Genomic DNA, 72,089 nt, shown 5'->3' with positions numbered 1-72,089 from the left:
AGCAGTCAGCCGAGTCTCGAGCTCTTCAGTTTTCTTGGCTCGAGCCAAGATCTCTTCCCTCATGCTTTGAAATTGGTGCTCAACCAAAGATAATTGAGCATGAGTGGCATCTTTTTCCGAGGCAAGACGATCCATGTTCTGTTTCCACCCCAAAATCTCTGCCTCTCTTGTCTCTGCCTCCTCGCGAAGCTGCTCGATTTTCTCGCCCTTCTGCTGAACCCATAGGATCTAAATATTAGTCGCCAATATTAAGTTGATATGTCAAGTTCATGAAAGTTTGCATTACTTGCTCGATGATATCGGTCTGATTCTTATGGGCCATCACCAATTCAGCTCGGAAGTCCCTGATTTCCTCCTCCTTCTGCACATAAAGGCATTTAAGGGCATCTCTCTCCTCAGTAAACCTTTTGAGTTCAGCCTCACACCGGTTCAGCTCGGCTTTGGATTTGTTGAAACCCTCTCGATGAAGCAGTACAACCTATGGAGAAAAGAAAGAGATCATACAGAAGAAAATAAAAGAAAGCATAATAACGGGGAATGAAATTTACCTGGTTCAGGAGACGTTGGGCCTCATAAAAAATGATTGTCGCGTCTAGGTTGGAAACATCATCGACCCCCACAAGGCAACCACAGAATATGTCTTCCCTATCGTGGGCCATTCCCACATCAGGGGTCTCCATAGATCGAGCCTCCCGAAATTGCCCTTCGGAAAATTCAGGGCCGAGCAGCGAATCATCAATATTGATTGCCCCAAGAAAGTCACTTGGGACTCTCTTTCCCTTCTGAAAGGCCCCAAAACCGGACCCTTCAGGAACACTCCCCAATTATTCATCACGGTAGAAAATACCTTTAGCCCCCGATGACTCGGGGACTCTGCTTGGAGCATCTTCTGAGATCTCCTCAGTCCGAGGGTGGGTCTCCTCGACCATCACCTGCCCAACTGCTTTTAAAGATTTTGACGCTTCCCCTCTTTCGAGGCACCGACTCCTAACTAGTGTCCTCCCTCTCCTCTTCTTCATCTTGTATCTTTTGAGCTACGCCGGCAGATAGAGCAATAGAGTCGTCCTTCGACTTGCGAGCCTTACTCTTCTTAGGCTTTTGGGTATCACAAGATGAGGCCCTTCTCCTCTTCTTGTCCTTGGCCAGTTTAGGAGCCATCTCTTTCCCAGGCGGGGCTGGACTTATTTTAGGAGCATCCCCGAGACATGTATAAAGGAAATTCAAGCATAAATAAAAGGAAACTCTTGAGAAAAAAACATCGAAAGCGTACAGGATAAGCTTACCATGATTCTTGGCCTCCCATCGACCCCTTGCTAAATCACGCCACGAGCGCTCAGCATGTGTGAAAGTCGAAGCTAGCTTCCGAACCCATCCTTCGAGGCCTGGGATTGCTCCGGGCATCCAAGTAATTGCTGCATAACAGATAAAAGTATTACATAAAGCAAAAAATGGAGTACGAAGACTAATGAGTAATACATTACTTATGATCGGGGTTCCATTTCTCGGGGAACGACAGTTTATCCTCTAGGATAAGGTCACAGGTCCTTACCCTTACGAACCGGCTCATCCAACCCCGGTCCTTGTCCTCATCGATGCTCGTAAGAAATGCCTTCTTCGCTCGACATTAGAGCTTAATCAACCCTCAAAAAAGCCAAGGTCGATATAACCGTATGAGGTAGTCGAGAGTCAACTCCAGCCCTCGGCCTTGCTGGAAAAGTAGCGGAGCGTGATCACTATACGCCAGAATGAGGGATGAAACTGGCCGAGGGTGGCCTGTTACCTCTTGCAAAAGTTAACAATGACTGGGTCGATGGGACCTAGTGTGAAGAGGTAAGTGTAAAAACTTAGAAACCCCTCCACGTAGGTGGTGATGCTCTCTTCGGGGGTGGGGATCTATACCACGACCTCGGCCCCCCAGTTGTAGTATCTCTTCACATCCTCGAGATTGCCCACCATTATCGAGCAGATGTATCTCGAGACATGTTCATATCGGCTAGGGATCGATGGAGAGTTCTTGACTTTGAAGTCGGTTTTCAAGACACAAGGGCCGGGAACATACTCGTGAGTGAGCGGTTCCACCGGCATTTTATCGCCGGCCGGCCGGGAAGAAGATGAAGAAGCCTTCTCCTTTTGTGGGATGGTCTTGGAGGTTTTCACCATTGGTTCAATTAGAAGGAAGCAGAAAGAGGTGGAGTTTGGTATTTTTGGTACTAAAAACGTTTAATCAACAGGTGGTGAAAGAGAAGAGATGGAGAGAGGAAGAGGCTTAGAAAACTTGGTGAAGGTGGAAGCCAAGTTTTTTATTCAAATAAAGAACCTGTATTTATAGGTTCACGGCGGCGGTTCACTGGCGCTAGTGGCCGACCACCCACTAGCAGACATTAATAATTTGGGGAATTGTGTCGATGGATTGTTTCGGTCACCTCGACTACTTACGTCAAGGGAATGACGTCATTCCCGGGATCTCTAGAAAATCGAGGCTCAAGTCGTTTCTTATCATTTTACTCTAAGAAACGAGGGGATTATCTGTATACGGTAGAAATTAGGGCTACCCAATTTTGTCTTTTAATGGAAAAAGAGATACCACGTCGAAAGGACAGAACATTGAGTTTGGGGTCGAAGTTTCTTTCCAAGATTGAGGTCGACATCACCAACCAAGGTCAGAAGAGGGCATACTTCGAGATGATGCGGGTATAGTTCAGTAACGAAAAGAGCGAGATACCCGCAATAGACCGAATATCATGGCATGAATTTTGGAATGGATTGATCCTCGACAATTAATCAGTTGTCAAATATGATTTCCTGCTTGTCACACCTCCTTTTTCTACCACCGGAAGGGGTATAAGGGAGTTTTTTTCCAACTTAAGTAACAATCGAAACAAGATTATTTATCAAATTCAGAGTCACCACTTGAGATAATTTACGGTGTCCCAAATCACCTGTTTAAAATCCCGAATCGAGGAAATTGACTCTTAATTATGGTCTGCGAACACAGAAATCCGGGTAAGGAATTCTGTTAACCCGGGAGAAGGTGTTAGGCATTCCCGGATTCCATGGTTTTAGTACGGTCGTTTTGATCATACTTGGCTTAATCAAATTGTCTAGTTACTAATTTTAGAATATATGTGCATTTTACGTTTTACCACTTTTATTTGAAACGAATCATGTGTACATGTACCCATTTATTTGGCACGTCAAAAATCATGTCACGCAAACATGTCCACAATTAATAACGCTTTGTTATTATTAAGAAAGTTTGGTCGAAGTTGCGAACGCATACTCCGATTTTGTTTTAAAAATTGTAATTATGTCATACGAACGTGTCCACAATCACGATAATATATTAACGTGCCTAAAGCAAACTACGAATATTCATTTTTAATATCTAAGTTATAATATTTGTGAGAGTCATGGGGTGATTTAAATGTGGATGACACACCTCAATCTATTTTTTAAGAAAATACACTTAATTGGGCCTAAGGATGTTCTTACCTACAAGTGGTTTGAACTTAATATAGAGCTATTAGTTGTAAAAAGTTTGAAGTACATATAAGGTCCTTTAATTTTGAAACAAATCCTGATTTAAGCTTAAACCAAACTATTTAGAAGGAGACTGGGCTCAATATTGAGCCCAGAAGTGAATCCAGGCAAACAGTTAATGAGCTCCAAACGGGCCAGCAAGCGCCATGCCCAATGCTGCTCGATCATGCCTTGGGCACTGAGGCCCGCATCCATTATACCAAGCAAACAATTTAGACATATTAGAAAACTAAATGCAACAAAGCTTGAAATTGAGCGCATAATGTGAATCAAAAATCTAAATTGGACTTAAACCAGGCTGCCTCATCTGGGCCGCTGTCAAGCTGCTGTCCCAATGCATCTGAAGCCCAGAAATGAAAAGGAAAATAACGAAACACATTTGAATCTAAGCCCACCGGATATGGGCCAAGGTTAAACCCAACAACCTCTAACAAAAGAGGGCCTTTAACATTAAGGCCCTTCTTAGGCTCAATTCCCCTAACCACTTATGACAAAACAATACATCAATTTTGAGCATTAGAGGTATATGGATGTCCTGGTTATAAACTAACTTTAGATGATTTAGTATTAATAATGACAATGTGGGGCAGTTTACATATTCCAACTAATTTTAACTAAACCTAAAATGATTCAGCACCATGAGTATTAATGTAAACTTACAATACATTTATCCTGGCCTCAAATAACTTTGACACTTATCAAAACTTAGTTGAAGGCATTTATCCATACCAGTGTGCACAAATCACATACTATCATAAGTCCCACACAGTCCCCAAATATTACAGTTTTCAAACAGTAACAAAGCTATTCAAACACACATGAAATACTAAACCAACTCTAACTTTCAACCTATGATTGATTGAATAGAAATAGACATCAAATTTACCGAGAAGGAAAACAACTTAAACAAATGGAAGGAAAACTACCAAATAAAGGAAGAAAAACAAGGAAAGACACTAAACAAGAAATAGATCTGAAGTTTTCACTTCCAATCAGCATACTGTATCTTCATATTTTGCATTTCAAGAGCTGTGAAAGTACCTGGATACAACAATAAGGGAAAAGAAAAACCCTGAAATTTAGCTAAATGAACATCAACAGAAAGCCAGCAGCAAAATAACAGTAATGATGATCAGAACAAACAGCTTCAATAACCAGCCATTTTCAATTTGGAACACCAGAAATCCTTATGAAAGTTTTTTTTGGAAAAATCAGAAAGGCAATTCGAGCCAAATTCTTAACGAAAGGAATGCAAAGAACTTTTGTTGTATTTTAAAGGTCTTTTTCAGAATGCCAAATCTTTCTCTAAAATCCGTCCCCTAATGAGTGAGGGGAGAGTACTAATTATAGGCCTAAGAGACCATGTGCTGAAAACCAAATCAGGGAAATATTCCCTCAGCCTAAAAATGCATATTTTTTAACCACCTGGGACAGCTGGCTATCCCTTATTGACTCAGCATTTTTGTGCTAACCAATTGGGGACAGCTGCCCCAGGTTCTAGAAACTTCTTGTACCAGCCTTATCTAAAAAGTTGTTTCATACCCTTCCCAGACCCCTTAAGTTTTTTATTTGTTCTATTGAACCCCTAAACTTCACTTTGTTCACAAATCAGAACTAACAAAACAAAGACCAAGATTGACACAAATCGCAGATTGAAAGGACCAAAACGTTCATGCAATTAGACCCCAACTTAACTCTAAAACCTAAATAAATTTATCATTAAGCTGAAATCAGAAATGACACAATACTTAAACATTTGAACCTAACATTAGCATGAATTGACCAATAAACGAGACATTTCTAAGATTTGAACCTACTGAACCAATTAATATTGGCATTAACAGGGAATTGAATCGCAACAAGAAACTAACATGCTGATTCTAAAATAAACTCGACTAGACACAAGCTAAACCAATTTAGACAACCCTAGCCGCAACAAAACTGACCAACTAGTAATTGAAAAATATGCACAAATCACCCTAAAACTACTGACTAACCTTAATGATTAAACACATAAGTAAACAAACAATCCTAAAAAAAAATAAAAATCTTATATCATGCAACTACAAACAGAACAACCACACGAAGAAATCAATCAAAGAAAAGAAAAATGGTCAAGAAAAGAAGCCAAACAAGAAATTACCTATACCAGTTGGACTCGGAGAACCTGACCGGAGCTTGGACATGGTTAGGGCAGGTTTGAAAATGAATCAAACCTACATGAATCAATTGCTCATGTTGAGAGAAAATGACTCGTGTAGGTATGAACCATTTGAACTTCAGTAGAGGCTTTTAGGTTTTCTTTCCTTTTCCCCTCTTTCCAGCTTTTTGATTTGAAATTGCTCAAGTTTAAGAGGCCTTTTGGGCAAAAACAACAGGATATTAGGGGTGAAGGGAGTGGAGAGATGGCTTGGTGAGGTTTTAGGGTGGTTTGGGCGAACTAGGGTTTTGGGTATCAATCTTAGATCTAAGATTCGAGGGATTTGATAAGGGTTTTAGAAAAATAGTTGAGAGATTCGAAAAGAGGAGGGCAAATAGATTATGTGGTGTAATTTGGAGGTGATTGGAGGTGGTCCGCCGCCATGAGGTGATTTCTGGTCGGCGGACCACGGCGGAGATGGTGGAGTAAAACAGGGCGGCTAGGGTTCCAGTCTCTAAGCTTTGAGAGAGGAGAGTGAGACAGGTTTGAGGGTTTGGGGTGGGGAAATCGGGTTTCGAACATATTTATGTAGAATATGAGACCAGTTCCCAGCCATTAGATCCATGATGATCAACGACTGGATCTAAAGGGGGTTAATATGAGGTGGTTTGGATGGGGAGGGATTTGGACCGGGTAAAGCTGGGTTTTGGGCTTGGAGTGGGTTAGTTTGGAAAAGGTTTAGGGGCAAAAGGGTTTGGGCTTCAGCAATTTTGCCCAACAACCCCTTTATTCTCTAAGTCCTTTTCTTTTCAACCTTTTTCTTTTATTTACTTTTCTTTTCTTTTTATTTAATTAAAATCCTAAATTAACTCCTAAATTGATTTAAATTGTAAAATTAAATTAATTATCTAATTACACAAATTATAACAATTACTTGACTGTAAATTCAAAGAGAAAAATCAATAATCTAAAAGTTAAAAGGGTAAAATGTAAAACGAGCCATTTTTTGTGATTTTTATTTTTAATAAAGCAATTAATTAATCCTAAAATGTGAAAAAACAATCTAAATGCAATGCATGGTATTGTTTCATGATTTTAATTAAATAAACATGCACAGAAATGCAAACAATTAACATAAATTTCTACAAAACCCTATAAAATTGAAAATAATTGGAAAAAATTTATTTCTTTAATTTGTAGGAGTATTTCATATTGGAAAAAAATCACATACTCACAGCTGCCCCTCTTTGCTTGGAAATACGAAGGGTTTTCGGGCAAAGATAAAGTGAGCAGATACGAGTGATTTTTGCCCGTTTGAATATTCTGTGGGAAGCATTTTTGAAAGATATGACCGAACCTTGCTTCAGAGGTTGCCTACATATCCTTTGCTATAAAGAAATCAGGTCAGTGTAGTTTGGGAAATTTTGGTAGCTCGGACAACCAGAAAGCTATGATTTCACTGCTGCTATCGCTACTACTTGCTGAACTCCTTATTACACCAAGACAAAATAAAAAGAAGCTAGGCTAAACTATGCTCTATGAATTACAAGAATCCTATCTACCATCTTCAAACTTGGCCTTGCTGTTTCTACAACTCTATTGTGCATCTTGAACTGTTGACCTGCACTCTCGAGACGAATTTCTGTTGTTGCTAACGTGAATTGAATTCTAAAATGAGTTCCCTTATTTTCCAGGTGGGTGACTGATTGCCGAAACTTGAACTACATTCCCTTGTTCTCTAGGTGGGCGCCTAATTGACGAAACTTTAACTGTATTCCCTTGTTCTCCAGGTGGGCGCCTGATTGCCAAAAAATTGAATTGTATTCCCTTGTTCTCCAGGTGGGCGCCTGATTGCCAAAACTTGAACTGTATTCCCTTGTTCTCCAGGTGGGCGCCTGATTGCCGAAAACTTGAATTGTATTCCCTTGTTCTCCAGGTGGGCGCTTGATTGCCAAAACTTGAATTGTATTCTCTTGTTCTCCAGGTAGGCACCTAATTGCCAAAACTGAACTGTATTCCCTTGTTCTCCAGGTGGGCGCCTGATTGCCAAAACATGAACTGTATTCCCTTGTTCTCTAGGTGGGCGCCTGATTGCCGAAAACTTGAACTGTATTCCCTTGTTCTCTAGGTGGGCGCCTGATTGCCAAAACCTTAAACTGTATTCCCTTGTTCTCCAAGTAGGTGCCTGATTGGCAAAGCTTGAACTGTATCCCCTTGTTCTCCAGGTGGGCGCCTGATTACCAAAACTTGAATTGTAATCCCTTATTCTCCAGGAGGGCGCCTGATTACCAAAACATGAACCATATTCTCTTGTTTTTCAGGTGGGCACCTGATTGCCAAAACTTGAACTGTATTCCCTTGTTCTCCAGGTGAGCGCTTGATTTCCAAAACTTGAACTATATCCCTTGTTCTCCAGGTGGGAGCCTAATTACCAAAAACTCGAACGGTATTCCCTTTTTCTCCAGGTGGGAGCCTAATTGCCGAAACTCGAACTGTATTCCATTGTTCTCCAGGTGGGCGCCTGATTGCCAAAACTTGAACTGTATTCCCTTATTTTCCAGGTGGGCGCCTGATTACCAAAACTTGAACTGTATTCCCTTGTTTTCCAAGTGGGTGCCTGATTTTCAAAACTTGAACTGTATTTCCTTGTTCTCCAGGTGGGCGCCTGATTGCCAAAATTTGAATTATATTCCCTTGTTCTCTAGGTGGGCGCTTGATTACCAAAACTTGAACTGTATTCCCTTGTTCTCCAGGTGGGCGCCTGATTACCAAAACTTGAATTGTATTCCCTTGTTCTCTAGGTAGACGCCTGATTACCAAAACTTAAACTGTATTCCCTTGTTCTCCAGGTGGACGCCTGATTGCCAAAACTTGAACTGTATTCCCTTATTCTCCAGGTGGGCGTCTGATTGCCGAAAACTTAAACTGTATTCCCTTGTTCTCCAGGTGGGCGTTTGATTGTCGAAAACTTGAATTGTATTCCCTTGTTCTCCAGGTGGCGACCTGATTGCCGAAAACTTAAATTGTATTCCCTTGTTCTCCAGATGGGTGCTTGATTGCCAAAACTTGAACTGTATTCCCTTGTTCTCTAGGTGGGCGCCTAATTGCCAAAACTTTAATTGTATTCTCTTGTTCTCCAGGTGGGCGCCTGATTTCCAAAAACTTGGAACGTATTCCCTTGTTCTCTAGGTGGGCACCTGATTACAACAAAACAGATAAAACAAAAAAACATTTCTACTCCAGCGTGGTATCTGGGCACATCTGTGAGTGTTAACCGAATCGTGTTATTAAAAGAGCTATAAGAATTCAAAGCTAAATCCCATTATTCATGAGGGTCCTGAAAATTTCAAACTAAATCTCATTTAAAAAGTGACGAACTTTAAAGCTAAATTATATTCCTAAAGGTAGAACTTACGCTAAATCTTGTTATCCATGAAAGTCTTGAAATTTAACTAGGTCCCATTATCCAGGAGGGTCGTGAGAACCTTAAAAATTGAATCCCATTATCTAGGAGGGCCTTGAAAATTTTAAACTAAATCCCATTATCCAGGAGGGTCTTGAAGATTTACGGTCGAACTTGTTCGGTACATGCTTTCCTCACGGAGGGTTCCTTCGGAACAAATGAAATTTCCTGCCCTATTTCAGTCAAAGAAAATTTTATCAGTTTAAAAATCTAGTGGTTAGTTTGTGGCATTCTTGCTGAAAGTAGCCTTTCCACTACCGTGCGTATTTTAAATGGCTGCTTTGAACTGGCCATGAATTTTTTTGACTTTCTGACTGAATTTCAACCACAAGACCCTGAATGACCCGAGTGCTCTGCACTCAGCCCACTGTTTTACATTTTTGTCCTTCCCATCTGAACCACTGTATCTTCAACAAAATTCACAAACCACTCAACCAAATAGAACTTTCACTAACACCTTATTTTCCATTTTGCATCATGCTATTTTTGGTATGTTTTGGCCGCACCTTGCTTTGTGCAATTTGGAAGTTGGTAATAGGCTTTGAAATCCTTTCTTACTTGCTTAAACGAGGTTGACACTGGAAAAAGCCTTAGATAAATAAACCCAAAAGAAATAAAATGCAATGACTTCGAGAGTTAGGAATAAAAAAGAAAATTTGAAACAGGATGACTGTTTGAGGGAGAAAAGGAAAAGAGACTTATATGAGTGAGGCGGCTGGCACCAATGATCACGACATGCATTTCGGATTAATCAGCCCAACCTGTTCAACCAATCACCTTTCAGTTGTCATATTTTATGCCCCAGGATTTCCATATTCCAATCTCTTTGCAAAGTCACCAACATTGTTCGGCTTGCGGCGCCCTGAAGGGTTTTTTCCAACAAACTTCTCTCATTTGTTCATCTCTCAGCTCACTATCGCCTCATGGTGCTCCTGAAGGTTTTCACCAATAAAACTCTCTAATTTTAATTTCTCTTATCTTTCCATCGCCCTGCGGTGCCCGCGAGGGTTTTCACCAATAGGACTCTCTCATTTGCTCATTTTCCTTGTGCAGAACGGAGTGTTGTCCCTGATGCGAATCGTACCTCTATCTCACTTGACTTGGCATTTTCAAATATTGGTTAGAAGGTCTTTCTTTGGACAGCAATGTGGGCTTTTGGATGGGGTTAGAAAGTAAGGATATCATAAAGGCTCGAAACAACTTGAATGAGTTTAAAATTACAACTTTTGGAATCAGATCTTTTACCAAACCACAACTTTTGCCCCAGTTTCTATGCCTGGGGACTTTTGAATTTTTATTTTGATGGGACCGAACCGTGAGGCTGCCTACGTATCCTTAAAAGGAATCAGGTCGAACGTAGTTCATGTCATAAGAATTGCTTTATTTTTGTTACTTTTATCTCTTTCTTTTTCTTTTCTTTTCTTTTTTTTTTGTTGCTTTACTCTTTCCCATTTTTTTTTGTTATTTAACTTCTATGTTCGTGTTTCTGGACTTGCTACTGATTCCAAAAGAGGGGTATGAAAGAAAATAAATAAGGCTCAAAGGGATAACAAAGGATAAAATGTGTGGATAGAAGAATAAAATGCCTTCATCATTCCAATCTTCAAAACATGCTAAGTATAAACGACAATTAGACACACCAAAGAAATCATATATAATATCTTTTGACTACATCAGAATTGATAGCCATATCTACACATTTACTTCTATATCTGTTAAATACAAAGCACCATTGGACAACACTCTTGTTACAATGAACTCCCCCTGCCAATTTGGGGCGAACTTGCCTTTCGCTTCAGCCTGATGTGGAAGGATGCGCTTCAATACTTGCTGACCCACTTCAAATTTTCGGTGACACACCTTCTTGTTGTATGCTCTTGCCATTCTCTTTTGATACAACTGGCCATGACACACTGCTGACAATCTTTTCTCGTCGATCAGACTTAATTGCTCCATACGGGTTTTGACCCACTCATCAAATTTCGGCTTCAACAATAATACGAAGGGATGGAATTTCAACTTCCGCGGGTATCACTGCTTCAGTACCATATACCAACAAATAAGGAGTTGCACCTACTGAAGTGCGAACAATAGTGCGATAACCCAACAAAGCAAAGGGCAACCTTTCGTGCCATTGCCTGGATCCTTGCGCCATTTTTCGAAGTATCTTCTTTATGTTCTTGTTGGCTGCCTCGACTACTCCATTTGCCTTGAGGCGGTATGGGGTAGAATTTCGATGCATAATCTTAAACTGTTGACATACTTTTTTTATCAGATGACTGTTAAGATTAGCACCATTGTCTGTGATGATAACCTTTAGGATTCCGAACCGACAAATGATATTTGAATGAACAAAATCGACCACCGCCTTCTTGGTCACAGATTTGAAAGTCTTAGCTTCAACCCACTTAGTGAAATAATCTATGGCCACCAGAATGAACCTGTGCCCGTTTGATGCCGCAGGCTCAATTGTTCCGATGACATCCATGCCCCAAGCAACAAAAGGCCAAGGTGCGGACATTGTATGCAACTCAAATGGCGGAGAATGAATCAAGTCTCCATGTACCTGACACTGATGACACTTGCGCACAAAGCTAATGCAATCTCATTCCATGATGATCCAATAATACCCTGCTTGAAGAATTTTCTTTGCCAGAACATACCTACTCATATGTGGCCCGCAAACCCCGGAATGCACTTCTGTCATGATATACATGGCTTGTTTAGCATCTATGCACCCAAATAGCCCAAGATCTGGAGTTCTTTTGTACAAAACTCCCCCGCTCAAGAAATATCCACTAGCCAAATGCCAAATTGTTCTCTTTTGATCACCTGTGCCTTGTACCGGAGATACCCCCATCCTGATGTATTCCTTAATATCATGGAACCATGGTTCACCATCAAGTTCTTCCTCAACCACATTACAATAGGCATGTTGATCATGGATTTGAATATGTAGAGGGTCAACATAAGCTTTGTCCGGATGGTGCAACATTGACGCCAAGATTGTCAAAGCATCAACAACCTCATTATGGATCCTTGGAATATGCCTGAATTCTATTGATTGAAACCGTTGACAAAGATCATGCAAACATTGCCATACGGTATGAGCTTTAAATCCCGAGTCTCCCATTCTCCTTGAATCTGGTGCACCAAAAGATGTGAGTCTCCCAAGACCAAGACTTCTTAGACTCCCATATCTACAGCTAACCTCAATCCCAAAATGCATGTCTCGTACTCAGCCATGTTATTGGTATAATATAAACGAAACTGGGCCGTAACAGGGTAGTGATGCCCTGTTTCAGAAATGAGCACAACCCATATTCCAACACCTTTCATGTTAGCGGCTCTATCAAAAAAATGTTACTAACCTGGTTTTTCAACCTACTCCACCTTGTCAATATGCATCACTTCTCTCATCGGGAAAATAGGTTCTCAATGGTTCATACTCTTCATCCACGGGGTTCTCTGCCAAATGATAGGCCAACGCTTGGGATTTAATCGCGGTCCGAGTCACGTAGATGATGTCAAACTCTGTGAGCAAAATCTGCCACTTTGCAAGTCTTACTGTGGGCATAGGCTTCTGAAAGATTCCTCATCCATCAAGATCTGGTGGTACCCCACATAACAATCCACAAAAGAACTAATCTCATGCTTGGCACAGTTGTCAATCAAAATGTGGATATTTGCCAATGGAAAATTATCCTTTGGACTTTCTTTGTTGAGATCACGGTAATCAACGCACACCCTGGTCTTGCCGTCCTTCTTTGGCACTGGCACAATATTAGCTAACCAAGTGGGGTATCGCATGACTCGAATGACCTTTGCGTTCAACTACTTTGTGATTTCCTCCTTGATCTTCACACTCACGTTAGTTTTGAACTTCCTTAATTTCTGCTTGACAGGAGGGAATGCCAGGTCAATGGGAAATTTGTGAACCACCAAGTCAGTACATAGACCCGGCATGTCATCATATGACCATACAAAAATGTCTTTATATTCAAACAATGCTTTGATTATTTTCTCCCTGATTTGTGGTTCCAAGTGTACACTTATCTTGGTTTCCCTGATATTATCTCGATCTCCTAAATTGATTACTTCAGTTTAATTCAAATTAGGCTTGGGTTTCTCTTCAAAGTGACTTAGCTCTTTACTAATTTCCTCAAATGCTTCCTCTTCATCATATTCTATTTCATCATCACACTCTATTTCTTGGATTTTATTTCAGAGTTAGATTGGCTTTTAAGACTTGGTTGAAGATTCCTCATGCATGTCATGTCATTGAAACCAACATAAAAAGAACTGTACAAACAAAGAAAAGAAATTGGCACTATCAGGAGTAATGGAAAAGGGAAATTGCATTTCATTAAAAATAAAGGATAGAAGGGTTTGTACATCAAAACAGACGGAAATTAAAATCTGAATTACAACCCTCGAATAATCCAGATAAACTGAAAGAAAACAAAGCAAACTACCAAAACTCCTTCCGGTTAGGGAGAAGAGTATCATCCCAATTGTTAAGCTTCACTTTTGGCCCAATAAACTGCACATCCGCTTTGCTGGATCCTTCCCCGATTTCTACCATGTTCACTTCATCAAATAGACTCTGGAACCTTTTAACCAATTCTTCATCAAAATCAACCACAAGCTTTGGAACTGTTGTTACAGGATGCTTCACGACCCCTACCTTTATGAAAGACCTGGAGAGACGTGGTACTGGCTTAGGGAGCAACCATGCCTTCTTTTTCAGCTTTCGAGCCTTCTTCACATAATCCCATATAGTCTTGAACCCCAGACCAAATGTACCAGATTTTCACGCAAGGACACTGGCTGCACGATACCTTGTAGAGATGCACCCAGACCCTTTCCCGGCATAAAACCATTTTTCAACATCTCGGTTGCTACCATGACGATTGCAGAAGCTAACTTTGGACTCGGGATGTATTCCCCTTCCGGAACCTTTTTAACTAACACCGTTTCGGACACTTGATAGACCCACGACCCCTTATCTTCTTCAGCTTTAATAAACGGGACGGAGGTATCATTGAAAGCGCATAAATTCTCATCGCCATGCACAACGATTTCTTGTCCATCCCGTTCGAAATTCACCATCTGATGTAAAGAGGACGGAACTGCCTTGACAACATGTATCCAAGGCCTACCCAACAACAAATTGTAAGAAACAGCCACATCCAGTACCTGGAACACCATGGTGAATTTGACTGGTCCTATTATCAACTCGAGCATGATATCGCCAACAGAGTCTTTTCCTCCTCCGTCAAAACCTCGGATGTATATTCTGTTTTTATGAATCCTCTCTTCATTAACTTTTAACTTGTTCAGAGTAGAGAGAGGGCAGATGTTTGTATTGGAACCATTGTCAACTAACAACCTTGTGACCACAGAATCTTCGCATTTCACAGTGAGATAGAGGGCTTGATTGTGTTCCTTACCCTCTAGAGGCAAATCGTCATCCGAGAATGTGATCCTGTTAGACTCAAATATCTTATTAGCAATCTTCTCCAAATGGTTCACTATGATTTTGTCGGGGACATGAGCTTTATTCAGAATCTTCATCAGGTCCGGGCGGTGCTCATCTAAATGGATCAACAATGATAACAGGAAAATATGAGCAGGAGTCTTTTTCAACTGTTCTATGATGGAGTAATCTTGTACCTTCATTTTTCTTAAAAACTCTTCCGCCTCTTCTTTAGTGACCGGTTTCTTCACTAGAACTGGATTGTCTTTGAGTGTTTTAGCTTTCCTTAACTCTTTCGGGGCAAAGCATCTCCCCGAACGAGTTAAACCCTGGGCCTAATTGACTTCTTCTTTCACTTCCTTCCTCTTATAGGTCACTATCATTCACTCATAGTTCCATGGGGCAATCTTGGTGTTAGCTACCAACAGCTGGGTCACAGGTTTGATAATGATAGGGTCCGTATGAGCACCCTCCACAATTATGACTGGCTTACTTGCTACCCCCAGCACGATCACCTTTGGCTTTTCTTGCTTTGCTACAACATCACTTGGGGGCCTCTTTTCAACTACCACAACTTGCTTATCATTTGGCATGCTAAACTTGTCTGCCGATCCTTCAGCTATTGAAGAGGTTGCTTTTGTGACAATCGGGTCCTTGACTAACTTACTTTTACTAGACCGGATCTTCATGACAGATTGCGAAGGCTTCTTGGGCTTCCCATCTTTGTGCATTATCTCAATCATGTGCATTTCAGCATGGGCTGGTAATGAGTTCTGATTAATGTTGGGTGCTTCTGGGATCTGGACCACAATCTGGTTCGTATCAATGAGCTCTTGGATAGCGTTCTTCAAATGCCAACACTTTTCTGTGTCGTGCCCTGGAGTGTCAAAACAGTACGCACATATGAAAGAATAATCTATGTTCTTGGTGGGGGTTTGGTAGTTTTGACTCAATTGGACTCAGAACATCCAACTGCATCAACCTTTTAAATAGGCTAGTAAAAGATTCCCCGAGTGGGGTGAAAGTTTTCTTCCGCTGCAACCTTTCATTCCTGAACTCTAGCCTGGCTCGAAAATTTGAACAAGTAGGGTTTCGGTATTTTTGTGGTAGTGGATAAGGGTTTCGTGGAGTTGGGGCACGCCATTTCGGGTGAGAAGGGGGTTGAGCATATGACTGTGTATGATGGATATGATATTGGGGTGGCCTGACTGAGTATTGAGGCTCTGGTGGTGGGAAGTAGTGTTAGGATGGAATTTATGGAGTTGGGGTATAGGCTTGAAGCTGGGGTCAAGGTTGGGTGTAGTGGGTAGGAGAATCCCCTGGTCTGTGCCATGATCCTGAAACGATCATAACGACATCCTCTTCCTTCTTTTTTCCAAGCACGCCTCCGGTGCCATTCTGGATTGCCTGCGTAGTTGCTTTGATGTCAGAGTAGCTCATGATCTTGCTTGATTTGAGCCCTTCCTCTACCATTCCTCCCATTTTTACTACTTCATTGAAATATTTACCTATGACCGAGATCAAATGACCAAAGCAAGTAGGCTCCAAGGCCTGAAGAAAGTATTCCACCATTTCGTTCTCCTCTATTGGAGGGTTAACCCTTGTTGCCTGTTCTCTCCAGCGGAAACCGTGTTCCCTGAAACAATAGGCTTCTTCTCAATCTTAGTCAAAATCAAACGACCTGGAACAATCTCGATGTTGTATTGGAAATGACGAGCGAATGCTTGGGCCAAATCATCCCAGGTATACCATATGTTGTGATCCTAATGAGTGTACCACTCCAATGTCGCGCCACTCAGACTCTGGCTAAAGTATGCCATTAACAACTCATCTTTCCCACCGGCTCCTCTCATTATACTGTAAAATCTCCTTAAGTGGGCCACGGGATCTCTGTGCCAGTCATACAGATCTTTGTAGGCTACACTTACTTGACCTCTCAACCCTTGCATGTTTCTGAGCTATTATTCCAGGCTTCTCACCTTCCTAAACATCTCCTCTTGTTCTGGGTTTTTAGGTGGTTTCTCAGTCTTAACAGGGAGGTCGAGACGAGGAGTGTAGGAGTAATGATATGGGGCCTTGTAAGTAGGCTTTGGGGGATAGTACTGATTATCTTGGGTTTGGAATAATGGCTCACTAAAAGATCGATGGAGTGTAGCTGGTGGAGGTGCTACGAAAACAGGGGTAGCTGGTGGAGGGGGGTATGGGGTTGTTTTGGCTGGTGGTGCTTGTGTGGTATGGGAATTGGTGCCTTGATAATGGTGGTAATGGGGAAAGCCTGGTGCATGTTGCGGAGATGAATCAACAGTGGAAGGTTCTTGGGATTGAGCTAATGGCGGAATGAAAGCAGGGTTGGTGGGGTATGATAGTGGGGGATGCCCTTTCATCCATGCCTGGTACATCTCTGCCATTTGGTGTTTCAACTTATGTAACTCCTCTTTTAGATTAACATCAGACTCTTCTTCCTCTCTTGATGGATCAATAACACTTGTATCTAGCTCTTAGCCAGCCATGATCAACTTGTTTTTAGACCTGGTGTTGTACGGATGAGTTGCCAGAATGCCAAACAAACTATCACCTTCCTATTCTCAATGACAACAACAACTTGTTAGTGTTTAAGATTTAACAGATGGGCAACCGCATATTTGGGATGCAATGCACCTAAACAGTTAAAGCTTCTATTGTGTATTTGAACGGATGCATGGTTCATCCTGGCTTTTAACTAATTCTTCTCATTTTACGCTTTCTCTTCTCTTTTTTTTTTCTTTTTACTTCAATCCCTCTTTAATCACTATTGGCCTTTCCCACTTGTTTTTGTTACTTCCCTTGCACTCGCTTTTCTCTCTTGTTTTGCCATTATTTCTTTCCCCTCAATTTCCTTTTATTTTCTCTCCTCTTTTTCCTTTTCATTTTATGGTTATGATCGAATCCTATGGGTATTGCCTATATATCATGATGTCGCATAAATCAGATCATTACGTAGTTCAGGTGATAAATGCGAAATAAAATAAAGACACATTTTTGATTTTTTTTCAAATTTTTATAAAATAAAAACATTCCGGGTTTTTTCCTATTACAACGACTCCACCCTATAGACTTAAACATTTTCAAAAGCTAAAACAAGACTCAAAATGGACTAAACAGACTATAAAAGAAATTGCAATACAGACTCGAAAGATAAAATCAAGAATCCATAAGTGCTTCCACTGTTGCTCCAGTTGGCCTTGTTGCGGGCCTATGCGCCATATCTTCTTGGAGGCAAAACATGTCATCCATGATCTGTCGGACAAAAATCATAACTGAAGCGAAGAACATGGACGGGGTCATCTCTTCGCACTCGTTGCACTTCATCACAATGTAGTCCACAATCCTCCTAACCCTCTCCCTGATGATACACTTCTCCTGTAGCAACCGTCCAACCTGCTGAGATCTGGCCTCCAAAACTTGTTCGGCTGTATGATTTTTCTCTTGAAGCTGTTGCAGGTCTTTTTCTAACTGTGACATCAGGGCATAGCAATGCTCCATCTCTGCTTTGAAGTCTCTTGCCTGCTTGGTCATTTCATTCTCAAAGACATTGACCTTTTTCTTTAAACCCACCATTCCTTTGTTGTACTTCTCCTTCAGTGGTCGAACGAAACTTGCCTGTCCCTCCACATTCTTAGCTAACTTGGCTCGAGCCTCTACTAGTTCAGCTTCAATCTTCTCTAACTCAAAACTGTAATCACATACTTTTAGCCTGATCTTTTCTATAAGTTTCTTATCCTTTTCACTCATGACAGGATTCTCAGCTGCTATTTTCATTTTTCGGATTTGAGCTCGGAGGGCTTCATTTTCTTTGGCCAACCTCCTCCTTTCACCTTCCGCTTCTTGCTCCTGGATATCATTATTGAATTCTATGTTTCTCAATTTCTCTTCCAAGGGTGAATGGCGGCTTGATATTTTTTCTCCTTTTCTCCCCAGGCCAACCTTTCTCAGACTTTATCATCAAAAGCTTGAACATGAGGTCTCTTGGCAGGCCTCTCAGGCTAGGGCTTAGGCTCTGGCTCATTGTTTGTACAAGACCTTTTCTCAAACCATGCAGCATAATCTGGATCCACTTCCCCTTTGCAACATCTGGTACCTGGGTGCCATTTTTCAGATACCGGCAACCATTCCAATCCTGCTGAACTAAGGTTTCGGGCAATGCAGCTTCTGGATGTAACTCAATGACCTGAGTGGTTAGATCTTCATCTTTGGGCACCACCTGATATATTCCTAACTGCCTTAAGACCCTCTGCTGTGCATATGTCTGGACACTCCTCAAACCCATCAACATTAGGTAACCCTTGGTAGCCGTCATGTGTATGGCTTCTGTCATCGGAAGCCATCCTATAGTCCACTCGACCTGACTTGCTTTTAGAGCTTTCAAGTGGGCGATACAGGCTTCAAACCCTTCGGGAGCATTGTAGTCTTTCACCCTTTCCTCGTAGATCTTGATGAAGTTATATGTGCTTGAACCATAGCTTATGAATTTTGGGTGATGGTGGAGATGCTCGATCAATCACATTTGTAGAAGAATATTGCAACCTTCAAAGAATTGAGCCCCGACCTTGCACAATGTCAATGCTCGATAAATGTCTGCCAGCACTAATGGAGCAAGTGTATGATTTTTCTTAGTAGTGAGGATTTGTGCAATTTTGGCCATACGGATATCCACTATCCCCTTTGCATATGGAAAGACCATAATCCCCCAAAAAGCCACAATGAAAGCGAACCGACGATGAATTTTCCAGATGCCCTTATCTTGTTTGTTGTTCAAACCCTTTTCATGCGTTTCGTACCCAGCTGAGTACCCGAACCTGCAGTACAAGAAGTAGAAAGAACAACATCATTTGTTTACATGAGCCTTCTTCATTTGCTTACTAATATTCAGGACGTCAAAGAACTTGTGCACAGAAGGAGCCCTCGGGAATATAAATTGTTGTTTCCTCAAGTCTCGGCCAAACTCAATATACCCGGCCATCTCCTCCAGAGTATGGGTGATCTCAAAATCCGAGAAACGAAAAACATTGTGGACGGGGTCCCAAAAAGTACCAAAGCCTTGATAGATCTTCCTGTGGTTTGATTTCATGAATGTTTATAAGGGCATCCAACTACTCTTTCACCCAATCCCAACCATCTTTATCTAGACCATTCCACCACATACGCAGCTACAACTGAGCCTGTTCTATGACCAACTCTGACGGATTCTAGACAGCGTTCATTTGTACCTGTGGAAGGTTAAGGTTAGGTTTGACTCTGGTGGACTTTTTGTAAAACAGATTTTTCAATTTCTAAAAGAAAAATCAACGGACCATGACCCCTTCTCCTCTATGCTACTTTCAGCAAAAGTGGTCATTTTTGCAAACATGGCCCCTTCACAATTTCAAATAGATTTTGAGGCCGGGGAGAATTACTTTATGGAAAAATGACACTTTACCGACAGACTTATCCGTTCTTTACAAAAATAGCCCTTCGACAATTGAAGATGCTCTAAGGCTATCCTGGGAAGAACGTCTTAAGACATAACCAAAGCTGGATCGGCTTATTCTTTTGATCAAAACCCTAAACTACATTTATTTGACCATTTACTCTTTTTCTCTTTTTGTTTTTCGAAAAATAAGGTCGAACCTTATATAGGTTGCCTGCGTATCCCACATGCGGTGAGAATCAAATCTACATAGTTTGGTCAGTTTTGACACATTTGAAAGGGACACATTATTGACTTACTTTGAAATGACTCTTTTTTATTTTCCTCTTCTTTTTTTTAAAATTTTTGGCAGAGTTTCAGGACGTTTCCAAATATCGGGAATTTTTCAGAACTGGGCTTTATTTCTTCTGCACATCACTCTTGGTTTTTCTCTTGATTTACTTTTCCTAGCCGGTCAACATGCAAGTCGAAACAAATAAATGTTCACATAGCACATAAGATGTATCAGGATGGTCTATTATTTTGGGTACACCTGTCCTAGACAGACCCAACCCCTGTGTTGAGTCCCCAAGGTCAAATGCACGTGATGCAAACAAACGTTCCTACTAGAGATCCGGCATGAGGTTGTGTTTTTTCTAGGTTTAAAACCAGGGGTTGTGTTCTTGACCTGGCTTACCCGAGCGGACAACTCGAGCCGAAGAGAGGGCAACGTACTGGGAGCACTGAAGTCTACCCAGCCTTGTTGCTAGCCTAGCCTCATTTTATTTGGTATAACTTCTACATAAAAACAGGCCACGCGAACGTGTGCACCATTTTCAGAAGAATCAGAGGGGTGACGTAAGAAGACAGTTATATACAATACAAATAATATCAAATAGTAAATAGACAGCAATTAGCACAAAAGGTTCACAAAATATAGTAATATTAACAATAAATAAAGCCAAATAAAATCATATTAAAAATATCAAATTCTTGAACCTTGAACCAAAGATTCTGTGTTCGGTCCCCAGTGGAGTCGCCAGAGTTGTCACACCTCCTTTTTCTACCACCAGAAGGGGTATAAGGAAGTTTTTTCTAATTTAAGTGACAATCGAAACATGATTATTTATCAAATTCAGAGTCGTCACTTGGGATAATTTATGGTGTCCCAAGTCACCATTTTAAAATCTCGAATCGAGGAAATTGACTCTTAATTATGGCTTGCGAACAGAGAAATCCGGGTAAGAAATTCTGTTAACCCAGGAGAAGGTGTTAGGCATTCTCGGGTTCCATGGTTTTAGCACGGTCGCTTTGATCATACTTGGCTTAATCAAATTGTCTAATTACTCATTTTAGAACCTATGTACATTTTACCACTTTTATTTGAAACGAATCATGCGTACGTGTACCCATTTGTTTGGCACGTCAAAAATTATGTCACGCGAACGTATCCACAATTAATAACGCTTTGTTATTATTAAGAAAGTTTGGTCGAAGTTGCACGAACGTATACTCCGATTTTGTTTTAAAAATCGTAATTATGTCACGCGAATGTGTCCACAATCACGACAATATATTAACGTGCCTAAAGCAAACTACGAATATTCATTTTTAATATCTAAGTTATAATATTTGTGAGGGACATGTGGTGATCTAAATGTGGATGGCACACCTCAATCTATTTTTTAAGAAAATACACTTAATAGGATGTTCTTACCTACAAGTGGTTTGAACTTAATATAGAGCTATTAGTTGTAAACAGTTTGAAGTACATATACGGGCCTTTAATTTTGAAACAAATCCTGATTTAAGCTTAAACCAAACTATTTAGAAGGAGACTGGGCTCAAGATTGAGCCCAGAAGTGAAGCCAGGCAGACGGTTAATGAGCTCCAAACGGGCCAGCAAGCGCCAGGCCCAATGCTGCTCGATCATGCCTTGGGCACTGAGGCCCGCATCCATTATACCAAGCAGACAGTTTAGACATATAAGAAAACTAAATGCAATAAAGCTTGAAATTGAGCCCATAATGTGAATCAAAAATCTAAATTGGACTTAAACCAGGTTGCCTCATCTGGGCCGCTATCAAGCCCAAGCGAAGCTTCAGTTCTTTTGAGTCACCATTAAAATCTAGCAACTGAATTTATTTCCCAATGCATTTGAAGTCCAGAAATGAAAAGGAAAATAATAAAACACATTTGAATCTAAGCCCACCTGATATGGTCCAAGGTTAAGCCCAACAACCTCTAACAAAAGAGGGCCTTCAACATTAAGGCCCTTCTTAGGCTCAATTCCCCTAACTCACTTATGACAAAACAATACAACAATTTTGAGCATTAGAGGTATATAGATGTCGAGGTTATAAACTAACTTTAGATGATTTAGTATTAATAATGACAGTGTGGGGAAGTTTACATATTCCAACTAATTTTAACTAAACCTAAAATGATTCAGCACCATGAGTACTAATGTAAACTTACAATACATTTATCATGGCCTCAAATAACTTTGACACTTATCAAAACTTAGTTGAAGGCATTTATCCATACCAATGTGCGCAAATAATATACAATCATAAGTCCCACACAGTCCCCAAATATTACAGTATTCAAACGGTAACAAAGCTATTCAAACATGAAATACTAAACCAACTCTAACTTTCAACCTATGACTGACTGAATAGAAATAGACATCAAATTTACAGAGAAGGAGAACAACTTAAACAAATGGAAGAAAAACTACCAAATAAAGGAATAAAAACAAGGAAAGACACTAAACAAGAAATGGATCTGAAGTTTTCACTTCCAATCAGCATATTGTAGCTTCATATTTTGCATTTCAAGGGCTGTGAAAGTACCTGGATATATAAGGAAAAAGAAAGACCCTGAAATTAGCTAAACGAACAGCAACAAAAAGCCAGCAACAAAATAACAACAATGATGATCAGAACAAACAACTTCAATAACCAGCCATTTTCAATGTGGAACACCAGAAATCCTCATGAAAGCTTCTTTTTTTTTGGAAAAATCAGAAAGGCAATTCGAGCCAAATTATTAATGGAAGGAATGCAGAAAACTTTTTTTGTATTTTTAAGGTCTTTTTCAGAATGCCAAATCTTCTCTAAAATCTGTCCCCTAATGAGTGAGGGGAGAGTACTACTTATAGGCCTAAGAGGCCATGTGCTGAAAACCAAATCAGAGAAATATTACCTCAGCCTGAAAAGGCATCTTTTTTAACCACCTGGGACAGCTGGTTGTCCCTTATTGGCTCAACATTTTAGTGCTAACCAAATAGGGACAGCTGCCCCAGGTTCTAGAAACTTCCTGTATCAGCCTTATCTAAAAACTTGTTTCATACCCTTCCCGGACCCCTTAAGTTTTTCATTTGTTCTATTGAACCCCTAAACTTTACTTTGTTCACAAATCAGAACTAACAAAACAAAGACCAAGATTGGCACAAATCACAGATTGAAAGGACCAAAACGTTCATGCAATTAGACCCTAACTTAACCCTAAAACCTAAATAAATTTATCATTAAGCTGAAATCAGAAATGACACAACACTTAAACATTTGAACCTAACATTAACATGAATTGACCAATAAATGAGCCATTTCTAAGATTTGAACCTATTGAATCAATTAATACTGGCATTAACAAGGAATTGAATCACAATAAGAAACTAGCATGCTAATTCTAAAATGAACTCGACTAGACACAAGCTAAACCAATTTAGACAACCCTAGCTGCAACAAAACTGACCAACTAGTAATTGAAAATATGCACAAATCACCCTAAAACTATTGACTAACCTCAATGATTAAACACATAAGTAAACAAACAACCCTAAAAAATAAAAACCCTAAATCATGCAACTACAAACAGAACAACCACACGAAGAAATCAATCAAAGAAAAGAAAAATGGTCAAGAAAAGAAGTCAAACAAGAAATTACCTATACCAGTTGGACTCGGAGAACCTGGCCGGAGCTTGGACATGGTTAAGACAGGTTTGAAATTGAATCAAACCTACATAAATCAATTGCTCCTGTTGAGAGCAAATAACTCAGGTAGGTATGAACCATTTGAACTTCAGTAGAGGCTTTTAGGTTTTCTTTCTTTTTCCTCTCTTTCCAGATTTTCGATTTGAAATTGCTCAAGTTTAAGAGGCCTTTTGGGCAAAAACAACAGGATATTAGGGGTGAAGGGAGTGGAGATATGGCTTGGTAAGGTTTTAGGATGGTTTGGGCGAACTAGGGTTTTGGGTATCAATCTTAGATCTAAGATTCAAGGGATTTGATAAGGGTTTTGGAAAAATAGTTGAGAGATTCAGAAAGAGGAGGGCAAGGAGATTATGTGGTGTAATTTTGGTGGTGTTTGGAGTTGGTCTGCCGTCGTGAGGCGATTTCCGGTCAGCGGACCACGACGGAGATGGTGGAGTAAAACAGGGCGGCTAGTGTTTCAGTCTTTGAGCTTTGAGAGAGGAGAGTGAGACAGGTTTGAGGGTTTGGGGTGGGGAAACCGGGTTTCAGATATATAGAATACGAGACCAGTTCCCAGTCGTTAGATCCATGATGATCAACGGCTGAGATCTAAAGGGGGTTACTACGGGGTTGTTTGGATGGAAAGGGATTTGGACCGGGTAAAGCTGGGTTTTGGGCTTGGAGTGGGTTAGTTTGGAACGGGTTTTGGGGCAAAGGGTTTGGGCTTCAGCAATTTTGCCCAACAACCCCTTTATTCTCCAAGTCCTTTTCTTTTCAACCTTTTTCTTTTATTTACTTTTCTTATCTTTTTCTTTAATTAAAATCCTAAATTAACTCCTAAATTGATTTAAATTGTAAAATTAAATTAATTATCTAATTACACAAATTATAACAATTACTTGGCCCTAAATTCAAAGAGAAAAATCAATAATCTAAAAGTTAAAAGAGTAAAATGTAAAACGAGCCATTTTTTGTTATTTCTATTTTTAATAAAGTAATTAATTAATTAATTAATCCTAAAATATGAACAAACAATCTAAATGCAATGCACGGTATTTTTTGGTATTTTCCCATGATTTTAATAAAATAAACATGCATAGAAATGCAAATAATTAACACAAATTCCTACAAAACCCCTATAAAATTGAAAATAATTGGAAAAAATTTATTTCTTTAATTTGTAGGAGTATTTCATATAGGCAAAAATTACGTGCTCACACTACTATAATTAGAAGTGTACCTTATTTAGGACTCCCCTAGGGGTGAGCATCGGTCGGTTCGGTTTGGTTATGAGTATTATCGGTTTAGTATATCGGTTATCGATTTACAAATTTAATAAATCGATAATCGAACCGATAAGATATCGACTATCGAGTATCGGTTAATTGGTTATCGATCATTATCGGTTCGATTATCGATTTACCTGATAAGATAACTCAATCTAGATTTAAGCAAAAAAGAGAAGACTATTGACTAGAGCTAAGCAAAAAAGAAAAAAATTCACATATAGTATACTACCCATTTCTGCGTTCTGTCCAGTGGTTACAACTGGAATAGTACTAATTCTTCAACAACAGTTGTCCAAATACATTAATAATAATACAAAGTAGTAGCAATTTTATCTTAAAATTAACATGTCCAAACATATAGTACTAACAGTTCAAATTCAAGTTAACAAGACAACAATTACTCATCCTTATAGACTTCACCAAAAAATCAGTGGATAAATAGTTATCAAACTGCAGTAATTCCCACAAAATGTTCCAAGGCATTAGCTGCCTCCTCTGATATGATAACAAAATAGTTGATTTAGAATTTTTATTTCACACAATACATGCACTTCCACAAGCGTTGAAGCCCTCAAACAGTCCAATATAATATGGATGTTATTTGTCAAATGCCTAATCTGAAAAAAGAAACAATAGAGCAATCCCTATATGAAGATGAATTTGTTATAGAAACTAAAAGCCTAATGTATAAGACTAAAGACTTACACTAGGAGTAACTAGTAAGGTCTATGAAGAATGAAGATGAAGCAACTGAAAAGTGCGGCTGACAAAGAATAGGAGAGAATGAACTGAAGCTCTAGCATATGTATATACTTAAGAGTAAAGTCGTAATTTTATTAATTCTTATTGGGTTATCGGTTAACCCATTAACAACATTGGCAAATTGAGGCCCGAACCGATAACCCAATAGTGGAAAAATTCTAAACTGTTACCGAATCGTTAATCCAATAACTCGATACCGATAACCCAAGAAATAATTAACGGTTCGGGTTATTGGTTTTACCCGATATATATCCAGCCCTAGACTCCCCTATTGTATAAAAGGGGATCTCATTCATTTGTAATCATCATTGTTCACTGATAAGAATATATGCACTCATTACTTTCATGCTATTTCTCTTATTGTTCATCAAATTTGCTTTAACATTTGCTATTCTTATTATCACACCTCGAGAATACCACAAGTCTGAGGTCGAAATTTAGCTAGTATACTGGTTTGATTTATTTTATTTTCTAATTTATCTATTTAATTCCTTATTTATCAATTGATATTGGATTAAATCGCATATCCTTAAAACCACAATATAAGTTTAATTGTTATTTGAATTTTAGGGTAAACAGTTACAACTCACTCACCTTAGCTTAAGATGGAGCAACGAGTTAGTTTATTTAAAATGAAAGTTCAATTTCTAATTGACAAAACCATATATCAACTTTGTAATTTTTTGTTCCTATCCATTGATAGATGGTTAGAAGCACTGGCATTCACATTGACTAACTATCAACTTGATTTTTGTAAAGCTAAATATTTAGCAAATTTCATTCTCGACGTCAGGGGAGGATTTAGGGGCGGAAAGGTGTTCATCCGATCATCCTTCGCCAAAAAATTATACTGTATATGTAAGGTAAAATCTGTTTTTTTTTATATATTATGTTTTGAATCCTCTTGACACAACCCAAAAACATAGCTTACTATTAAAGGTGATTCAAAATCTTTGTAAGGGTCATTGTCTCTATTCCCTCTAGTTACAACCTTTTTAACTTTTTCCTTTTTTTTGAACTCCTTTGGCTGTAATCCTGTCTCCAGCACTGCTAGACATATATTGCAAGCTTAGTCCAAATGTAAACTTGTAAGCATTAGTTTATAGTAATTTTGTCATTTCTTCTCTTGCATTAATTGATGACTTAAGGATCCGTTTGTTCCTAGATATTTTTTTTAAAGAAAATTTCCTTCAAAAACGTGTTTGTCCATAAAATTTTATAAGTTTTGGAAATTTTTTGAAAATGAGTTTTCCAAAAAAAAATTTTAAAATTTTCATAAATTTTTGCTTCCCCACTCACAAAATTGTAATATTTTTTCAAGTGAAATACATATCCAAATTTAATTTTTCAACCTAACTCTAAATATTATTTTTCTTTTCAAAAACTACAATGTTTATGTCCAAACGCCTACTAAATCATATTGATTCTTTACTACATTGTGAAGCACCATTGGTGTATATGGAGAATATTTCAGAAATCCAAACAAGCTCTTTTTTGCTTGGAGGTCTCCGTCTAGGTCACATCAAATCATGTATAGTTCAAAAAAAATAAAAAAAAAATAAGAAATCAAAAAGTATAAATGAAGATAACAGAAAAAAATTAAATTATACATATACTATTTATATGTGTTCAAGACATAGTTTAAAAAATAAATATGTTTTTTCTAATAATTTTGGTGTTTAGATGAGATAATCACGCAATTCAATAATATCAACCAATTAAATCACTTTAATTTTAACAGTAACCATAATAAATCAATATTGTTTGACATACAAATCTGAGTGTAAATTAAAATTATCCTGCATTAGAGTCATTTGGTTGGGAAACTAGTTACTTAGTTGACGAATTAAAATATGAGAATTAAATAATAATGAGATTATTTAATGACTATATTTTTATTGGTATATATTTGATTCATTAGATTAAAAATAAGATATAGAGATATAATATAAAATATGTATTTGATTTACCTCAGATAAATTGGGATACATTTTTATTTCTAATTTTTAACCTTAAATTTTTTAAAGGAATTGTAACACAAATAGCCGGCCAAATTCAATATTTACTTTTTCTAACCAATTTACATAGATTATACATTAATTATATACAGTTATACATATATTATACATGAATTATACATCCGCTGACTATTTTTAATTTAAGAGATTAGGTGGGGGACTATTTAGGTTAATTCTTCTTTTTTAAAGGACTTTAGAAGAAGAGATTTGGAGACATGCATCTTTGTCATTTTATGTTTTATTTAGTGATTATTTATTCCGTAATTGTTTTCCACCCGCAACGTGGGATAGGAATAATAGTATAGTTATGGTATAACTAATTTCAGGATTATTAATTTCGAAACAAAATAATTTGGCATTTGATTCCGAGACTATTATTCTTTATCGCCAGTGGCAAAAAAAAAAAATTCCGACAAAGAATGTTCAATATATATTATATACCTCTAAAATGTAATATTTTACCTATATATATAGTGTAATTTATGACCATGTGCTTCGCCCATGCTTATCGCACCAAACGATCCATAAGGAATTAGTTCTCAGAAAAGAGTCCAGAACCAAAATGTGGTTCTTTTGGACTCAAACTACACAAATAGGTGATTAAAAAAAAGACCTTTTTATATATAGCGCCATAATACCAGACGCTATATACTAACAGTAACGACACCGTTAAAGTATAATGCCAGGTATTGTGGCGCTATACTGTAAAAGCTGACATGGTCAGGTATAGCGCCACAATACCTGGCGCTATATATACATCATTAATGTATAGTGCCAGGTATAGTGGCGCTATACATAGATATTTTATACCCCTCCGTCTTCCATCTCGATTCATCCTCCATTTTTAAACCCCCATCTTTCTTGGTCCTCCACCAAATACCCTGATTCTGCCATTTTTAAAAATAAAAAAAAAAATTGGTCCCCCCGACACATAAAACTCGAATAAAAAGGGTCCCACATTCGAGTAGAGCTTCGTGTTATTGTTGATTCACAATTCCGGAGTCAAAATTTCAATCTTTTTGCTTTGCCAAAATTCTAAATCGAGGTATTTCGATTTATTTTAAGTTGAAACATTTATAATAATGTATATTATTTGATTTGTATGTGTTCTATTTCGGTTTGTGTTTTTTTTCGAAACTAGCATGTTTTTTATCCGGATTTAATATTAGTGTTTTCTAAAAAAATATAAATAGTAAAATAAATTTGTCTATTAATATTCTGTTTTATATATATGTGTTTTCATGTTGTTTTGTATTTTATTTGAAATTAAATTTATTTGTTGTTTATGGTTAGTTTAGATTATTTTTTAGCGTAGTAAAATCCAGACCTTTTTAGCGTAGTAAAACGTAGACCCTTATAGCGTAGTCAAATTTAGAGCCTTGTAGCGTAGTAATGTGTAGTATTTTAGCTTAGAATTCCTTTTGTTTAAGTAACTTATACTGGTTGTTGAAAATGCAAACTTTGTACAATTAAGTTAATAATTGTATAAAAATCCATATATATATAATTTGTACAATTAAGTTAATAAAAAATATGAATTTAAATTATAATAAAAACACATAATTATATATATATATATATATATATATATATATATAATTTGTACAATTAAGTATATATATATATATATATATATATATATATATAATTTGTACAATTAAGTTATTAAAAATATGAATTTAAATTATAATAAAAACACATAATTATATATATATATATATATATATATATATATATATAATTTGTACAATTAAGTTATTAAAAATATGAATTTAAATTATAATAAAAATACATAATTATATATATATATATATATATATATATATATATATATATATAATTTGTACAATTAAGTTATTAAAAAATATGAATTTAAATTATAATAAAAAACACATAACAAAATATCGAGCCCAGAACCCATAGGTGTATATATATATATAATTTGTACAATTAAGTTATTAAAAAATATGAATTTAAATTATAATAAAAACACATAATTATTAATGATAGTTTAGTGTCACTGGTCCTCAAAATATCGAGCCCTAAACCCATAAATCTATATATATATATATATATATATATATATATAATTTGTACAATTAAGTTATTAAAAAATATGAATTTACAGTTGACGACATGGACGTGACTATGGACATTGGATCTATTAGCCCTACAGCCCCAACATAGATCCGAGTATATATGGGACGGACAATTGCTTACACAGACTTTCCGGGCTAGGAGAGTGGATCTATTGTGGGAGTTTTTGAGTCCTCCCCGCGTTCTACATCCCCGCGTTGTCCATTACTTGGAGGAGATGGGATTATATAGGATTATTAGGATTGGTCGGATACAGCTCGACTATGCTTTGATCACGGCCTTGATTGAGCGGTGGCGACCGAAGACGCACACTTTCCATTTGCCCATCGGCGAGGCCACCATCACACTCCAGGACGATGAGATTTTATATGGCCTGTCCGCTGATGGCGTGCCAGTTTTATTGCCTGCGACCATGAGATATTATTCGCGGCAGGCATATTGGGATATGGTGCACATGTTCACGGGTTTCATGTTGGAGGACAAGGCGGTAGCGTCTAGGTCCAGTCGTATACAGTTAGTCCCCATTAGAGACCACCTGGTGCAGATCCACCATACTATCACCGATGAGTCTGCGGAGGTGGATGTACAACGATATACGAGGTTGCTGTTGCTCCTTCTATTTGGGGGGGTCTTGTTCCCGAACACTTCGCGGAACCTAGTGAGCCTCCATTTTCTGCATCATATTGCCCGGTTTGAGGATACATCTTTGTACAGCTGAGGTGGTGCTGTCATCTCATATCTGTACAGGCAGATGTGTCGGGCTTGCATCGGCACACAAAGAGACGTTAGTGGCTTTCTGCCGCTTCTACAGGTGACAACATATTCAAATAATATGCCCATTAGTTACAATTCTACCTAGTTATAGTTAATCTTATACTTTACGTCAACTTTGTATGTTAGGTTTGGGTCTGGGAGCGATTTCTGCAGTTTCAGCCACCTCTACCACAACTACCGGCTAATGTAGAAATTCCGCAACTCCCTCTAGCCTGTAGGTGGGTTATGCGTCGTACTCTTGCACGAGAGTATGATGCCCATCATAATCTCCCCCTCTGTAGGGATGTGTTGGATCTGCTGGAAGACGCACAGGTGAATATCTAACTAAACTTACTTGTTATAGATTAACTTAGTGTTGTGCATACTAACGGTTTGTGTTCTTATTTGATAGTTCATCTGGACGTCGTACAATGATGGGGTGATAGGTACCCTGCCAGCGTATTGCACGTTCGGCCGACATATTTGGAGGGCTTCTGTCCCACTCATATGCCTCGATATTGTCGAGCACCATGCCTCCGAGCGGGTATTTCGTCAGTTTGGCCTGCCGCAACCTATACCGACTCCGCTTGCATGGCATGGGTTACATTATGAGAGGGATTATCGGTCCAGGGCGGATGACACATTTATGGCATGGCTTAACGAGCAGTTGGGTACCTAGGACAGGCGAGGGGACTTGATCCCACCTCCGCAGCACTTTTCTATTCCACGTTATATGGCATGGTACCGCACTGTTTCCCGACTTTTTATTGGGAACCCAGTTCATCAGGCACACGGTCGGTACGTACCATACGCCGGGAGACACGAGACCCTGGTATGTTTTCTGTTATTATTAGTTATATAGCTATAATTTAGTGCCAAATATGTAGTTTATATTTTTTACTTTGTGCAGGCGATTGGATTGCATACCGTCTATCATATGGGGCAGCAGATGCAGAGTTATATCCACGATCCTATGGCCATGTAGGAGCATAGTTGTCGATTCATGGATGTGGCTGCCCAGACACTGCAGCGAGCCCGATCGGATCAGCGTTTGGCACACGAGGCTGATTATATGGACCCAACGCAGTACCATCGAGGTCGTGGTATCCCACGAGCTGGTGGTGGCCGACGAGCTGGTGGTGCCGAACGACGTGGTTGTGGGCGGAGAGGAGGTGGTCCCCAGCAAGGGGGCGTTAAGGCTCCTGCCTATGATGTTGCTACTGATATGGCAGGTAGCATGCATGAGACGGACATGCCGTCTTACAGCCTTGGAATTTATCGCACTCCAGTGCCATCGCAGGTGACCCCATCGGGTAAATTATTGATCACGGGCTCGGATATTGATTGAGTGGATTGGGGTAGATACTTCCCAGGCCCGTCTACCACTGTTGAGGATCGACCGACCCGAGATTTTTATAGTGGGCGTCGACTGAGTTATGGCTCCACATCACATGCGCAGGTATGAGTTTATTAGTATTGAATTTGAATTTGTGTTAACTGTAACTTATTTATTTTCTTTAACTTTATTAATTTCCTTTTTAAGGCTTCATGCGATGCAGCGACAGATGGCTACATTCAGGATCTAGAGACGATGATGGTAAGACAATATAAATTGTTATGTAGTTTTCTATACTTAGTTTCATATTATTATGTAGCCTTCTACTGGAGCTGACATCACCACCGATACATGTCATCCTGCGCCGCATCCGGCTATAAGGAGACGACTTGATGATGATGATCCTGATAGCGTACCCGGGTAGGAGGGGATGCGCCTCAGGCCAACGGCTGCATTGAGACACACCGGATGCGGGACTCATTGACATGGTGTAAATAATATTTTTGTATACATTAACAATATTATTTAATCGAATATACGCATTACTTTTTTTAGTTCTCCATTCATTTGATAGTTTCATAAATAAAATTTAGTACAATACAAGCACTTAAACTTAACTTCCATTTCAATTAAAATAAAATATAGTACAACACAAACACTTAAACTTAACTTCTACTTCAATTAAAATAAAATTTAGTACAACAAACAAGGAAAACATTACTACAGCACAAACACAATCACAAACACAAACATAGCAGGCCAACATAATAAAAATACATGAAATATGAAAAATACACTAAACACATACATGCCAATGTTTAGCCCCGGTTGCTATTTATTCTCCACTCCAACCACTTAAATCGTTCTTCCAGTTGTTCTTTTTCTTCTTCTACCTCTTTCAGTTTTGCCTTCACCTCTGCAAGTTCCAGTTTATATTTTTTTTTCGATCCTTTTGTGCTTCACAATTCCATTGTGTTTTCCATTTTTCTTCTCCCACCTCCTTCAGGTTCGCCCTCAAGTCTGCAATAATTTTATTGCTTTCTTTTTCATGTTCTTGTTGTCTTAAACACATATTATGAAGAAACTGTAGTTGTTCTCTGTAACATTCCTAATAACATGGTTCATCAACCCATTCTTGAAAATCACAAATAGGTTCGTTGGGAACCTTGTAAAACTGGTTCATACAGTGCCAGTAGCGGCGTCCAACTTCACCACCGTCCCAACAATTTTGCATCAAGCATGCTTTTCCACAGTTGCACTTTGTGGACGAAGAGGTTGAGCCATTTTTGTAATATTTGCTTTTAGTAAAAAAACTTACTTTTAATATAATATTTGCTTTTAGTAAATTTTTAGCACACAACATAACTACAATGAGCTCGTTATTTATAGGTGAGACAACACACACATAACGTACTATCTAATGGTGTTATACTTTGCATGTTAAATATCAAGATGTTGACAAGACAACTTTATGTCAGCTAGTCAGCTTTTTCAGTTCGACAAGACAACGCACACATAACAGACTATCTAATGGTGTTATACTTTGCGTGTTAAATATCATGATGTTGACAAGACAACTTTATGTCAGCTGGTCAGCTTTTTCAGTTTGACAAGACAACACACACATAACGGACTATCTAATGGCGCTATACTTTGCGTGTTAAATATCATGATGTTGACAAGACAACTTTATGTCAGCTGGTCAGATTTTACAGTTCGACAAGACAACGCACACATAATAAATATACAGATAATTTTATTAAATTATTATTTAAATAGGTAAAATGGAAAAGTACAAATAATAGTTAACAAGCATAATTTTATTTCATAAATCTTGCAACATAGATATAACAACTAATTATTACAACATCAACTCATGGGTAGTTAGGTACACTAGAAGAACACCCACTACGAGTTTGATTAGTTTTGCCACCCAAACCAGCTGAAGGACATTTACGACGGTTGTGTCCTGTTTGCGAGCATATACCACATTTTTGCGCATAAACGGTGTCACTAACATCCATTTGGTTCCGTATACGTGTTCTCTTCTGCACCTATCTTTTACGCAAATAGGACTTGTTACATACCATTTTAAATGGTTCCGGAGGGCAATAATGCTCAGCACCCACTGGCTGCAACTGACCACTATATGTGTTTAGGTACTTGGAAACACTATATTGTTGATCAACATAGTTGGTCTCCGCATAACCAACACGTTGAAAACACTTGATGTCATGTGATCAAGGCATGTGGTAGATGGACCATTTTCCACAGGAGCATAATCTTACAGATTCATTTACAATATGTACATTATTACCCCGATTATTATGGATAGCAGTGCGAACTTCAAAAACACCTCTTTCGTTATCATACTGCAAAAATGAATGCCAATGTACTCGCCGTCTGTATTTCTCAAATCTCTTCATGGGCACTGGCATAAATTCAACACCCCTCTCCATCAATTTCGTTGCAGCTGCAGACCGTTGAACAAACCTCTCCGACATATGCTTGGGATGTGCCTTCTGGAAATTGGCCTTAAAGTGCCTCACACAGTAACGGTGGTATGCATAAGGTTCTTTCCATGCAGGCAAGTTCTCCACAGAACTTAATATACCACCGTGCCGATCAGATATTAGACAAATACCTGAACGCTGTTTGACAACATGCTCTTTCATGTGGTTCAAAAACAACGTCCACGTCTCTGTGCTTTCATTGGCACAAACAACAAAAGCTAGAGGAAATATCTGTCCATTAGCATCCACTACCACAGCTATCAATAGCTTGATATCGTACTTTCCATAGACATGAGTTCCGTCTATAGATATTACTGGCTGGCAATGCGAAAAACCATCAATTGCTGGCTTAAACGCCCAGAACATGTAATTGAATATGTATTCTGGTGTTCCTGGACTCTGCTCAAGCTTCCATTCAACAATTGTCCCGGGGTTAAAGTGTTGCAGTGCGGCCATGTACTTTGGCAGAGATGCAAATGACTTATCCCAATTACCGTAGACAATTTCAAACGCTCGTTTGCGCCCGAGAAATGCCTTTCTTTTCGTAATGGTATGGCCATATTCCTAGTGGACCGATGTAATGCACTCTTTGATTGTATACCTTATGGACGCTTCGATATGCGGAATAAGTACAAGAGAAATCAAGTCAATATCCAAGTTGAAGTGATTCCCGTTGAATGTGTCCATTTCGCATGTGTGGGTGGGAATGTATTTACCCACTTTCCACATACCTGTCTTCTTCTTGGTCGCATGCAACATCCAATTACATGGCCAAAACCACCTGCGGCAAACAACCTTGTATACCATCGGACTTGACTCCCATACTTGCATCTCACGACACTCTTTTACGTTGTGCATTTTACAAGCCCTGCTTAAGCGCGTTTTATCAGGAAAAAACATCCCCTTTGCAAGCACCATTGGTCTAGACTCATCCCACATTGTTGTCCGGATTTCATCAAAATCCCTTGTTAGAGCTTCCACATCCGGCACGGTTGGTAAGTTATCAATGTAAGGAATCTCCCTTGAATGAAACGACACTTCAGACTCATACACTATTTGTCTAGGGGGGTCTCTCTTCAAATCAGGTCTTTCATCCTCATCCTGCTCATCACCATCCTCACGACAAAAGGGTATCTCGTCTCCGGATTCATCGGCATTGTTATCGTAATCACTGTTCTGTTCCTCACTCTGTGTATCTGCCAGATCCCGATGTAATACGTCATTTTCGGTCAATTGAGTGAGTACGGGTGGTTCAACTTGCTCGTTTTCACTGCACAACCAACAAAAACATAAGCTACTGAATTAATAAATGATTTCCATATGGCTATATCACTTCACTTACAAGTCGTAATATGATGAAATTTCATGATGGACGTTTTCAATTAAGTGATGACTACCGGATGGGCCACTTGTAAAATTCATATCCGGCCGGTACCTCCTATTAAATATATGGGCGTTAATACAAATTCAATACACCAAAAATATACATAATTAACACAAATGAAAATTGAAGTTTACCACTCGTCTTGTGAATTATGGAAAACAGAGTATAAATTATTTTCTCGCTGCTCATTCGCCGGCGGTGATAAGTTTAAATCAAGGAAAATTCTTTCATCCGAAACCTGTCCGGCAAAAACTGCTCTATAATAACCACCCGATGACTGGGGGTTATCTCTGCTACGCACAACCTCGTTTTTTGGAACGTCTTCGACCTTCATGTACATCTCCAAGATTGTGATTACAAGAAATTCCAGGCATTCGTCCGGAGTCCTCAGAAAATCACTCAAAGTTTCATCATCGTCGATGTTAAACTCCGAGTAAAAAGCAACCCCTTGCGGAGTGACGTAATACAGATATCTTCTGGTTACTTTAAGTATCACTGAACGTTTCCTCACACTCAGTTTTTTGCATAACAACGATATCAATTTATCGTACTCTATTGTAAGTTGCAATTTAACATGACACTGAGCAGGTAAACTGTACCCCACAGAGTTATTCTCCATCACAACCTCACCCCCCAATATAATGAAACTCTTATTCTACGCTCTTTAGACATAATGAAAAAATCCTGGAGAATTTAAGAACAATAAACATTTCAACAAGAGGTAAAAAAAAATTTGAATGAATTTCTATACAATCCTAACCTTTTTATATAGGAAATGGCTAGCCGGAATTTTTTTTTATATAGGTATAGCGCCCAAAAAGTTAGCACTATACGCTTTTGAATTATTGAAGTCACAAATTATTGGTGGGGCCAGGAAAATCTATGTATAGCGCCACTATACCTGGCGCTATACATTAATGATGTATGTATAGCGCCAGGTATTGTGGCGCTATACCTGACCATGTCAGCTTTTACAGTATAGCGCCACAATACCTGGCGCTATACTTTAACGATACCGTTACTGTTAGTATATAGCGTCAGGTATTATGGCGTTATATATAAAAAGGTCATTTTTTTTACCACCTATTTGTGTAGTTTGAGTCCAAAAGAACCACATTTTGGTTCCGGACTCCTAGAAAACGCCAAAGAATATATGAGAAATAAAAGTTTATTTAAGAAAAAGAATATCCCCTGCCGCGACAAGTGTCAGCATCAGACGTCAATTAGTTACAGTGAAAACGCAGAAAATTCCGAATCTTTTCCTATGAATGAAGTACCATAATTCATAATTGTAATAATGAGAACCAAGTAAGAGTATATAATTATGTAAGGGCAAAAAGAACAGATCAGCGATTCACGTTCCTTAGTTTTTCGATCCCATCTCTCTCTCTCCTTGTCTGCCATTTCTCTCTTCTCTCTTCTCCCATATTGTGGCATTGTCTGTATCCTAAGTTACATTAACATTACCCTTTTTTTTTTTAATTTCTTTCTTTCTTTCCCAAAGAGAAAGAAAGAGAAAAAACAAAAGTTCAGCTCTGTTTTCTGTTTGGTAATTGGGATTGTCTATATATTTATAGCCTTTTTAGGGAATTGTAGAGCTTTGCATTTGAGGGTACAATATTACCAACTTATTATTGTGTTCACTTTTTTCACATTTGGGAGCCTTTACTTTCATTTTGTCTCCCAGGTATGATCCCTTTTTCTTGCCATTCTCTTCTGAATTAATCATATTATTCATTTCTGTAATCTGTTTCAAGATATCAGCTTTTTTCTTTTTGTGATTTAAAGAGAGATGCTTTAGTTTAATGTTTCACTCCTTTTGATGTTTCATGTGCTTTCTCATCAAACATGGTTCAATCTTCATCAAAAGTTATTTTAATCCAATTTCTTGGAGTTTTTTATAGAATATGCAAATTTGATATCTCTTTATGCTCTTTCCTGATTAAAAGTATATGATGATATAGTCCTTATGGATTTGCTGTTCCTTTATTTAGTATTGCGGTTCTGAAATTTTTCTAGGAGTACTGAAATCTACATCTTGGATTCTTGAAGCCTTATATAGGATCTTTCTTCCTGGCTTCATTCTGGAATATGATCATGTATTTTTTTTTAATATTTGCATTGAATATTTGGAGTTATCATTTGGGAAAATGCCGCTCTCAAAATAACAAATGTATATTTTTTTGTATATATATATACATTTTTGTATGTTATATACAAAAATATACAAATTTTATACACTTTTGAGACTTTTGCGGCTACCGGATGTAAATAGTTTCGACCGCAGGCTAAAAGTGATCTTTGCCCTTATCATTTTGATTTTTGTAGCAATATTTATACATCTGTTCTTATTGCTATAACCTTGTATGTGTTCTGATTCTAGGTGCTTCTGCAGTTAGGAGAAGTTGGGGATTCAGTTTTACCACATAAAACAAAAGATTCAATTTATTAAGGATGAGTGGAGCTGTGGTTGTTGCACTTGCTGCTGCCATTGGCAACTTGTTGCAAGGATGGGACAATGCAACAATAGCAGGTATTTTCTGGTTAATCTAATGTTGTTTTACTCGGTCGTTATTCTTTATGTTGTGTTCTCTGAAGCATAAAACAGTCTTTCATGGTTTTTGTCATGTTAGAGATTTATGCCAGAAGATGATATAGAGAACTTCCACTGCGCTTTTAATTTTAGTTTTTATTTTATTCTGTATAATATTTGGACTGAGATGAGTTTAAATGCCGAACTTGGGACGAAGGCATAGTTTTGTATGGTTTTCAGGGAAAACACGGTAATTCCTAGTACAGCTATCACTGCATAGTTTTTGAAGAATTTTTTTGCTTATGATACGTTTCAGGAGCTGTACTTTACATCAAGAAGGAATTCAATTTGCAAACTCAGCCAACCATAGAAGGGCTAATTGTTGCTATGTCACTTATTGGAGCAACTGTGATCACAACATTCTCTGGATCTGTGTCTGATATGTTTGGGCGGCGTCCAATGCTTATTATTTCATCCGTCTTTTATTTCCTCAGCGGATTAGTAATGTTGTGGGCTCCAAATGTTTATGTGTTGCTTCTAGCAAGGCTGTTGGATGGATTTGGTATTGGTCTTGCTGTAACACTCGTTCCCGTTTATATATCTGAGACTGCCCCACCAGAAATAAGAGGGCGTCTGAATACCTTCCCTCAGTTCACTGGATGTGTTGGAATGTTTCTCTCATACTGCATGGTCTTTGGGGTGTCGTTGACACAATCACCAAGTTGGAGGCTAATGCTTGGGGTTCTCTCAATTCCTTCTCTTGCTTATTTCTTTTTGGCTTTGTTTTATTTGCCTGAATCTCCAAGGTGGCTTGTTAGTAAAGGCCGGATGAAAGAGGCTAAACAAGTTTTACAGAGACTACGTGGCAAGGATGACGTCTCCGGTATGCCTCCTGGATCCATTTTTCTTTACAAAAATAACTTGCTTCTTAAGCATTTTATTTCTCAAATGCATTAAGGTTTTGTGATATGTCAACTCAGAGTTTTCCAAACACTTCTTTTCCATCTGCAGGTGAAATGGCCTTGCTGATGGAAGGCATGGGTGCTGGAGGAGAAGTGTCTATAGAGGAGTACATAATCGGTCCGGACGATGAACTTGCTGATAGCCAGGAGCATGCAGAAGAGAAGGATCGGATCAAGTTATACGGAGCTGAAGAGGGGCTTTCGTGGATAGCCAAACCTGTGACTGGACAAAGTACTCTTGGTCTGGTCTCTCGTCATGGGAGTGTGGCAAACCAAAGTACTCTTATGGATCCAATGGTCACTCTATTTGGCAGCGTCCACGAAAAGCTACCAGAGGTGGGAAGCATGCGCAGCATGCTCTTTTCAAATTTTGGCAGTATGTTTAATGTGGCAGAGAATCAAGTTAAAAATGAAAACTGGGATGAAGAAAGTCAAAGGGATGGTGACAAGCATATGTCTGATGCTTCTGGGGCAGAATCTGATGATAACCTGAGGAGCCCATTGCTCTCACGGCAAGGGACAGGTGCAGAAGGGCCTCCAACCTCATTAAGCATGAGACAAGGTAGCAATTTCACTACTGCAAATGGTGGAGAACAAGCCAGTATGGGTATAGGTGGTGGTTGGCAGCTGGCATATAGAAAAGATGAGAAAAAGGAAGGAGCACTCAAAAGGATTTATCTGCATCAGGAGGGTGGTGCTGGATCACGACGTGGATCCATTGTTTCCCTTCCAGGTTGTGATGTTCCTGCAGAAGGTGAATTCATACATGCTGCTGCTTTAGTGAGTCGGTCTGTTCTTCGAACAGAGAGCATCTTGGCTCAACAGTCTATTGAGGAAGCAGTAGAACAATCTGAACCTATTACAAAGGGCCCAGGCTGGAGAGCTCTTTTTGAGCCAGGAGTCAAGCACGCTCTCATTGTTGGAGTTGGAATTCAAATACTTCAGCAGGTAAAGCGGTTATGTTGTTTTAGTTTCTGAACATAAGATATTTCCGGAATATGGAACAGAAACATCAGAGATCTTACCTAGTTTTGCCTTGGTTCTAAGAAGAAATTAGTGAAGGATAGTTGCGATATGTTAGTGTCTTACTCATGGAATTAGTAATCAGAACTAACTACTGAATAATCATTGACATCTAAAAGAAAATCAAAGGACATTGGTCTTTTTCCATAGGTGTCTTGTCAAGGAATTGCTGCTTATTCTGTTGGGATATGGCTTGACATTAAGCTTTATGTATACTACTCTAATGCTCAAATCAGAAAGTATATGAAGTACGGATACATATTGGCATCTGTTGAGTGAAATGAGATATACCGATCACCATTGCACAGTTCATTATGGATCGAACATTGAGTCAAGATAAAGACAATAATTGGACATAGTGATAAACCGAGGTTCTTACTCACTGTTGCTGCATGCTTTAGCTGAAAATCCTAAATCTTGCTACCATAATTTTCGTTAGTCGAAATCTGTCATCTTTCTATATCTGATGCTTGTGTTGTATTTGGCAATTGTGGGCCTGGGAGCATCAGGATATGTAGTTTGCAGCTTAAGGGTAAAAGTGGATGTGAGTTAGAAGTACTTCCTTTGCTCTGTGTTATCAGGATGTGTCATGATCTCTCTTTCGCCTTCAATAAAGATGGCCATATGTATATGTCTTGTCTGGTTGATTTTTATGGGGATGTTATTGGCTGTCACCAATCTTTTCACAACAGAAATCATTGCAAGTCTAGAAATTTTACCTTCATATATGACAATTTACTTTCCCTTGATGCATTGGGTTTAGATAAGGAATCGTGGGATCATATATACACATATAATAGCAATTGCTTAAAGTCATCAATGAGAGGAGAGCTCTTCCAGTTGACTGTGTCAGCAAATTTATTAGTTAATTAGCTTTCTACTCAAACTTGTTTTACCTCCATGTCTTGTGCTAAAAATTAAGCTTCTCTCCCTTGAGGACTTAGGCAAAGAACATACGAAAATGGAAGAAAAGATCTGTATAAGCAAATATTTACTAGATGCTTGATGCTACCGTGTTAGCACGGATACATGGGTTATTTGCTAGGAGTTTATTCAGTTTGTTCAAGAGATTGGTATGTCAGCAGGGATAAATGTGAGAGTTGTTAAAAGACAACTCATTGAGTAGCCGAATGAAATGTTCCATATAGAACAAAGTGTACATAGAGTATTCATAAAGTTGATTTCACTATGTTTTCATAAAATAAAATAAAATATTCATATAGCTGACTCGACTTGTTAGGGATTGAGAGAGTTGTTATTCTTGTTTGTGTTATTGTTGTTGTTAATGCGGGGTTACTCACTACTGATTTTTTCTTTCTTCCTAAAACAGTTCTCTGGTATAAACGGGGTTCTCTATTACACTCCTCAAATTCTTGAACAAGCAGGAGTAGGAGTTCTGCTATCAAATTTGGGTATTGGTTCAGACTCAGCATCTTTCCTCATTAGTGCCGTCACAACTTTGTTGATGCTTCCCAGTATAGGCATTGCAATGAGACTGATGGACATTGCTGGCAGAAGGTAACACCTATTCTCTTACTCCCATAATCTTAGTGAAACTTGGAAATAGAACAAATATCACGCCTTGCCGTATCACTTACTTGGAATTCATGCCTTAGACGGGATTTGAATAAGGTGTTAATATAATTTAAGAATATTGTCAGCTACCCTTGTTTTCAAATTTGATGCTAACTCTGCTCAGACTTGATCATTTCACCTATTTACAAGCAACAGTTTCGACTTTTGACTAATGTAATTATCTGTTTTCTTCTCCAGGTTGCTTCTGCTGGCTACTTTGCCTGTTCTGTTGGTGTCACTGATCGTACTAGTCCTAGGCAACGTAGTTACCATGGGCGCTGTCACGCATGCTGTGATCTCAACCATTAGTGTTGTGGTCTACTTTTGCTGCTTCGTCACAGGCTTCGGTCCAATCCCCAACATCCTCTGCTCCGAGATATTCCCCACCAGTGTTCGTGGCTTATGCATTGCTATATGTGCTCTCACATTTTGGTTTGGAGACATTATTGTCACCTACTCACTACCCGTTATGCTAACCTCTATCGGACTTGCTGGTGTCTTTGGCATCTATGCTATAGTATGTGCCATTGCTTGGGTCTTTGTTTTCCTGAAGGTTCCTGAAACAAAAGGCATGCCCCTTGAAGTCATTACAGAATTCTTCGCTGTTGGTGCTAAGCAATCTGCAAAAGAATAAACGCGCTGGAGATCTGAAATTTTGCCTGATTATCCTTGCTATAAATGTGAGGTATGCTAATTGCTATGTGATTAACTGTACTAGTGCTTCACCGCGAAAACTACGAAGATAGTGCTTGGTTGCTCAAAAGAAATATAATCGCTTCAGAGGATTCAGTTAGCTCTTATGAATCTTTTACTTTATCCTCCTCATACCTAGTGTTTCTGTTTGCTTCATCACAAATTCAGCTCAAAAAGAGTTCTATAGATTTGGATATAAATTTGTCTTAAGGCACTTCATGATGCTAATTTTTGTTACATTTTATTGATACGCTTATACAATCTCGTCTTCCTTCCTTCGAATTATGATCATAAAGTTGGATGCAGTAGAGAAGCAGATTATGTCATTTTCGTTCGTTTTCCAGAATTGTTCTTCAGTATGCGACACATATCACATATCAAAACTTCATAAACATGTGAAACTGCTCAGTTGCCCTTCCACTTGTTTTTTTCTTCATCAACTCTAAGATATGTGATTTATTCCAATACTAGTGAATATACAAATAACTTTAAGTTTAAGTAAGAAGAATTGATGAACCAAACCAGTGTTGCTAGAACAATAAGGACCTCGAGCTCGATTCTCTTGAGGGCCTCGAGGTCAGCTAAGAGCAATGAAGTATGAACAATAAAGTAAAAACAATAAAACTTAGGAACAATTGTTGAGCACGGTAAACAAGAAAAATAGTGTAGAATATTCTATTGATGTGAATAATGTGTCTTACAAATGATTGGAGTCCCCTTTATATAAGAGGAGAAAACCCCAATATAGTACATTCCTAATTGTGGTAAAGAATTCTATTGGTACATGTGTATAACAACCTAGTACGGACCTGTACTATTTCGTACAAATCTTATCCTTTAATTTATGCCCTGATCCACGTGTTCTTGAGAAATTCTCGCTCTTTCTTGAGTGCCTTCGAGAGTGCATTGCCCTCGATGTCGTGCCAGGCCTCCGATCTGCTCCCTCGAGGTGTGTGTCCTTCAGCCGGGTCCGACCCCCACTTCGGGTAACTCGGACACGAACTCATAGCCCCAATTTGAGACTTTGAAATTGGGCTACTCGATTCTAACCGTATACAGATAGTCCCTGCATTTCTTAGAATGAAACGATTTGGATTCCCAAAGTCCTTAGTGATGACGTCATGCCTGTGATGTAGGCGCTTGAAGTAATCGAAATGCCATGTCAGCATGCTTCCCGAAAACATCAAATACGTTTCAGCTTTTGTCGGCCATTTGCGTCGCCGGTCCCGTCGTCGACTTTCTATAAATAAGAGGTTGCTTTTATGAACAAAAACTACACTTATTCCTTCTTCATCTACTTTTAGCCTTCTCCCTTTTTTACCCCTTCCTCTAATCACATATTTCTATGGTTCAAATTTGTGACCACAAGGTCACATGGCAGCGACTTTACTAGTTACGCCAAGGCTTCCTCTTCCAAATCTTTGGCTCGAGACAACGAGAGAAGGGCACCGAATCCTTCCCGAACGATAAGATATGCGAACTTTACACTACTGCTCATCTCTCTTAACTTCAACCTGGTGTGGCGCTTCATTCCTTTTGCTTTTCATGGAATGAGGTGGCACTATCACCTAATAACTTTTGCATCCCATACCGGAACAAAGTTACGAGGATCAACACTCTTGGATTGTTGCTCGTGCATCTTGCAACCCCTTTTGGTTCTTCCCTTTTGCTTGCTCTTTCTTAACTTATTGTGACCCCAAACTTCAATGGAATGCTCGATCTTGGGCTGATGGAGATATAATTACATTTATCAAGGGCCTTCTACCCTATATAAACATTTCCAAAGATCAGAAATGGTGCCCCCGAGAAGAGGACTTCCAAAGACGATGCTCTTGAGGCCGTGGTCTTAAAAATGGATTAGGTTCTTTGGATTTTGTTTTTTGCTTCTTTGTTCCTGTGTAAGTATCCTTCGTGGGTGCCGTAGTCATGCTCTGTAATCATTTTTTGGAAGTATAAAAGGACCCTTTTGTATCCCTTTCGGCCCATGCTGAATTTTATTCTACCTTTATTTGTAAAAGACTCGATCATATGATTTCAATGACTACCCCAAATACCGAGCTTAGGACATAATAAATCCTTAGGTTTTTAATCGATCAATGTAATGCTCCTCGAGGTTCTCGTTAATCCTCGAGCTGGGCTTAAATGTGAACTCGAAGCATCGTGATCCCCGAGCCCGAGTTAGGTGAGAGCAAGATCTCTGAATGAAGTTAACCCTTAGGTCTTCTTTGCTATCCCCGAGTGAGAAATTTCTCCAACCTGGTTAGCCCTTGGGATTTGTAATCGAGCGAGCATTTACTCGAACTTATAATAAAGATAGCCCTTAGGCCTTTTCGCAGTTCTCGAGTGAGAAACTCTTCAAACTCTGATAGCCCTTGGGCTTAGTAATCGAGTGGATATTCTGCTCGAACTCGACTTATAGGCTGCCCTTGATGATTGTTGACGAATTAATCCTTGATGCCTTGATCCTGATGCCAATACCATGATATCAGCGGCAGAAATGCTGAAAAGTTGCTTTTTGTGCGATTCTCAAAATCATTAATTGGAGGCAGCTGACGGTCGGCCTTTTGGCTTCCCCAGCACGCTTAAATAACCTCTATAAATAGAAAAATTTCACAACATCACAAACTTTAATTCTCATATTGTTCTCAAAGTCTCATTAGCCTTTTTCAGTTCCCTTGAACTCTGCCTTCTCTTCACTATCAACACTCTTCACTTTCTTGGATCTTCCGTATTGCGATGGATAAAACCTTTAAACCGGTTTGCCAAAAAGAAAAAAGCTTCTTCATCTTCTCGATCAACTAAGAGTAAACTGGTAGTGCCTCCTCGTATCGAGGAGGGCATCCCCCCATGTGAAATAGCATCCGATTTCACAATCGAGAAACCTGTTTCGACACTAGGACGATGCGAGCCCATGTCTCGATATGTTTGTTTGGTGACCAAGGCCGAGCTCAAGCAAGTAAAGGAGGATTGCAAATGGGATAATAAAGAAATAGTGATTCCTTCCTCCGAGGAGGACATCACCACATATAAAGCGGGGTACTTGAGCGTATATACCTACCCTTTAATGTCGGGTCCTGCAATTCCGGCTCACTGTCTTAAAGATCCAGTTATTCTTGATGTTTGCCAACGATATCGTGTGACGCTCGGCCAGATCTACCCCTCATTCTGGCGAATTGTTTACTTAATCAGATTCTTTTCGAGCCAAATCAAGGGGATGTCTTTTACCCACGATTATCAGATCAGACTGCAGAATCCCTGACTTTATCGTGGGGGTTTGATAAAATTGCAACGCCGATCCTTAAAATCTCTCTTCTCTAGTATTGATGAGGATAAAGACTGTGGATGGATGAGCCAGTTTATCTGAGTGAGGACCTTCGATCTGATTCCTGCTAATTGGATGTTGTTCCCCGAGGAGTGGAACATGAACGTGAGTACGCAGTAGGTTTATACTCTCCTTTCTTTTCTTTTCCCCGACTTTATATTTTCCGTTGGTCTAACCCATTCACGATGGTGCAACCGCTGCTTGGTTTCCTGGCAGGGTCCCGAACCTCGAGGGCTAGGTCCGAAAGCTGGCCTCCTGCTCCTATTACTCGTAGCATTGCTGGCGAGATCTGGCCAAGGGTCGATGGGAGGCCAAAAACCATAGTGAGTTCTCTTGTTTGTTTTCTTATGCTTCTGTTACGGGATACTTACCTCGGTTTCATGTAGGTCTTGGAGACACCGTTGATTTGCGGCTGGCCCCGGTTGATGAAGTAGAGGTTCCAAAGCCTTCTAAAGAAAGAAAAAGAAGAAGAGAGTCATCTGAAAATCCCCCGAAGCCTAAGAAGAGCATGGCTCGAAGGCCTAAGGCCGATACAGTGGCCTTATCTCCAAAAACGGCCAAACGCCTTCGGGAACAGGAGGAAGAAGATGATGACGACTGCCTGCTGGTAACCCATGAAAGGAAAAATGCCGATGTTTTGAAGCCCATCGAGCTGGTGGCGGTTGATGTGGCTCATTCTAGAGCCGAAGAAATCTTTGAAGGGATTTCAAAAAAAATCCTCGAACTATCGTCCAGAAAGAAAGTGCCTCGCCTAGGAGATCATTTGGAGGACGAGGTCGAACGACCTGATCTCGAGCCTCTTAAAATAAAAAAGAATGCTCTGAGTGGATCACTTGGGGTAATCAACGTGGATGATTCACCTCCTGGCCCCGAGTTCTCCGAGGGACAAATCCGAGATGCTCAAAATATGAGGTCTTCTGAAGTGGAAGCAAGCCATGAAGGGCATGACATCTTTTGAGAATGTCCCACAGGTTTTGAAGATGGCCCCGACCCCAATGCTTCTTTTATTTTTGATGAGGCTCGTAGACTCTTTAAACAAGTGAGTTTTCTATTTTTATGCCTGCACCTTTGTTTTAGCTGTTCTGAATCTATCTTTCCTCCCTTTTCATGAAGGCTGTGGTGCTTTATAAAAGGGCATTTTCCAAGTCTCGAGCCAATCTTGCTCGATGCGAGGCTGAGCTTAAGAAGAATTTGGAGGAGAGGGACGTTGTCAAAACCCTCTATTCTAAGAAAGAGATGGAGATCCATGATCTATGAATTGAGTTGATCCAGGCAAGCCAAGGTCGAGCCGAGTATGTTGAGAATGTAAACAGCTCTTGAGTTACGTACCTGTTTGTTTTGGCGACTGACACTTTTAATTTTGCAGTTTCATCAGAAGGCCGATTTGTAGGCGCAGCTTCGGGAGGAGCTTAAGATGAAAGAAGCCGAGACCTTGGGGTGGAGGCAAGTTATGGACAATCTCGCCTCTGAGAAGGAAACCTTAAGAGAGCAGTTAGCTTCGCTCGAATGCCAGCTTCAAGGTGTAAAGGAGGAGAGCCTAGCTCGGAGCCTTGAAATTGAGGAGCTTACAACCAGATCTGTTGCTGAGTTGGCCAAGCCCAAATTTGATGTTGCGACAATCATGACTTCGTATCGAGCCGATGCCGAAGCAGCTAATGCTCGGGAAAAGGAGATCTCTTCTGTGGTGGAGTATAAGTTATCAAGTACCCTTGATCATGTTAGGCGACAATCCCGGAGGATGACCCTCGAGGAGGTACATGCTCGCGGCTTCGGTCTTTTTGCCGATACTGAACCGGTGAAGATTTTGGAAGAAGAGGCTGCCGCTCTGCTTTCCGATGAAAATGATCTAGCTAGTGGCTCTGAGAGTGGGGGATATGGGGATGAAGTCCCCGAGGATGAGGCTCTCGAAGATGCGTCTCCTGAAGATGCGGTTGCCAAGGATTTGACCCCGAAGTAGTTTTAGGTTACTTTATTTTGTTTCTTTGCAAGCCTCTTTTGTGTATAGATCTCCTGTAATCATCTTTTGGTAATACGAGGGGAAATTTTTATCTTGTCTTTGGTTTGTGTTGGATTTAACATTGCCTTTATTTGTGGAAGACTTCGTTTGAATGATTAGTCCGAGGATTGGTTTGTGTTTCGGGGTGTTATAAACCCTTAGATCTCTATCGATAGATATAATAATCTTTGAGCTAAGTTTAAATCGATCCGATGTAAGATTGGGATATTGTGAACCTTGAGTTCGGATCGAAGTGAGAGCGAAGTCTCGAACTATAAGTTTTTGGCCCTTAAGCCTTTCGAAATTGGCCCTTGGGCTCTTATGTATCGGCCCTTAGGCTCTTTTAAGATTGGCCCTTAGGCTCTTATATATCGTCCCTTAGGTTCTTTTAAGATTGGCCCTTAGGCTCTTATATATCGGTCCTTAGGCTCTTTATGAACGACCTCTAAAATGGCTATATAATTTTTCCCTAATTTCGGCTAAAAGACTTAGTGAAATTTTAGTTATGCCTTAGCATGTGTTTTTGTACCCATTGGGTTTTCCGAAGGCTTGGCGTATTGGAACCTTATTAGTTATTTCGTTTGTGTAGGCATGATCGAATACCTCTTAAGGTTTTTCTGAAGGCTGGTGTTATCGAAACCTTTGGATTATTCGAGGGCTGAATTTATCGAAGCCCTTAGTTTTTTGGGGGGCCGAATTTATTGAAGCCCCTTATAATTTGTGGTATTTTTAAATTATGCGGGTAATAGATTAATTACCGGGTAACGAAACATTACCCGATTAACTAATAAGTAGATAAAAAAAATTAATAAAATAATCCACCCTACTCCCCACGTGGCAGTGTGCCATCATTAAACATATGACTCTTGATCATATGTATATCACGTGTAAATCCCTCCATAACCCATTAAAATGAGTCATTTTGTAGAAAGACTCATTGACTTAACATAAGTTTTGAATGATATAGAATTTAGGATCCATTGGATACTTCTTGAAAATAGAAAAACGAGAATCAGAAGATTCAATTCACTCTTTGAATTGAAATCAATAATTTGGAAACAGTAGCTTCAAAAAATGTAAGAACTAGAATCCTTTCGTCCAAACATTTCAAAACCAAGCCAAGATCGCTCCAAAATTCTAAGGATATCCAGTGTAAATTTCGCAAGAAGCAGATTCAGTTAAATAATTCAAGAAACAGGTATGTTAAGGCTATCCCTTCTTTCTTTTGGCATGATCCATACGATATGAACGAAACGTGCAAATGCACAAATTCCATAAGTGACTCTACTCATAGAAGTAATAGAACTATCTATGTTCTTTAATTCTCATGTGTCATAATATTTTATCATTTGTTCATGGGTCTCAGAAAAATACGAAAGTTGAAAAGATGTTACTTTATGATATTGCTCAAGAGGCAAAGTGGTTTTATGACCTTCCGAATGATTTTGTTGACGTACTGTTCATGCATTGCATTCATGTGCATTGACCCATGACCAGATGACTATATACGCGTATATATGTAAATATATGTATATGGAATGGGAATATGTTATGGCGTTATATACGCACCACCACCTGATCAGCTGGTATATAATGATGATGTTGCCCACAGTGGCCGAAATATGATTCAAACGGTGTTATATACGCATATATACGTAAGTATGATTCAACGGCGTTATATACGCATATATATGTATGTATATATGTATATGGGATATGGGAAAGGTTATGGCATTATATACGCACCACCACCTGATCAGTTGGTATACGATGATGATTTTGCCCATAGTGGCCGATATGATATGATGGGAGGCCCTCAGAGGCTGATGATATTATGAAATATGTACCTATGCACGACATGACATTCATACGCATATGCATGACGTTAAAAGTAATTTATGATTTACAAAGTTATTCAGACTTACAGGTTGAGTCATGTACTCTATATGTCTTCCATATCTCTCATATATTTATTTATGTGCCTTACATACTCAGTACATTATTCATACTGACGTCCCTTTTGCCTGGGGTACCGGCACCACTCCCTCTATGGCAAACATCTCCTTTGCAGCATGTTGCTCTCCGTAGACTGTTTTCACTCCTTCCTCCGCCGGGAACTTCAGCATTTGGTGAAGAGTTGAGGGCACCGCCCTCATGTTGTGTATCCATGGTCTCTCAAGGAGTGCATTGTACCTCATGTCACCTTCTATCACATGGAATTTCGTGTCTTGAATGGTTCCGGCTACGTTTACTGGCAAGATGATTTCTCCCTTTGTTGATTCGCTTGTCATGTTGAATCCATTCAGGACTTGAGATGTATGTTCGATCTGACCTTGCAGGACGAGTTGTTCCATGACCCTCGATCTGATTATGTTTGCTAAACTACCTGGATCCACTAAAACATGTTTAATTTGAATTTTATTTAAAAGGATAGAGATTACCAGGGCATCGTTATGGGACCAAAATATGCCTTCAGTTTTCCCGTCATAAAATGATAAGACGTCCTTGGGCACCTAGCTCCGAGCCCGTTTTTCTTTTGTAATTGACACCTTGGTGCGTTGGGACTTAGGTCATTCGGGAACATCGACTCTGCCAATGATCATGTGGATTACGTGTAGTGGTTCTTCTTGCTCATTTTTCTTTGTATATCTTTCTCGAAGGTGGTTCTTAGCTCGATCACTTAGGATTTCTCGAAGGTGGCCCTCGTTGAACAAATGAGCCACTTCTTCCCTCAGTTGTCTGCAATCTTCTGTTCGATGACCATGAGTGCCATGGTATTTGCACATCAAATTCGGGTTCCTTTGAGAAGGATCGGTCTGAATTGGCTTGGGTCACTTGGTGTCTTTGATTTTCCCGATAGCCGAGACAATCCCCGATGCGTCTATGCTAAAATTGTATTCTGATAATCGGGGAGCCTCTGCGGAGTCGGTGTGTTTATTGAACCCGTTCTTACTCATGAGTCCCGGGGAACTTCAACCTCGATCATCTCTCCGATCATTCCGAGGGGGGTTACGGGTCGGGCTGTTATTCCTTCAGTTGGCATATGGTTGATATCGTTCTTTGTTGAATCTTGATCCCCGATTTGTGTCCCTCGGGGGCTTGGCTGTGAATCTGTTAGGATGAACTGATCCCGAGAGGGCTCCCAACTGGTCGTCCTCGATCCTAATTTTTGACTGATAACGATTGTGCACATCCGACCATGTCACAGCTGGATATTCGATCAAGTTCTGCTTTAGCTGTCGAGATGCAATCGAGCTTCTTTCATTCAAACCTTGCATAAAGGCATGTACTACCCAGTCATCGGAGACTAGTGGTAATTCCATTCTTTCCATCTGAAACTGGGATACGAACTCCCTTAGCATCTCGTCATCCCTTTGTTTTATTTTAAAGACGTCTGATTTTCTTGTGGTCACCTTTTTGGCCCCGGCGTGTGCTTTCACGAAGGCATCTACCAATATAGCAAATGAATCAATGGAGTTAGGAGCTAAGTTATAATACCAAATCATAGCTCCTTTTGATAGTTTTTCCCCGAACTTTTTCAATAATAGTAACTCGATTTCGTCGTGATTCAAGTCATATCCTTTGATTCCATAAGTGTATGAAGTAATATGTTCATTAGGGTCAGTTGTTCCGTTATATTTCGGTATATCGGGCATGCGAAACTTCTTGGGAATAGGCATTGGAGCCGCACTCGGGGGAAAAGGTTTTTGTATGAATTTCTTCGAGTCCAGTCCTTTCGAAATCGGAGGTGTTGTCGGTATTTGATCGACCCTCGAGTTATATGTCTCCACCTTTTTGTCGTTTTCTTCGATTTTCTTTTCTCCAGATTCGATCATCTTGGCTAGTTCTTCGAGCATTTTCATAATTTTGGGGTCAGCCCCAAGCCATTTTCATCGGGCATCTCTAGTGCTGGTTCAACACGCCGAGTGTTCATTGGTTCAACTGTGTTTGGAGTTCTATTCCGACTCTGAAGTTGAGCGATGACGACTTGCTGGGCTTGCAACATTTCAAATATCACCTGGAGGCTGACTCATCCTTCTTCCATTCCTCGCGTTTCCTGGCCTCTGGCTTGGGCTTCCCTGTGTGCATTCCTTACGGGGTATGTGCCTGCGTCCGTGTTTAGAGCGTTATGCGAACTGATATCAACTGGCTCCATATTTGGCACTCCCTCAAGGTTTATGGGTGGTACACCGACCCCTATACCGCTATTTTCTCCAAGACTTTCGTCCTCGTGAATAGGTGCACTCTGTGTGCTAGACATGATTAAGCCTGAAATCAAAGAATCTTTGACAAGAAAAAAGTGTGAAGAATAACGTGTGTTATCAGAAAACTAGCAATAAATAATCACTATTATCTTAAGCCCCACGGTGGGCGCCAAACTATTTACCTCGAAAAATAGAAGTAACAATTAAATGTGATTTGTGGTTTTAAAAATATGTGATTTATTTCAATACTAGTGAATATACAAATAGCATTAAGTTTAAGTAAGAAGAATTGATGAACCAAATCAGTATTGGTAGAACAATAAGGACCTCGAGCTCGATTCTCTTGAGGGCCTCGAGGTCAGTTAAGAGCAATGAAGAATGAACAATAAAGTAAAAACAATAAAGCTGAGGAACAATTATTGAGCACGGTAAACAAGAAAAATAGAGTAGAATATTCTATTGCAGTAAATAATGTGTCTTCCAAATGATTGGGGTCCCCTTTATATAGGAGGAGAAAACCCCAATATAGTACTGGTAAAGAATTCTATTGGTAACAGGTGTATAATAATCTAGTACGGACCTGTACTATTTCGTACAAATTTTATCCTTTAATTTATGCCATGATCCACGTGTTCTTGAGAAATTTCCGCTCTTTCTTGAGTGCCTATGAGAGTGCATTGCCATCAATGTAGGTCGTGTCAGGCCTCCGATCTGCTCCCTCGAGGTGTGTGTCCTTCAACCGGGTCCGACCCCCACTTCGGGTCGCTCGGACTCGAATTCATAGCCCCAATTTGAGACTTTAAATCGGGCTACTCGATTCTGACCGTATACAATGAGTATACACAATTCACCTATAATTTGCTTATTCTGAATAAGCTACCAAAAGCAACTAGTATATATATTATTCTAGGTTGTGGAATTTGAAGATTTCAGTCATCAGCAAGCATAGACACAAATGCAAGCATATCCCCTGTGCCATCCTTTCCACAGGCATTCGCCCTCAATATCTCCTTCCCTCTTACACTCATTATCACAATCTAGAGGAATGATGCATTGCCCCTTAAACGAAGAACTGAATTTTTCGCAAATAGGTTCGGATGGTATGATCCCTCCATCACCAATGATTCTATTAGCCTCCACAGCTATAATGTCTGCGCAAAAAGCAGAATAAAACAATTTAAAACCTTTTTTTTCAAGTTTCAATCAAATCTGTATCAAATGCTAGAAAGGTTAATGGATATATCAATTTTGGAAACAATATTTGCCTTGTGTATTTATTTATTTATTTAACTCACCGTTTGATGCAATGAGCAGGAGTAAGCAAAAAGGTATTACGAGAAACCTAGAATAGCAAACTTGAGATTCCGCCATGTTCCAACTTAAGTTTATAAACTAATGAAGAGTTAATTAATTATGAGAGAGTTGTAATCAACTGGAGGAATAACAGATTTATATATGGCTCATAGTGATAAAATTCTTGTTATCTTAAAAACCTCACGTGAAAACATCGTTGCCCAAATCAACTTTGAATTTCTTGCGCATTGTTTACTTATTAACGATATCCTGTGTCTTAGTAATGGATTTTGATTTCTTTTAAACTACATTAATGTTTGACTCAAAAGATATTGAAACTTTTTGAATAAATCAATCAAAGAAAATAAATGGGTAAATCTTAGTGAGACATAATAAATTCCAGATCAATGAGCTAATCGAAAGAATAATATATGAGATGAATACAGATAATCAATCTTATTGAAATTCTTCATTGCGGCTCCCATGAATTAATGGGAGAGACAGTTGTACATATTTTTTTTCCGGAGATTCCTTCTTTCTTCTTCTTTATAATGAAGATTACAAGGAGAGAGCTTGGGAGAGAGGATGGAGAGTCTCCCCCTTAATCGAAGGTTTTTCCACTATATATATAGTCAAGGAACCTTTGCAATTTACTTGGTCCGACGCTTTCTCACACCAAGCATGCCTTGGTCGTCCTCTAGACATTGTTCCATCTGACTCGATGGGTATCGAGAGTGCCAGATGTGGAGTAGACCATGTCGTATTTTGTTGCCTTGCCGCATGGGCGGGACGTTAGTCAACTTGACCGTGGCGGTCGGATTTTGACCAATACAATTAGTCCCTCCGTCTGTCGGGGTCGTCCCCTGTCAAGCCAGGCAGATGGATCATGATTGCTACGAATTCGAGAGAAATCTGACTTCTCGTTCCTTAGTTATGCTACTTAGGTTTCAAGTGAGATGGCGGCGTTCTTTCGATACCCTTAGACCCGTTGCGGCTGTTTGGAACTGAAATGTCGTTTGGTATTAAAGCGTTGTTTCGTGGTTGCCGCCATTATGACACGTTCCTGGGGAACCGAAACATTTGTGCCCTATTAAATTCGATTGGTGACTCTTAGATTTCGTGCTTGGGGGGATTTATGTCTCTTATAAATAGGAGGAACACATCATTCGATTGGCATACTTCTCTGCCTTGTGTTTGAAAGAATTTTGTGAATATACTTTCTTCCTGATACTCCGAATTTTCATTCGCCCCCATTTAACTGAAAATTTTCATCCTCCCTTTCCATTGTCTTTTTGCCACACCATCTTGGCGAAATGGCCGGTGATTCTTCTTGCACTGATCTCCATGTCACAATTTCGGCGCCGGAGAATGCTGCTCTGGCCACCGGAGGAGTGGAAGTGGTGGAAGATGAAGAGGTTCCATCAGTAGTTGAGATCTTGCCTCATCCTTGGCGAGAATGGAACGATTTCAGCGGTCGCGCCAAGGTAGAGCCAGAACCTGTCCCTTCTGTTATGAAAAAAGAAGACATTGCAGAGTTGAAAGCTAGGTGGGGGATCATCGGTTACGTTGACATGCGACCGGCGATAAGGAATGACATATTTCATTTTGACCGTCCTGGGTACTACGTGTTTTACGCCTACCCCTTTCTTATTGGATACATACTTCCTCTCCCTCTCCTGGTAGTAAATTTTTGCCATTTTTACGAGGTATGCCCCACACAACTTTCACCGTACCTGTACAAGCTGTTCCTTATGTTGCTCAAGTTTGCGGAACTTGTCGGCCTTGAGATCACTTTGGATCACAAGTTCAATATCTTCGCCCCTCAGCTTATCCGCGGCACGATGCTTCACATGCGTCCTCGGGGGTCGAAGAGTCTAGTGGTGAAAATGGACGACAGGGCCAACCGTTATTTCTACGAGAATTATTTCTATGTGTACACCGAGCACATTGTGGCGGATCCGACGGGGTTCCCTAAGAAGTGGAACTTTGCACGTAAGTTTCTTATGTTTTTAGTCATAGATATATCCAACCACTTTCTGTTATAGTACTAAACCCTGTTATATCTCTGTAGCCGAGACATTGCCTCCTCTATCTGTCGAAGGTATCCGCGAGTGGGTGAGCGCCATCCTTCCCCATACGGCGGGAGTTAGCACATGGTCAGCCTTTTATGCAACATTAGGACACAGGCCCCTTACATGTGAGATGTTGTTTCTGTTTGCTATTTTTCCTCTCATTTTACTTAGTTTCTTATGTGTTGTTTGTCGATGCCAGGAAGAGTGCAGAGAGCGAGGTCTCCTCCATTGGCTTTTCGTCAGCCGACATCATCCACTCGCCCTGTTGCAGCACCTGCCGCTCGGCCTTCATCGAGGGTTGCTTCAGTCGAGTCGGCGGCTGTGGTTATTCCTATGGAGCCCACTTCTCAGACTGAGGTCCTGACACGTGTTGCTCGTTTGACGGGTGAATCTCCCCGTGCTGAGGAAGAAGAAGGGCCATCCAAGAGACGGTGAGTGGAATTCGAGGCAACCCCTCCAACTGTAATACACCTGGACGAATCTCCCCTGACAGGATCTGGGGCAGGGATTGATACCTCTCCGCCCATAGAGATTGAGACAACCATCGTATCTACCCCATCGACGGAGATTCCTACCGTTATCGTTAATCAGCAACCTGCCGTGATGGGGGGCCAGATTTTTTAGGCTACCATTGTGGTTTTGAACGTGCCCTTGTCCTCCGTACCTGGTCGTGCTTCCTCCTCAGCTACTGAAAGAGGAAAGGTCGTTGTGATCGATGATTATGAATCCGAGTCGGACCTTGATCCTGATGATGTCAGGATGTTTGAGGAAGGTATTACCCACTCGGTAGTTCGTGGAGGCCCAGCCTGTATTCTTGAGATTTCTTCGGATGTTAATCTCCTAGGGGACACGGAGGATCATGTGCCATAGTTTGACATTTTGTGCTTCGCCACGAGAATGAGGCTCTCCGGAACGTTCCTGAATTCGATTTGATGAATGAGGTGGCCGCTATGGGCTTGAGAGTATGTCACACTTTTTCTTTTATACTTCTCTCATTTCAATTTTTTTTGTAGATATGACTTTAACCCATCTTTTCGTTTTTCAGACGTACATGGTGGAAGTAGAGAGTATGCGCAGGGCTGACATTAAGGCCAAGCTTTTCTTGAATATGTTGGAAACGTATCGACGCTACCGCAACAAGTGCCGCGAGATGCACGAGCGACTGAGGTAGAATCCTGGTGCTCGATCCCTCGGCGAGGAATTAGAGAAGAGAGACCAGTAGTTGATGGAGGCCATTCGCAGGAACAGTGTGCTCGAAGAGTAGCTTTGCGCGAAGGATGAAGAGATCGAGGTGGGAAAGGGGGTGGCGGCAGAATGTGACTACCTGCAGGGGAGACTGAGGTCAATGCAAGCCGAGATGGACCAGAATCTTATAAAGGTTGAGGCGATGAGTGCAGAGTGGATGGGAAAGATGGCCGAGTTGGAGATAAAGGTCGTCGGGTTAGAGAGTATCGAGAGTACCTGGTATGCCGCTTTAGCAAGGGCGGCGGCCCTAGAGAACACTATCCGCGTCCTTCAGTCCGAGCAGGAGTCAGAGAGAGCGACGACAATGCTAATGGAGGCGAGGCTTGAGGAGCGTATTAGTGAGATCGATTGGGAAGCTTCGACCTTAGGAGATCGGGTCACCGCTCTTGAAGCTAAAAAGGAGCGACTGTTGGCTCAGATTGTATCTTCCTACGCCGTTGTTCCCCGTCGCTTACACAAGATTTGGGTTCATGCTGAAGCTCAGTGGGATATATACAAGAGCCTGTGAGAGGCGGGCAATATTACTGAGGCCGCATATGAAGGAGCACGAATAAAGGCGTGAGAGGCTCGTGTTCAACTGTAGTTATGACTCTGTGACTCCGGAGGCCGAAGAGGGTACGGATGATGAGGGAGAGCTTCCTGGAGATGATGGCGATGATGGTGGCGGTGATGACGCCGAGTGAAAGAATGTTGTCTTAGTCTGTTTTTTATTTATTTTATATTCATTGTCAGTTGTCGTTGTTCCTTTCTTCTTTTCTTCTTTTCTCATCTTCTCTCTTATTTTATTGTTGGCTTGGTCAGTGTGTAATCTGCGACCGTTAGTGCAGTGACTTTGTATAAAGAAGAATTTTTCATTGTCATTTGCCTTATACTTTATCTTTGTTTTTGCTCTTCGTGATTTTGGTGCGAGGTAGATTCCCGAGTGGCGAGTCCCGGTCTTTCCTTCCCTTTTTGTTTACAGATGGCTCTTGGCCTTATGTATATTTTGAACTTTTCTCTTTGGCGATGGCTCGCAGCCTCGGGGGTGTGATTTCGAACTTTTGTCGAAATATCAACCCGTCGTTGTTTGATTAAAGTCGAACTTCTTATTTTAGGTGAAGGCGCTTAACCTTTAAGGGTGTTATTTCGAACTTATCGAAATAGTAGTCCATCGTCGTTCGATCGAGGTCGAACTTCTTCTTTTAGGTGAAGGCGCTTAGCCTTTAAGGGTGTTATTTCGAACTTATCGAAATAGTATCCCGCCGTCGTTCGATCGAGGTCGAACTTCTCTTTTTGGTGGAGGCCCTTGGCATTAAAGGGTGCTATTTCGAACTTATCGAAATAGTAATCCATCGTCGTTCGATCGAGGTCGAACTCTCCTTTTTGGCGAAGGCCCTTGGCATTAAAGGCTGTTATTTCAAACTTATCGAAATAGTAACTCGTCATCGTTCAATCGAGGTCGAACTCTCCTTTTTGGTGAAGGCCCTTGGCCTTAAATGGTGCTATTTCGAACTTATCGAAAACTAACTCGTCGTTGTTCGATCATGGTCAAACTCTCCCCTTTTTGGCGAAGGCCCTTGGCCTTAAAGGGTGTTATTTCAAACTTATCGAAATAGTAACCCATCGTCGTTCGATCAAGTTCGAACTCTCTTTTTTGGTGAAAACCCTTGGCCTTAAAGGGTGTTATTTCGAACTTATCGAAATAGTAACCCGTCGTCGTTCGATCAAGTTCGAACTTCTTCTTTTTAGCGAAGGCCCTTGTCCTTAAAGGGTGTTATTTCGAACTTATTGAAATAGTAACTTGTCGTCGTTCGATCGAGGTCGAACTCTCCTTTTTCGCAAAGGCCCTTGGCCTTAAAGGGTGTTATTTTTAACTTATCGAAATAGTAACCCATCGTCGTTCGATCGAGGCCGCTCCATTTTGGCGAAGGCCCTTGGTCTTAAAGGGTGTTATTTCAAAATTATCGAAATAGTAACCCGTCGTCATTCGATCGATGTCGAACTCTCCTTTTTGGCGAAGGCCCTTGGCCTTAAAGGGTGTTATTTCGAACTTATCGAAATAGTAACCCGTCGTCGTTCGATCGAGGTCGAACTCTCCTTTTTGGCGAAGGCCCTTGGCCTTAAAGAGTGTTATTTCAAGCTTATCGAAATAGTAACCCGTCGTCATTCGATCGAGGTCGAAATTCTTATTTTTGGCGAAGGCCCTTGGCTTTAAAGGGTGTTATTTCAATATTATCGAAATAGTAACCCGTCGTCGTTCGATCGAGGTCGAACTTCTTTTTTTGGCAAAGGCCCTTGGCCTTAAAGGGTATTATTTCAAACTTATCGAAATAGTAACCTGCCGTCGTTCGATCGAGGTCGAATTTCTTCTTTTTGGCGAAGGCCCTTGGCCTTAAAGGGTGTTATTTGAAGTTATCGTAATAGTAACCCGTCGTCGTTCCATCGAGGTCGAACTCTCCTTTTTGGCGAATGCCATTGGCCTTAAAGGGTGTTATTTCAAACTTATCAAAATATTAACCCGTCGTTGTTCGATCAGGTCGAACTTCTTCTTTTTGGCGAAGGCCCTTGGCCTTAAAGGGTATTATTTTTAACTTATCCAAATAGTAACCCGTCGTCGTTCGATCGAGGTCGAACTCTCCTTTTTGGTGAAGGCCCTTAGCCTTAAAAGGTGTTATTTCGAACTTATCAAAATAGTAACCCGTCATCGTTCGATCGAGGTCGAACTTCTTCTTTTTGGCAAAGGCCCTTGGCCTTAAAGGGTGTTATTTCGAACTTATCGAAATAGTAACCCGTCGTAGTTAGATCAAGTTCGAACTTCTTCTTTTTGGCGAAGACCCTTGGCCTTAAAGGGTGTTAGTTTGAACTTATCGAAATAGTAACCCGTCATCATTCAATCGAGGTCGAACTCTTCTTTTTGGCGAAGTCCCTTGGCCTTAAAGGGTGTTATTTCGAACTTATTAAAATAGTAACCCGTCGTCGTTCGATCGAGGTCGAACTCTCCTTTTTCGCGAAGGCCATTGGCCTTAAAGGGTGTTATTTTTAACTTATCGAAATAGTAACCTGTCGTCGTTCGATCGAGGTCGAACTTCTTCATTTTCGCGAAGGCCCTTGGCCTTAAAGGGTGTTATTTCGAACTTATCAAAATAGTAACCCGTCGTCGTTCAATCGAGGTCGAACTTCTTCTTTTTGGCGAAGGCCCTTGCCTTAAAGGGTGTTATTTTGAACTTATCGAAATAGTGACCTGTCATCAGTCCCAGGTTTTGGAGAGTCGGGTATCCTCCGGGGGAGTCCCAGTTTGCTCTATATTGTTTGTATCGGAGGGCATAATGTCGGAGAGTATAAAACGTCGTTGTTTCGCTTATGTTCATTTTGTGCCCATATTGGAGTTTCTTTGCCTGATTCCGACTTTCCGGCCTGAAGATGTCATCGGCGGATGATATTTCGGTTGTCTTGTAGTAGTTTCTCATTATTTAATTGAGATGTTCCTTTGCTCGCTCGGTCGCCCGCGCGGCATTTGTGTTCCTGCTTGAGCAAGGAGTAGAAGGTGAGTTAAAATGATACTTTCCTTACCCTCATCCGATGGACCGGTGAACAAGAGCAGGTTTGTAACGTTACTCGTTTTGTTTGGCATTTCAACGATTGATGGGGCGAGGATTTCTAAATTCAGTGATTCTATTCAACTCGCTTTCCTCTTCTATGATGCGCCTTTGTCCTGCGTGGGTTGGGTTTTGCCTTAGCGCTCTTTTCGGTGGGTAATCGTGTTTCTTGTCTTTGATCTGGAAGAGACTAGAAAATTTCACTAAGAAATCCCCACAGACGGCGCCAAATTGTTTGACTCAAAAGATATTGAAACCTTTTTGAATAAATCAATCAAATAAAGTGTAAATTTTAGTCAGACATAATAAATTCCAGATCAATGAGCTAATCGAAAGAATATATGAGATGAATAGAGATAATCAATCTTATTGCAATTCTTCATTGTGGCTCCCATGAATCAATGGGAGAGGCAGTTGTACATGTTTTTTTTCCGGAGATTCCTTCTTTCTTCTTCTTTATAGTGAAGATTACAAGGAGAGGGCTTGGGAGAGAGGATGGAGAGTCGCCCCCTTATCGAAGGTTTTTCCACTATATATATATAGTCAAGGAACCTTTGCAATTTACTTGGTCCGACGCTTTCTCACACCAAGCATGCTTTGGTCGTCCACTAGACATTGTTCCTTCTGACTCGATGGGTATCGAGAGTGCCGGGTGTGGAGTAGACCTGGACCATATCGTCTTTTGATGCCTTGCCGCCTGGGCGGGACGTTAGTCAGCTTGACCATTGCGGTTTGATTTTGACCAATACAATTAAGGTTTTTGCATTTGTACTTTATTGAACCACTTGGAATTTTCTCTACGTTGGGATTGATAATTGGTAGCTAAAATATATAGTTATCTCCACCCGTCTTTACCTACTATGTAAGTGCTTAAACAACCCATTGGGTTTTGGGATTTTACATTATCTTTTTTCTAATGCTACAAATAAATATAAAATAATTAATATCATGTGATTCTCAAGAGGTGGCAGTAGTCATATTTTTCTTGAATTGGGACCAGTATTTTTAAGGGCGAGGGCGTGAGGCGGAGCATTTTATTTAATACGGGGCGAGGCGAAAGCCTCGAGACATAAGGCGTAAGTCATACGGATCTTTAACTTTTTAAATTTATGAATAAATAATATAGCATTATAACACAATAAAATATAAAGAGATGCATTAAAAATTCAAGAAAACTAAAAAGATTTAAAGAAACTCATATAAAATAAAATATCTAGCATGTTTAACAAGTATAAATATTACATTACTGTTAAAGTAACTATGAAATATAAATTAACTCCAACCTCTTAACTTTCAAACAATTAAAAATTATAATTTCTTAAAAAATATTATCAAATTGCATATTGTACCTCTTTAAAAGTAAATACAAAATAAATTTTTCAAAAATTATAATTTAAAATATTACTCCTTCATGAGTAAATATAAATTACTTTTAAATACTAAAATAAAAAATTTATGATAATTTTGAGAGACATAAAACTAAGACATAAAGATCAATATAAATTTTGGTTATCTATTTTTAGAAGAAATTTTCAAATGATATTCATTCTCACGGTGTTCTCAATTAGTAAGTATGCAATAATATATTTTGTTATTTGAATTATTCAATATTTTCATATTCGTATAGGTAAAAAGAACTTTAGTCATTTATTTGTTAAAGAATTTTAATAGTTAACAGTGCAAATTAGTGAATTCAACACATGATTTGCATAAGAACTGTTGGGCGAGTCCCGAGCGTTGAGAGTTAGGCGTGTTTAGGGCGCACCGTCGGGCGCTTGGGGGCATAAGCCTCAGACAACTAAGCTCCACACATGAGTCTCACGGCATTTTAATAGTGCCCCGTCCCGGAGCGAGCCCCGGGGCAAGTCCCAGTAAAGCCTTTTAAAACAGTGATAGTTAGCTCCACCCGTTTTTACCTACTATGTAGAGGTGTACAAAGGAAAACGACAAACGCACCAACCCGATAATCCGAGTCAAACCGAAAAAAAAATCCGACTATGATTTGGTTTGATTTGGTTTGGTGTTGGAAAAAAAACCCGACCATAATTGGTTTGGTTTGGTTTTAACTAAAGAAAGAGAAACCGAAACCAATCCAACTCGACATTACATATATAGAAATTTTAAATATATTTAATATATAAATACACTTATTGTGATGTAATTTATAAATATTTCTTAAAAAATTTCATAATTTTATCTTTTAAGGTATTATTTCAAGATTGGACTTAGAACTTTTGAATGGTCCAATAAGTTTTATAGCCATTAATATTAGTAAATTAAATAATGCTAACAAAAGCCCAAACCAAAATCAAATCAATACTAATGCTAACAAAAGGCATTCAATGCAATACTACGAACGAGAATGTATTAAATATCTATATTTGTTTTTGCAATAATTTAGATAAAAATGCATAACCTATTTTTACTTTTTTCTTTAGCGTTTAGCCATGTAATTAATACTCCTTTATTAGTCTATTTATTTTAGCATGACTTAGTACTTTTAGATTATGCTTATTTTTATTATGGCTTTTTAATTAGCAATATTCATATTACATAATTTTATTGTCTTTATTGTAGAATATTTTAGGATAATGCCATAACACATCTCATATTTTGTATTATTTTCTTGAAAAATACTTTATATAGTTGTATCTTACTAGGATTAAAGAAATATTTTGAGCACAATCTATATGTTTTGTTCTACGAAAGATTTTACCGGAAAAAACTCGAAAAACCCCGAATAACCCGAAAATCCGAGAAACACCGAGAGTGAAAATCCCGAGTTTTATTGGTTTGGTTTGGTCTTTAGATTTAATAACCCGACACAATTTGTTTGGTTTGATAATTAAAAAATTCATACCAACTCGACCTATGTACACCCCTACTACTATGTAAGTGCTTAAACATCCCATTGGGTTTTCGCATTTTACATTATCTTTTTTTCTGATGCTACAAATAAATATAAAATCATTAATATCATGTGATTCTCAAGAGGTGGCAGTAATCATATTTTTCTTGAATTGGGACCAGGGTTTTTAAAGGCGAGGGTGTGAGGCGGAGCGTTTTACTTAATACAGAACGAGGCGAAAGCCTCGAGACATAGGGCGTAAGCCCCACAGATCTTTAATTTTTTTAATTTATGAATAAATAATATAGCATTATAACACAATAAAATATAAAGAGTTGCATTAAAAGTTCAAGAAAACTAAAAAGAATTAAAGAAACTCATATAAAATAAAATATTTAGCATGTTTTACAAGTATAAATAATACAATACTGTTAAAGTAACTATGAAATATAAAGTAACTCCAAACTCTTAATTTTCAAACAATTAAAAATTATAATTTCTTAAAAAATATTATCAAACTGCATATTTTACCTCTTTAAAAGTAAATACACAATAAATTTTTCAAAAACTAGAATTTAAAATATTACTCCTTCATGAGTAAATATAAATTACTTTTAACTACTAAAATAAAAAATTTATGATAATTTTGAGAGACATAGAACTAAGACATGAAGATCAATATAAATTTTGGTTATCTATTTTTAGAAGAAATTTTTCAGTGATATTCACTATCACGATGTTCTCAATTAGTAAGTATGCAATAATATATTTTGTTATTTGAATTATTCAATATTTTCATATTCGTATAGGTAAAAAGAACTTTAATCATTTATTTGTTAAAAAATTTTAATAGTTAACAGTACAAATTAGTGAATTCAACACATGATTTGCATAAGAACTGTTGGGCGAGTCCCGAGCGTTGAGCGTTAGGCGTGTTTAAGGCGCACCGTCGGGCGCTTGGGACGTAAGCCTCAGAGAACTAAGCCTCACACATGAGTCTCAAGGCGTTTTAATAGTGCCCCGCCCCGTGGGAGTACCAAAAAAGCCTTTTAAAACAGTGATTGGGACAATAAATTCAATTTCTTGTTCTAAATATGGAGTTGATCTTTGAGGTTACGTCAAAGTATACTTAATTTGGTATTCCCTATACACGAGCTACAAACAAACATATTTGATGAATAATAAGAGCCCGTTTGGATTGGCTTTAAAAAGTTTTAAAGTGTTGTAGCTTGTTTTTATAAATAACTAGTTACGTGTTTGGATAAAAGTGCTGAATCTGAAAAAAAGTTGTCGGAGTGTTTAGTAAACAAATGCTAGTAAGCACTTTTTTCTGTTAAAATGACTGAAATATCTTTAAAGATACTAACACTATAAAGATGTTACTAAAATATTTTATTCTATATTAACGCACACACAAATAATTTATAATTAAATCACTTTCAATTTCAGTTAATTATCTAAATATAAATTATTTCCTTAATAATATACAATAATAATTATTTGACCAAAAAAGTGATTTTTTGGTTCATAGCTTCAGATTCTGGGGTAACATGTAAATTCATTGAAATATTTGATTTAGAATATAGTTTCAGCAATTAAACAAAGTACGGATTCAACCACACAAAAAAAATTTAATTGTTATGTAACCAAAAAAAAAGAAGCTAAAGAATAATATTTACAAAATATTAGAATATATGAAACATTTATTTAAAAAGCTATTGTTGGCTTCCCTTTTAGCACTTCAAAAAAGTTAATTAATTTTGGTGAACATAGCAGCAACGATAAGAGGTATTGGGGACGACCTAAGAAGTATTGGGGAGAGGTGATCAGACAGGACATGGCGCGACTTAGGATTACTGAGGACATGGCCCTTGATAGAGAATTATGGAGGTCGAGCATTAAGGTTGTAGGTTAGGGGAGAGTGTGAATATTTCTACAGCACAATAGAGTGAGACTATCCTGTTAGGAGTTAGACTAGGAATGTTATTGGTCGTCTATTGATGCAGGGCTTTACCTTCTAGTTATACTTATACCAGCCATCTATTTCGTATTTTCGTATTTCGTATTTCTGTAATTCATATCTCTTATATATTGTTGTTATTTTTATTATGCATTTTTATGGTACTAATATATCATCTCCTATAGCTTTTTTGAGCCGAGGGTCTCCTGGAAACAGCCTCTCTACCCTTCGGGGTAGGGGTAAGGTCTGCGTACATATTACCCTCCCCAGACCCCACTAGCAAGATTATACTGGGTCGTTGTTGTCACACCTCCTTTTTCCATACCCGAGAGGGTACAAGGGAGTTTCTTCCAATTAAAGGACAATCGAAACGGGATTGGTTTATTTATTTCAGAGTCGCCACTTGGGAGATTTAGGGTGTCCCAAGTCACCAATTTTAATCCCGAATCGAGGAAAAGAATGACTCCATATTACAGTCTGCGTACCAGAAATCCAGATAAGGAATTCTGTTAACCCGGGAGAAGGTGTTAGGCATTCCCGAGTTCCGTGGTTCTAGCACGGTCGCTCAACTGTTATATTTGGCTTGATTATCTGATTTTATACAAATATGAACTTATGTGCAAATTTTAACTTTTTACCGCTTTTATTATATTTTTTAAAGGAATGTGAACATCGTTTAAAACATGTCTTTGGATTGCGTCACATGAAATGCACCCGCGATCCAGAACATATTTTTATTTAATGTTTTAGGATTTGGATTTGGGTCGCATGAAATGCACACCCGAGTTTAAGAAGGTAAGATTATTAAAATACGCGCCTAAAGCGATTAGCGTATTATTATTTCTGGGTAAGGCTGTGGAACTTTGCTAAACGGCCGATCCCGAGTTCTAAGTAATTAAAGCATACATTTTGTGAGGGCCCCACAATCTGTGCATTTTATTTGGCGAGACTCGTCTCATTTTATTTAAAAGGATAAACCTACAGTGACTACATTTCTTCTATTAAGTTTGTCTCTAAAAATAAAAGAAAATTTCATAATTAATTACATGCTGCAAACGTAACTTATCAGTTATTAAGTTACGACTAATGTGAACGGAAAATTGTGATCGCGTTCGTACAAGGAAAAACTGCTTTCATTCTACATTCTATTATTTACTAATGCTAGAACATGAGATAGATACACAATAATATCAAAACAGATTACTTATTCTCTGATTAATTTAAACTAACATTATTAGATGAAGAAATTATACATATGCAACCTCATTACTCATTAATCATTCAACTGCATCTTTATACAAAGAAAGAAAAATTATATTCAACCACAAATCTAAACAGGAGGAATTCAACAGGAACAAAGCCTGATTAATATTTCATTTTTGCTTCAAGCCGAGATTGTACAAATGTGTACCTGGAAACAGCAGTACAAGAAGAAATGAAGTAGGAGTCAGCAGCAATAATACCACAACAACAGCAGATTCAGCAACACCGCAAAACCAGCAACAACCAGTAGAATAACCCAGTAACAGATTGAAAACCCAGCAATACGAAAGTGCAATCACAGTCAAAGCAGAAGAGAGAACAGATACAAGAGGCAGTAGTTTCGGATTTTTGAATAACACTCGAGAAAAGCAAACAGAAATTATTCGAGTGAAAGTTCGAGTTGTCTTTCTCTTTTACTCTCTAACACTCTTGAAATTTTCCAGAATGTATTACTCTAAAAAATATTCTCCCAATAATAATCTCTATGTCTTCCCAATAATGATCTCTCAAGTTCAAGTCCCTTTAATGTGTCAAAATGACCATATATATAGCAAGACCTTGTCTTGAATTCCCAACCCCAAATTATTCCCGCAATGGCATGCTTTGTCCCCACTATTAAATGTCTTCTTTATTTTAAACCTTATCCCCCATGCCTACATTAAACAAATACAATATTCCTCCCCATTATGTTTTGTCTTGTCCCCCATTATATTAAACAAGTAAATCAAAAAACCCACCCCATTATATTTTGTCCCCCATGCTTAACATAAAGAATCAAAATAATGTTCAATTACCAAACTACCCCTCTGACCTTATTGCAATTACAAATCTACCCCCGAATGCAATGCAATTTACCAAATTACCCCCATCAGCTCTAAACACTCAATTAATCATAACTTGACCAAAATATAGTCAAGATGACCAATTTCTCAACAATCTTCAACAACAAATCATATGAACACGATGAACAACACAACTTGAAATTAATAGACTGAATTAACCATATTGGGAACCAATCCTGGTTAATTTAGGCCATCAATGGATGAGCAAGGATACAACAATACAAACAACAATATGCATGATTCAAATTAAATCAACAAATCACAAACAAACATAAACTCACATTAAATCACTGGATTTAAACATGAACTTCAAACAAAGATGAACATGAATTAAATCTATTTTTAAGCAACAAACATGACGGATTCACATGACTCAAACAACACTAATAATTTCTGGAAAAATTATAACAACACATGAAACAAATTGAAGAAATAATTAATTAAATTTCAATTTGAATCTAACAAACTAACAAATATTTAAACAATAATACAAACATGAAATAACTAATTAATCTTTCATTTGAAATCTGAAAAATTAATTTAACAAAGCACATGAACTAAAAATTAATTCAAACGATAGACATGAACAAAACAAACATTTGTCAATTTTAGATTTGAAAATATCAAAACAAAAATACGGACAAAATAAAACTCAAAAACTACTAACCGGATCGAAATGAAATATGTACAGACTATTTCGACGAACCTCGAATGGGAATAAATCTGTCCGGACTCTACAACGAACAACGAACAACCAACGACGAACTCGAACAGGGATCGACGACATCGACCAAAACTCATCCATGTACGCGAACTCGACTGGACTGCTATGTGGGTTTTCGGACTGCTATGGACCTCATGCCTGTAGTAGGTTTGTTTGGGATGATGCAAAGAGGAAAGCAGTAGCATCCGCTACTACTGGACATCGGAAGAGAAATGGACGCAGTAGCAGCTCGGACGCGAGGAGGAGATGGAGCAGCGGCGACGGTGTGGTTTGGACGATGAGGCAGCGGCTATGGTGATGGGGTTGTTCGGACGTGACTGAGTTTGGACAACGCAGCAGCAGCAGCTCGGAGCAGACGACGCAACAGCAACCTATGGAGAAGACGCAGCGACATCTATGGTCATAGCAAAAGCTAGCAGCAAATGCAGCAAAAGCAGCGGCGAAAGAGACGGGGAGGTCGACGACGGACGTCGGGGGACTATTTTGGTTTAGCGAGATGGTGGTCGTTTGGAAACGAAGCAGCAACAAAAGGGTCAGCCATGGATGAAGGTTGTTTGGAGTTTGGAGAAGAAGAAGCAAAAATGAGAGGGGGGGCGGATGAGTTAGTGTTTTAGGGTTTTTGGGTTTTTTTATTTTTTTGTTTTGTTTTGTGTTGGACAAAAAATGAAGAAAAAGGTGTTGGGTTAATGGGTTAAATGGGCGGACCGGGTCGACCCGGTATGAAGTGGAATGGGTCATGGGGAGATTGGGCAATTATTTGGGCCTGGGGTTGAAATTTTAAAAAGCAGCCCAATCCGATTTTTCTTTGTATTTTTGTTCTCTTTTCTACTTTTATTTTCTAAAACTAAATTATAAAAATACTTAAATTATTATTAAGAACTAAATTAAGTTATAAAAGCGCAAAGTAACTCCCAATAACAATTAACGCACAATTAAGTAATAATTAAGCATAAAATTGTATATTTGGACATTAAATGCTAAAAATGCAAAAGATGCCTATTTTTGTAATTTTTAATTTTTGTAAAACTAATTTAATTATTAACAATTGTAGAATTAAATACTACATGCAAAATGCGACATATTTTTGTATATTTTATTAATTTAACAAATAAGCAAACACAGATAAATACAAATAATTATCCAAAAATATCACAAAATCTCACAAAATTGCACACCAAGGAAAATCATTTGATTTTGAATTTTTTGGGAGTAATTCTCATATAGGGCAAAAATCACGTGCTTACAGCTGCCCCTCTTTGCCCGGAGACACTAAGGGTTTTCGTGCAAAGATAAAGCGAGCGATTTTTGCCCATCCGAGTACTCCGTGTGAAGCATTTTTTGAAAAAGATTTAACCGAACCTTTGCTTCAAAGGTTTCCTACATATCCCTGGCTAAAGGGGAATCTAGTTAATGTAGTTCGGGAAGTTTTGGTAGTTGGGACTACCATGGGACTGCAATGTTACTGCTGTTGCATGCTGTTATCACTGCTTACCGATCTCCTTGTTACACCGTATTTAAAAGAAAACAAGAAGCTAGGCTAGGCTGAAATTTGTTCTTGTTGCCTTGCTTTCTTGTCGGCTTGTGTTTCCTCCGGTGCTTTTCTTCCTTGAATTTGGGAATGATATTGGCCCTTTGCTCTTCTGAATACCAGTTTTCATCATTTTGCTCGGTCCGCTGGGGACATGGCTTTCTTCATTAAGCTTTTTGGCGGTTCCTCTGGAGATACGGCTTTCTTCATCAGATTTGTTATGCTGGGCATGATTTAATGTTCACAAGCCGCTTCTTTCAAAACGAGTCCTTTCTTCCTTTTGACTCAGGCGCTTGAATTTGTGCTGGGACCTCTTGTTGCAACCTTTTGCTTCCCGGTGCTGGGGATTTTTATTGTTTCTGGTTGGGGATTCCTGTTGTAACCCTCTGTTTTATTGTCCTCTGACTTGATCTTGAAATGTATGCCTCTGTTGTATGGGCGGGCTCCCAACTTCAACGCTTGAAATAAAAGACTGAATGTATGCCTCTGTTATCTGGGCGGGCTCCCAACTTCAATGCTCGAAATATAACGACTGAAATGTATGCCTCTGTTATCTGGGCGGGCTCCCAACTTCAACGCTTGAAATGTAAAGACTGAAATGTATTCCTCTGTTATTTTGGGCGGGCTCCCAACTTCAACACTTGAAATGAAAAGACTGAATGTATGCCTCTGTTATATGGGCGGGCTCCCAACTTCAATACTGGAAATGTAAAGACTGAAATGTATTCCTCTGTTATTATGGGCGGGCTCCCAACTTCAACGCTTGAAAAGTAAAGACAGAAATGTATTCCTCTGTTATTATGGGCGGGCTCCCAATTTCAACACTTGAAATGAAAAGACTGAATGTATGCCTCTGTTATATGGGCGGGCTCCCAACTTCAATACTGGAAAGGTAAATACTGAAATGTATGCCTCTGTTATATGGGCGGGCTCCCAACTTCAACACTTTGAAAATAAACGCCATTCCTCTCTTCAGGCGGGCTCCTGATTTCAACAACTTTGAAAATAAACGCCATTCCTCTCTTCAGGCGGGCTCCTGATTTCAACAAACAACTTTAAAAATAAAATGTCATTCCTTTCTTTAGGTTGGCAAAAACTTTTAAAATAAACGCCTCTCCTCTCTTCAGGCGGGCTCCTAATTTCAACAACTTTTAAAATAAAACGCCTCTCCTCTCTTCAGGCGGGCTCCTAATTTAAACAACTCCTGATTAAAATAAACGTCATTCCTCTCTTCAGGCGGGCTTCTGATTTTAACAACAACTTTTAAAATAAACGTCATTCCTCTCTTCAGGCGGGCTCCTGATTTCAACAACAACTTTAAAAATAAAATGCCAATCCTTTCTTTAGGTTGGCGAGATTTCAACAACTTTTAAAATAAAACGCCTCTCCTCTCTTCAGGCGGGCTCCTAATTTCAACAACAACTTTTAAAATAAACGCCATTCCTCTCTTCAGGCGGGCTCCTGATTTCAACAACAACTTTTAAAATAAACGCCATTCCTCTCTTTAGGCGGGCTCCTGATTTCGACAACTTTGAAAATAAAATGCCATTCCTTTCTTTAGGTTAGCGAGATTTCAACAACTTTTAAAAATAAAACGTCTTTCCTCTCTTCAGGCGGGCTCCTGATTTCAACAAACAACTTTTAAAATAAACGTCATTCCTCTCTTCAGGCGGGCTCCTGATTTCGACAACTTTTAAAATAAACGTCATTCCTCTCTTCAGGCGGGCTCCTGATTTCAACAACAACTTTAAAAATAAAATGCCAATCCTTTCTTTAGGTTGGCGAGATTTCAACAACTTTTAAACTAAAACGCCTCTCCTCTCTTCAGGCGGGCTCCTGATTTCAACAACAACTTTTAAAATAAATGTCATTCCTCTCTTCAGGCGGGCTCCTGATTTCAACAACAACTTTTAAAATAAATGCCATTCCTCTCTTCAGGCGGGCTCCTGATTTCAACAACAACTTTTAAAATAAACGCCATTCCTCTCTTCAGGCGGGCTCCTGATTTCAACAACAACTTTGAAAATAAAATGCCAATCCTTTCTTTAGGTTGGCGAGCTTTAAACAACTTTTAAAATAAAACGCCTCTCCTCTCTTCAGGCGGGCTCCTGATTTCAACAACAACCTAGGAGGAAATGCCTCTCCTATGGGTAAAACTAAACTTAGGAGGAAATGCCTCTCCTATGGGTAAACTAAACTTAGGAAGTGTGTCTCCTATTAATGAAATCTTTAACTTAGGAAGTGCGTCTCCT

The 72,089-nt window shown here is 39.2% G+C and overlaps 1 protein-coding gene across 2 annotated transcripts; it reads left to right on the top strand.

The window, feature by feature from the left end:
* The first annotated feature begins 37,477 nt into the window (after nt 1-37,477).
* LOC107828562 (monosaccharide-sensing protein 2-like) lies at nt 37,478-43,189 on the top strand. 2 transcript variants are annotated; one of them, XM_075250034.1, is made up of 6 exons: nt 37,478-37,865; nt 38,562-38,711; nt 39,028-39,594; nt 39,723-40,621; nt 42,027-42,214; nt 42,470-43,189. In XM_075250034.1, exons 2-6 carry the CDS (start codon nt 38,633-38,635, stop codon nt 42,903-42,905), a joined length of 2,169 nt encoding a protein of 722 aa, XP_075106135.1. In that variant the 5' UTR covers nt 37,478-37,865; nt 38,562-38,632; the 3' UTR covers nt 42,906-43,189. The 2 variants fall into 2 exon arrangements, with proteins under 2 accessions (XP_075106135.1, XP_075106136.1); XM_075250035.1 differs by having other exon boundaries at nt 37,729-37,865; nt 38,574-38,711.
* Nucleotides 43,190-72,089: the final 28,900 nt, after the last annotated feature.

This window comes from Nicotiana tabacum, chromosome 3 (assembly GCF_000715075.1).
Source record: "Nicotiana tabacum cultivar K326 chromosome 3, ASM71507v2, whole genome shotgun sequence".
In the NCBI taxonomy this organism is placed as follows: domain Eukaryota; kingdom Viridiplantae; phylum Streptophyta; class Magnoliopsida; order Solanales; family Solanaceae; genus Nicotiana; species Nicotiana tabacum.
This window is presented reverse-complemented; position numbering and strand designations above follow the sequence as displayed.

Bases quoted from the DNA above. Each gene is read 5' to 3' on its own strand.
- LOC107828562 (XM_075250034.1), top strand. From the start codon at position 38,633: ATGAGTGGAGCTGTGGTTGTTGCACTTGCTGCTGCCATTGGCAACTTG. The intron at 38,712-39,027 runs GTATTTTCTGGT...GATACGTTTCAG, and splicing joins GGACAATGCAACAATAGCAG to GAGCTGTACTTTACATCAAG. The intron at 40,622-42,026 runs GTAAAGCGGTTA...TTCCTAAAACAG, and splicing joins GAATTCAAATACTTCAGCAG to TTCTCTGGTATAAACGGGGT.